At 47.4% G+C, this 72,089-nt stretch overlaps 1 long non-coding RNA gene across 1 annotated transcript; it reads right to left on the bottom strand.

Moving 5' to 3' along the window:
- Positions 1–17,211: 17,211 nt before the first annotated feature.
- LOC144676008 (uncharacterized) lies at positions 17,212–36,967 on the bottom strand. The gene is made up of 3 exons (XR_013575219.1): positions 36,825–36,967; positions 19,923–20,321; positions 17,212–17,360 (listed from the first exon to the last, which is right to left on the bottom strand). It is a non-coding gene; the product is annotated as an uncharacterized LOC144676008 (long non-coding RNA).
- Between the last annotated feature and the right edge of the window lie 35,122 nt (positions 36,968–72,089).

Raw genomic sequence — 72,089 nt, 5'->3', positions numbered from 1 at the left:
GGACAGAGTTGGCTTTCGTTCTGTGGGAATTATTTGCCGTGTGTTAAATACAGAGGGAACGCTGCCAACTCGGTGATTACAGGAAGGCACTTTAAACGTTGTCATGTGACTCGAGGAGCAGCAGGACCAGGAAGTCCTGTGGCCCCCGTCTGATCACATAAACTAAACCCAGCTTAAATTTGATTGACCAGAAGAAAACACCACAAAGCCTGTTTGCTAAAACCCTTCACGACACAATGAACCAGTCCAACTGGAGAGGCTGCGAGCAGGACAAACAGAACAAAGTCGTGCCAGCTTCCTTTGTGATTTCTGCCTTTGTTTTGAGCCTGTAATTATTTTCAGCTTAATCCCCCCTCCTGGCACCAGCACGGTCAGATGTTTTGGCTCCCAGAACTCACATGACAAGGAGTAGTGCTGCTGTGCAACGGGATTATATAAATGGTCAGTTCCATACTCGAGATGCTCTTATTTAAAAGTACAGCGCACTCTCGTCAGGCAATCCCAAAGTGAAATATTACTTCGCCTCCTTCGCCCAGAGTCTCGGCCAGGGTTCAGTCAGCTCACCTTCACCTCTGAGTCAGGCGGTTGTGGGTTCAAGACCGGGACTTGAGCACAAAACCCAGGCTGGAGCTCCCAGTGCAGTGCTGAAGGAGGGCCACGCTATCGAAGGCGCTGTCTTTCATGACCTCAGGTCTTCCCAAAGAGCTTTACAACCGATGAAGTACTTTTTTTTGTTGAACTGTACCTAGTCACTGCTGTGATGAAGGAGACGCAGCAGCCAATCTGCACACAGCAAGATCCCAAAAACAGCAACAAGGTAAAAACAAAACACTGCAGATGCTGGAAATCTGACATAAAAACAGAGAGTGCTGGGAAAAACTTAGCAGGTCTGGTAGCTTCTGTGGAGAGAGAAGCAGAGTTAGCGTTTCCAGTCCATATGACACTTCAGAATAGCAATAAGGGAATGTCCAGATAATCTATTGATTGGGGGATAAATATTAGCCAGGACACTGGGGAGAACCCCCCTGCTTTTCTTCAAAGTAGTGCCTTGGGATCTTTTACATCCTCCGCCTAGAGCAGATGGCTCTCAGTTTAATGTCTCATGCAAAAGACAGCACCTCAGGCGGTGCCGCACTCCTTCGGTACAGTACTGGGAGTGTCAGCCTGGTGTGTGGGATCTGGGGTGGGACTCAAATCCACGACATTCTGATGCAGAGGCGTGCGAGGGAGAGCTATCCACTGAGCCACAGCGGACACATGAAGCCTCAGTCACCTGGGCTAGGTAAAAGTGGAATACCCAGGGTAGCTGCACATGATTACCCTCTACTAGGGAGCACAGGAGGTTTGCAGCTGGCCCTGATGCTTTTGTCACTGTTGAATATCCCAAGCATGAAGAGTGGGGAGGGATGCCCAGGAATATGGGAGCAAAGCCCATTTGGAATCAGCACCTTCAGGAAAGGAGTCAACGCCATAGAGCTGTGGTCATAACTGGTTGGGTGTAGGATTGGAAGTGATCGAAACAGATTCAGATACACTCTCAAACACAGGGGGACCTGCCTTCTGCAGGCAAAAGGAACATGCCCAGGCTTTGCACCTTTTCTGAATGAAACAAAAGTGGGACCATAGTTCCCTGGTGCATTCTCCATGGCAACCCCTCGACCAATCCGAGTCAACTTGCCAACCAATCAGCACCCTTTCCTCATGCGGTTTGAAATTTGGCATTCTTGCATTTGTCCTGATGAGTTACAAGAAAAAGCTTTGACCAGTCTCTCTCTTTTTCAAGATATAGGGTGGGATTTTCTGCACCGCCCCGCCCCGCCCCCCTCCGCCTCCGGGATCTTCCGGTCCAGCCGCAAGTCGATGGATTTCTGGCTGGGGCACCGCCTCACCCCGCGGTGGGTCCCACCCGTGACAGGGCCAGAAAATCCCGGCCATAGACTCCAAAGGGGCATCACAGGACACAACAGTCTTTGTATAGGATAGGGGATTGTGGGGGGTGCCCGTTAACTGGGCAGCAGGCCTGGATTAAATGAGAGATTGGCAAAAGACAAAGTACAAAGACCCAGACTGAGTGAAACAGAGCCTTGTTATTGGTTTGCAATGACATCATTGTATAGACTATTAAATTAGCTGCAAAATTAAACTACCCAACAGAATGGACAACCACAAGGAGTCATAACTGGAGTAAAATTCCCCACTAATTTATTCTCAGCTCCCCTCCTGGAGCCATCGCTTCCCCTAGCCAAAGGGAGGTGTCACAAGGCCATGTCCTTTTATTTTTTAAAATATGATTTTTCAAAAGTCAATTGACTGGAAGTTTTGCAAGGCGAACTGAAACAGAGCAAACCGCTTAAAATTACACGGCCACATTCCAAGGTGAAGGTAAGAAACCAACAAATCACCCTCAGGGGAGTGTGAAGGGAGAGAAATTTCCTTAAATCCAGACACCCATTGACGCTCGTAACTGCCTAAGGAAGAGCCATTAAAAATGCAAAATACTGGATACTGAAACAATGGCTGCCACAGACAGACACACCCAAAACCTCTTGGAAATACACAATGGGTGAAGTATTTCAAGGCAAGGCTGCCCAGCCACTAGAGAGAGATTGCAAGTGACACAGGCGGTGTCAAGAAAATCTTCAGTAGAGGAAACCGACTGAGGGCTGCACTCTCTCCCTCTCTCTCTTTTAGAATAAGAGTGTTGCCCAGTTTGAGACGTCAACTCTACCAGAAACCTACCAGTGAACTGAGATCTCAATAAATGTAATACCTTCTACATCTGACCATATCCAAGAAACTGGCTAATCCAAATCGGCTACAGCGTTTAGAATCTACGTCTCAAGGATAATCAAAGAGCTCTTAACCATATGTTCTTTTATTGTGAGCAATTTTGGGCCCCATATCTCAGGAAGGATATTCTGGCCCTGGAGAGGGTCCAGAGGAGGTTCACGAGAACGATCCCAGGAATGAAAAGCTTAACATATGAGGAACGTTTGAGGACTCTGGGTCTATACTCGATGGAGTTTAGAAGGATGAGTGGGGGATCTGATTGAAACTTACAGAATACTGAAAGGCCTGGATAGAGTGGACGTGGAGAAGATGTTTCCATTAGTAGGAGAGACTAGGACCCGAAGGCACAGCCTCAGAGTAAAGGGAAGACCTTTTAGAACAGAGATGAGGAGAAACTTCTTTAGCCAGAGAGTGGTGAATCTATGGAATTCATTGCCACAGAAGGCTGTGGAGGCCAGGTCATTGAGTGTATTTAAGAGCGAGATAGATAGGTTCTTGATTGGTAAGGGGATCAAAGGTTACGGGGGGAAGGAGTATGGGGTTGAGAAACTTATCAGCCATGATTGAATGGCGGAGCAGACTCGATGGGCCGAAGGGCCTAATTTCTGCTCCTATGTCTTATGGTCTTATGGTCTTTTACCTTTTTTTCTTGGACCCTAACTCCCCTTATTTCTGATGTGTGTGTGTGTGCATGCATCCTAATGACTGCATGAGGGCCGAATGCTTGACACCGTGTTGTTATTATTTTTCTTGGGTTTAGTGGTTAATAAATTTGCTCTTTCTTTGACGCAAGGAAACCTTGTTTGATTGGCTCCTTAATTCTCCTAGCTTAAGTAGTTAAATACATTCTGATTTGAAAAAGGCATATCCTCGTAAAACATTCACTCCTTTCACCACCGACGCACAGTGACAGCAGAGTGTATCGTCCGCAAGATGGACTCTTGCAGCAACTCAGGAGTGTGATGGAATACTCTCCACTTGCCTGGATGAGGATCGCTCCAAAAGCACACAAGAAGCTCAACACCAGCCAGGACAAAACAGCCTGCTTGATTGGCACCACATCCAGCATTCACTCCCTCCACCAGCAATGCCCAGTGGCAGCAGTGTCGACAAGATGCACTGCAGCAACTCAGCAAGGCTGCTTCGACAGCACCTTCCAGACCCACCTAGAAGAACAAGGGTAGCAGATGCATGGGAACACCGCCACCTGCAAGTCCCCCTCCAAGTGGCAGATGGAATATAATGTGAGAAAATGTGAGGTTATGCAACTTTGGCAGAAAGAATCGCGGAGCTGAATATTATTTAAATGGAGAAAGACTGAGGAAAGCTGCAGCACAGAGGGATTTGAGAGTCCTTGTGCATGAATCACAAAAAGCTAACATACAAGTTCAGCAGGTAATAGGGAAGGCAAATGAGATATTGGCCTTTATTTCAAAGGGAATGGAATATAAAAATAGGGAAGTCTTGCTAAAACCATACAAGGCACTAGTTAGACCACACCCAGAATACTGTGAATAGTTTTGGTCCCCTTATCTAAGGTAAGATATACTGGCATTGGAGGCAGTCCAGAGAAAGTTCACTAGGTTGATCTCGGAGGGATTTTGGAGGGATTTTCTTATGAGGAGAGATTGAGTAGGTGGGCTGTGCTCATTGGAGTTTAGAAGAATGAGAGGCGACCTTATTGAAACATCTAAGATTCTTAGGGGGCTTGACATGGTGGATGCTGAGAGGCTGTTTCCCCTTGTGGGAGAGTCTAGGACCAGAGGGCATAATCTCAGAGTAAAGGGTCATCCATTTGAAACAGAGATAAGGAGGAATTCCTTCTCTCAGAGGGTAGTCAATCTGTGGAATTCTTTACCACAGAGGGCTGTAGAGGCTGGATCATTAAATATATTCAAGGCTGAGATAGATAGATTTTTAATCAGTAAGGGAATCAAGGGTTATGGGGAAAAGGCAGGAAAGTGGAGTCGAGGATTATCAGATCAGCCATGATCTCACTGAATGGCGGAGCATTCGATGGGCCGAATGGCCTACTTCTGCTGCTACGTATTGTGGTCTTATGGTCTAAGTCATTCACCATCCTGATTTGGAAATATAACACTATTCCCTCACTGTCGCTGGGTCAAAATCCTGGAACTCCCTTCCTAATAGCACTGCGGGTTACCTACGCCATATAGATTGTAGTGGTTCAAGACGGCAGCTCACCACCACCTTCTCAAGGGCAATTAAGGATGGGCAATAAATACTTGCCAGCAATGCCCTGTAAGGGGTTCCATTCCCTTCCTCATTCCAAGAATAGAAAAAATATAAACAGAACATGGGAGTCTGCCTCAGGCTTTTTAGTAGCTGAGCACATTCTTGGAAATCCTTTGACATTAGAAATTGGGACAAGAGTAAGTAAAATATACAGCCAGTCAAGCCTGCTCCACATTCAATTGGATGACCTTTGACCTCAAACCTTGTTTCTTCCCTGATCCCCATATCCCTCAATTTCATTAGCATCCAAAAATTTATCTCTTCTTGAATAACACTACAACTAAATATCCACAGCTCTCTGGGGTACAGAATTCCAGATTCACAAGGACTGAAGGAATTTCTCATTTCAGCCCTCAATGGTTGACCCCCTATCCTGAGATGATTGTCCTAGTTATAGACTCTCCATCCAGGGAAAACATTCCCCCAACATCTATCCTGTTTTGTCCCTTAAGAATTTTATGTTTCAATTAAATCACCTCTCATGCTTCTAAACTCCAAGGAATATAGGTCTATTCTCCTCAAACTCTTCTCATAGGACAATCCTCTCATCGCCACATCCCAAGAAGCAGTCTAGTGGATCCTTTGTTGCACTCCTTCTAGTTAAGGAGACCTAAGCTGTGCTCACTCAGTCAGAAGCCCCCACCTCAGAGAGCTACCGACCAATCAGATTCACCGGCAGCTCTGCAGTCCCAGCAATGCCAGGGACAGCAGTGGCCAAGACTGGGACTACAAGGTCGTTCCCAGATACTATGTTCCAGAGTTCAGGTCCAGGTGAGTGCAGGGTAGGGAGGGGAGGCCAGGGTGTGGGGGTCTTGATGGAGAGGCTGGGCAGGGGGGTTGTGGGGGAGCAAGAGCCTGTGGGGGGGGCAGAGCTTGTGGGGGGTGGGGTAGGGTGGAAAGTAAGCGCTTAAGGGAAGCCCACCCACCCTGCTACTTCCCACGCGAGGCTTGAGATCCAGACTTCCCCCTGCCTCTGAACCTCTCCTGCCAGCCTCAAAATTGCCACTGGACTAGAAGCCACTTAAGGGCCTCAGTTGGAGCGAGGGAGTGGGTGGGCTTCCTTAGGCCATTCCCGCCCCACGTAAAAGTACAGAGGTCAGGGTGGGTGGAAGGGCAGTTGGAAGGCCACTCGGGGGTTTTTATGGGCCCTCCCCATCTGCAATTCAGCCAGCGTGGGACCGTAAAATTCTGCCCCACGGGTTTACCATCCAGGAACTTGAGCAGATAATCCAGGCGGACACTCCAGCGCTGAGGGAATGCTGCCTTGTCGGAGGTGCCATCTTTCAGCTGAGGTGTTGGCCCCAAGACTGCGTCTGACCCCTCAGATGGACGTAAAAGATCTTGCGGCATTATTTTGATGAAGAGCTGGGAGATATCCCCATTGTCCTGGACAATATTTATCCCTCAATCAACATCACAAAATTAAACCAGCCTATCATTCATCAATTAAGAGCAGATCATTGCCTCATTGCTTTTTTGTGGGATCCTGCTGTGCACAAATTGGCTTCTGTGTTTCCTATGTTACAGCGGTGACTGCACTTTGGAAGTATTTAATTGGCTTGCTGCAAAGTGCTTGGGGATGTCCTAAGGCTGTGAAAGGCACTATAGAAATACAGGAAAGCACAGAAATCCAATTTCTACCCAGGCAGACTGTGAAATCTCATTCAATAAATCAGACAATTTGGAGGCTGCCACAAAATATAAACATCAAATCAACCAGATTGTTGCGGTAACCTAAATGGTTCTCACTAATGAGCTTCAAGTGAGCATAGCTGCCAACTAATCAAACAAAAGCAAGTTACGATGTTACTGAACCTTTCCAGGAAAGTTGAACACGTACTCTGCAAGGGGACAGTGGAAAGTTGAGGATCTGTTAAACAATACTTTGTGACTCTCCTTCCACTCTGTTTCCCCGGTGATAGTGTTTAAGCATCATTTCCCCCTGCCTTGGTTTCCCTGTGTGTGTGTGTGGAGTCGCTCAGAACCCTGTCTTGTTGAGCCAGGGCAACTGGTGACATTGCTGATCTTCCAGAGATCAGGGCGTTGTGTAACCCTTACAGTCCTGAGGCCAAGCCTCCCCTTGACCAACTGTGAAATTTAATTCAATAGAACTAGTGAATTAGGAAACATAGGAACAGGAGGAGGCCATTCAGCTGCTCCAGGCTCCATCATTGATTCAAATCATGGCCAATCTGCATCTGAACTCCATTTACATGCCTTGATTCCTTAACCACTAATCCCCTTACCTAACAAAAATCAGTGTTTCAGTTTTGAATTTTATCTTTGACCCTCGGCATCGGCGGCTTTTTGGGGGAGAGGGTTCCAGAATTCCACTCCCCTTTGTGTGAGGGAGCACTTCCTGACATCACCCCCTGAACAGCCTGGCCCTCATTTTAAGGTTCTGCCCCCTTGTTCTGGACTCCTTCCCCGCGCCCCCACCACCCCCGCCCCCCCAACCACCAACCACCAGAGGACATAGTTTCTCTCTATCAAATCTGTCAACTCCCTTTAATCATCTTAAACACCTCAATTAGCACAATTCTTAATCTTCTATACTCAAGAGATTACAAGCCTCGTCTATGACCCTGTCATCATAATTTAACCCTTTCAGTCCCAGTATCATTCTGGTGAATCTGTGCTTCCCCCCCCAGCCCCCTCCCCCACCCGCCTCCAAGACCAACATATCCTTCTTGAGGTGGCAGTGCCAAGATCCGAACCCAGTTATTCCAGGTGAGGGTGCTGACCAGAGGTTTACATAACAGTGACATCACTCCCACCTCTTTGTATTCCCACAACTTCTGGAGATAATGGCCAACATCCTGTTAGCCCTTTGCATTATTATTTTCTACCAGTCCACTTTAGCGATTTTTGTACTTGGATCTCTTAAATCTCCCTCAAATCTCCCTGCACCCTCACAGTTCCAAACTCCTCTTTCTCAGACCCACAGTGGAAGATCTCATATTTTGCCACAATTGAATTCCGTGTGCCACAGTTTGGTCCACTCACTGAATCGATCAAAGTCCTATTGCAGCTTCTTGCTCCCATCTACTCTATTACTGTGCTATCGTTAGCAACTTAGTTATTCTAAAACTGACCGCAAGGCAGCCAGGTTACTGTGCACACCCAACTTGTTTATTAATATCCTTTAGAGAAGGAAATCTCTTTACCCAGTCTGGGCGTACAGCGTATGTATGGTTCCAGTCCCCACACCAACATGGTTAATTCTTAACTGCTGTCTGAAGTGGCCCAGCGAGACACTCAGTTATATCACCACCTTCACAGGGCAACTCAGGATGGGCAATAAATGTCGGCCTTACCAGAGACACTGGGGTCCTCACCCTCCAAGATTGTCCTGGACTCCCCAGGAATTGAAGATCAATCTCCAGAACACTGCTGTGTGCAACCCTAGAGAAAAACCATTGGGACATTTTAAAAGATCGGGTTTTTCTTGGCATTTTCTTTCAACGTTTCTCTTTGCCAGTTACAAACATATTGAAAAGAGGGGAATAAAAAGGCTGTTTGGCCGACAGTCAAGCATCATCCAATTGGGGAATGAGTCTGTTTGCTTTGCAGTTGGCAGGAGGAGGCAGTGTGTCACGAGGATGGATGTGTTGGCCGACTAAAGGCTGGAGCGTGGGGGAAAGTCATGTGATGAAGCCTCCAGGGACACAGTTGCCAACCCTAGCAGGACACCCACGTCCTGAGAAGTGAATAAAGAAGAACATGATTAAAATTGGTCCATTTAATAAAATAGCTTTGGCAACCTTTGGCAGTACTAGTGCCGACCAATGCATGTTCATGACATCACCCCTGTGCTCACTGACCTACATTGGCTCCTGGTTCAGCAACACGTCCGTTACAAAATTCTCATTCTTGTTTTCAAACCCCTTCGTGGTTTCGTCGCTCCCTATCTCTGTAACCTCCCCCAACCCCACAACCCTCTGACACATCTACACTCATCCAATTCTGGCCTCCTGCGCAGGCCCAATTGGCGGCCGTACCTTCAGCTGCATTAGGCCCCCAAGATCTGGAATTCGGTCTCTAAACCTCCCCACCTCTCTCTCTCTCTCTTCTTTTAAAACCCCCCTTAAAACCTGCCCCATTGGCCAAGCCTTTGATGTTAATGTCTCCTTAGGGGACAGGATGTCAAATTATTAATGATAACATGGCTCTGAGGTGCCACAGGACTTTTTTTTAATACTTTGAAGATGCTATTCCCTGAAGATCGGTCTGTCAAGCTGATAATCATCCTTTGATTCCTTCAAAAGCACACACTGTTATCTCAGGGAAGATAGCAAAACAACAAAAAGTCATTGACCAGCCACCTCCATATGGTATTTAAACTGATTTTTGTAAAAGGGAAAATCTGGTCCCTGATTAAAAATACCGCCAATGTACACGAATTATTAATGTGGCTGGATTGGATCATCCTGAGACTGAAACATTAAGAGCACAATTTGATTCACTGGCAGTTCACTTTCAGGTCTCTTAACACACTGTCTCTCAGCTTCAGCAAATCTCACTGCCATCTGAGGGGTTTCTGCCCCTGTCGCAGGGGTTGTGTCAAATCTGACTGAACGAGAATCTGAAACAATTGGCTTTTAACCCCTGACCCCCGCCCCCCTCTGATGGGAGGGCTGGAGTGCTGACATCTTGCAAAGAGGGCTTGGGTCTTAGAAAAGCGGACACATCGAATTGCTGGGTTGGGTCTCCATAGAAGGAAAGAACCTGCATTTTTATAGCACCTTTCACAGCCTCAGGATGTCACATATGCGCTATACAGCCAACGAGGTACTTGGGTATTGGGTTGAGGAACAATATTGGACACAACGATAAAAGCATAAGCTTGAATGGCTGAACAACCTTCGAATCTTCTGCTGTACTTCATTGGTTGCAGAGCTGTATTATACAGCACATTTAGGCCATTTTCAGCCCATCAGGTCCATGTTGGTGTCTATGCTCCACCTGAGCCTCCTCTCACTCCCACATCTCACCCCCTATCCCCATCTCTCTCTATTCCTCTCTCCCACATGTGTTCATCCAGCTTCCCCTTAAATGTATCTATACTGTTCCCCTCAACCACCGCTGGCAAGTTCCACATTCTCACCACTCTCTGGGTAAAAAAGGTCTCTCCTGAATTTTTTATTTCGTTGCTCTTGGGGGTGTTAGCATCGCTGGCTGGGCCAGCATTTATTGACCATCCCTAATTGCCCCTGAGAAAATGGTGGTGAGCTGCCTTCTTGAACCGCTGTAGCCCGTGTGAAACAAAGACCCAACTGGGTTTATTAGTGACTATCTTATACTGATGGCCCTTAGTTTTGGTCGATCTCGGAAGTGAAAACATCTTCTCCACACCTACCCTATCGAAATCCTTTCATAAGGTTAAAGATCCCTATCAGGTTACAAGAGCAATAACAACTTGCATTTATATAGCACCTTTCATGTAGTAATACATCCCAAGGTGCTTCACAGGAGCGATTATGTATGTGAGCGCAGCTCATGTCTTTCTTTATAGCCTCCCCCAAATGCCCCCCTGTCTCCCCCTCATTTTCCGTCTCTCCTCTCCCCTCCTGTCTCTGTCTGTGTCCCTCTACCCTCCTCTCTCTCCATCCTCCCCTCTCCCCTTTCCCTCTCCTCTCTCCTCTCCCCACTCTCTCTCCCTGCCCTAGTGTAGCACAGAGCTGGGATGTCCCTGGTCGGGAAAGGTTCAGTGTCTCAATTCGTTAAGTTAACCGGCGGGGTGGGGGTGGCGGGGTGGTGGGGTATGTGGGGGCGGGTGGGGGCTGCTGGTGGTGGGATGGGTGGGGGTGGCGGGGTGGTGGGGTATGTGGGGGCGGGCGGGGGCTGCTGGTGGTGGGATGGGTGGGGGTGGCGGGGTGGTGGGGTATGTGGGGGCGGGCGGGGGCTGCTGGTGGTGGGATGGGTGGGGGTGGCGGGGTGGTGGGGTATGTGGGGGCGGGCGGGGGCTGCTGGTGGTGGGATGGGTGGGGGTGGAAATAGAAAGGGCAACTTCCAGTTCCTCGTTAACTGTCTAAATCTCGGCAGCATCTGCTGTGGATCTGTTCCACATGACCTGGTCTGTGACAGGGAATTAAGGTTTCTTCCAATCCCTTGAGGTTTGTTAATGATTAATCTAGGTTCTCGAGGCCTGCACGAGCAGGCCCAGTGAAAAAGTCTTATTTCTGACTGTTAAGGATCTGGATCAAGTTTCCCCACACTCAGCCCTCCCCCAATCCCTTGCTCCTCACTTCAGCTGGGTCAGCCCTGGTTCAGTGGGTCACACTCTCACCTCAGCCCTGCACTGCTGCAGGAGCAGCAGTCCATTGCTGTAGCCACTGGTGGCATCCATCAGTGACTGTGTGATAGGGGGGGGGGCAGGACACCTAGATCTCACTCCAGCTGCCCCTCCTCCTCAAAGAGTCAGCCAGGGGCCCTCGGGCACCCATAGGGAGGAGGATCAGCAGCTCGACACCCCAGGGACATCCACCCGGGTGCTCGATATTAACAACCACTCGTCACCTCGAGGCCCTCATGATGTTTGAGCATTTTGGAGTTCGCAAGGGCCAGGGGGTGGCCACGAGGGCAGAATGTGTGTCTTAAAGAGGGGGCATTTTAATGTCTGGCGCACAAGTGGTTGAACGTTGTCATCACCAGCTGGTCCACATGCTTAGTGAGGTGAGGATAAAAGCAGGCCAGCATCCCTAACTGAGAGTGCCACATGTTAATGTAATGGAGAAGAAGGTGACACAGAGGATTGAGCTATCTCTGAATAGATTCATGCCTGGGGAACCTCCTCGGCTGCCTTGGCCCAAGTGTCACCGGTCAGTTTCACCATCGCGGTTACACAGAATGCGTTGTCCTGTTGCTGGAGATGGATCTCCTTGAGGAGCTTTGTCAGATTGAAGGCAGACAGCTACAAGCCCCCTGAGGATAGTGGAACAGCTCCTGGTTCTTGTAGGCTGCCACTGCGGGGGTGGGGGTTTGCTGGAGAGATGCTTGAAGAGGTAACACCTTCTGATGTCTGATGCCATTACTCCATCCATGAGTTAGCACCTCATCTCAGCAAGGACTCATGCTCCTGTAGTTTTTTTTTTATTCATTCACGGGATATGGGTTTCGCGGCTGCAACAGCATTTATTGCCCATCCCTAATTACCCTTGAGAAGGTGGTGGGTGAGTTGCCTTCTTGAACCGCTGCAGTCCAAGTGGTGTAGGTACACTCACAGTGCTGTTAGGGAGGAAGTTCCAGGATTTTGACCCAGCGACAGTGAAGGAACGGCGATATATTTCCAAGTCAGGATGGCAAGTGGCTTGGAGGGGAACTTCCAGGTGGTGGTGTTCCCATGTGTCTGCTGCCCTTGACCTTCTAAGTGGTAGTGGTTGTGGGTTTGGAGGGTGCTGTTGAAGGAGCCTTGGTGAATTCCTGCAGTGCATCTTGTAGATGGTACACACTGCTGCTACTGTACGTCGGTGGTGGAGGGAGTGAATGTTTGTGGATGGGATGCCAATCAAGCGGGCTGCTTTGTCCTGGATGGTGTCAAGCTTCTTGAGTGTTGGGGGAGCTGCATTCATCCAGGCAAGTGGGGAGTATTCCATCACACTTTTGACTTGCGCCTTGTAGATGGTGGACAGGCTTTGGGGAGTCAGGAGGTGAGTTATTCACTGCAGGATTCCTAGCCTCTGATCTGCCCTTGCAGCCACAGTATTTGTATGGCTAGTCCAGTTCAGTTTCTGGTCAATGGTAACCACCGGGATGTTGATAGTGGGGGATTCAGTGATGGTAATGCCATTGAATGTCAAGGGGCGATGGTTGGATTCTCTCTTGTTGGAGATGGTCATTGCCTGGCACTTGTGTGGCGTGAATGTTACTCGCCACCTGTCAGCCCAAACCTGGATATTGTCCAGGTCTTGCTGCATTTGGACATGGACTGCTTCAGTATGTGAGGAGTTGCGAATGGTGCTGAACATTGTGCAATTATCAGTGAACATCCCCACTTCTGACCTTATGATGGAAGGAACATCATTGATGAAGCAGCTGAAGATGGTTGGGCTGAGGACACTACCCTGAGGAACTCCTGCAGTGATGTCCTGGGACTGTGATGATTGACCTCCAACAACCACAACCATCTTCCTTTGTGCTAGGTATGACTACAACCAGAGGAGAGTTTTCCCCCAATTCCCATTGACTCCAGTTTTGCTTGGGCTCCTTGATGCCACACTCGGTCAAATGCTGCCTTGATGTCAAGGGCAGTCACTCTCACCTCACCTCGGGAGTTCAGCTCTTTTTTCCATGTTTGAACCAAAGCTGTAATGAGGTCAAGAGCTGAGTGGCCCTGGCGGAACCCAAACTGGGCGTCAGTGAGCAGGTTATTGCTAAGAAAGTGCCGCTTGATAGCACTGTTGATGACCCCTTCCATTACTTTACTGATGATGGAGAGTGGACTGATGGGACCAGTCTAGTAATTGTCCGGGCTAGATTTGTCCTGCTTTTTGTGTACAGGACATGCCTGTGCAATTTCCCACATAGCCAGATAGATGCCAGTGTTGTAGCTGTACTGGAACAGCTTGGCTAGAGACGCAGCAAGTTCTGGAGCACAAGCCTTCAGTACTATTGCCGGAATATTGTCAGGGCCCATAGCCTTTGCAGTATCCAGTGCCTTCAGCTGTTTCTTAATATCACGTGGAGTGAATCGAATTGGCTGAAGACTGGCATCTGTGATGCTGGGGACCTCTGGAGGAGGCTGAGATGTATCATCCACTCAACACTTCTGGCTGAAGGTTATTGCGAATGCTTCAACCTTATCTTTTGCACTGATGTGCTGGGCTCCCCCATCATTGAAGATGGGGATATTTGTGGAGCCTCCTCCTCCAGTGAGTTGTTTAAATGTCCACCACCATTCACGACTGGGTGTGGCAGGACTGCAGAGCTTAGATCTGATCCGTTGGTTGTGGGATCGCTTAACCCTGTCTATCACTTGCCACTTTCTCTGTTTAGCACACAAGTAGTCCTGAGCTGTAGCTTCACCAGGTTGACACCTCGTTTTTGGGTATGCCCAGTGCTGTTCCTGGCATGCCCTCCTGCACTCTTCATTGAACCAGGGTTGATCCCCTGGCTTGATGGTAATGGTAGAGTGGGGGATATGCCGGGCCATGAGGTTACAGATTGTGTTCGAGTACAATTCTGCTGCTGCTGATGGCCCACAGCGCCTCATGGGTGCCCTGTCTTGAGTTGCTACATCGGTTCAAAATCTATCCCATTTAGCACGGTGGTAGTGCCACACAACACATTGGAGGGTAAACTCAATGTAAAGATGGGACTTTGTCTCCACAATGACTGTGCGGTGGTCACTCCTACCGATACTGTCATGGATGCATCTGTGGCAGGCAGGTTGGTGAGGATGAGGTCAAGTATGTTTTTTCCTCTTGTAGGTTCCCTCACCACCTGCCGCAGACCCAGTCTAGCAACTATGTCATTTAGGACTTGGCCAACTCAGTCGGTAGTGGTGCTACCGAGCCAGTCTTGGTAATGGACATTGAAGTCCCCCACCCAGAGTACATTCAGTGCCCTTGCCACCCTCAGTGCTTCCTCCAAGTGATGTTCAACATGGAGGAGCACTGATTCATCAACTGAGGGAGGGTGGTACGTGGTAATCAGCAGGAGGCTTCCTTGCTTCTGTTTGACCTGATGCCATGAGACTTCATGGGGTCCGGAGTTGATGTTGAGGACTCCCAGGGCAACTCCACCCCCTGACTGTATGCCACTGTGCCCACACCTCTGCTGGGTCTGTCCTGCCGGTGGGACAGGACATACCCAGGGATGGTGGTGGTGGTGTCTGGGACATTATCTGTAAGGTATGATTCTGTGAAGATGACAATGTCAGGCTGTTGCTTGACTAGTCTGTGAGACAGCTCTCCCAATTTTGGCACTAGCCCCCAGATGTTAGTAAGGAGGAGTTTGCAGGGTCGACAGGGCTGAGATTGCCCTTGTCGTTTCCAGGGCCTAAGTCGATGGTGGGTGGTCTGTCCGGTTTCATTTTTATTTGTGACTTTGTAGCGGTTTGTTTGTTACAACTGAGTGGCTGGCTCGGACCATTTCAGAGTCAACCACATTGCTGTGGTCGGACGACAGATTTCCTTCCTTACAGTAGTGAACCTGATGGGTTTTTACGACAATCGACAATAGTTTCATTGTCATCATTAGACTTTTAATTCCAGATTTTTATTGAATTCAAATTCCACCATCTACCATGGTGGGATTTGAACTCAGGTCTCCAGAGCGTTACCCTGTGTCTCTTAATTACTAGTTCAACAACAATACCACTATGCCATTGCCTTCGCTAGTATTAGGAAATGTAGGACTATAGCTTTAAGAATAATCCTGTGTTGTGAGATCACACGATCTGTGTAAACAATGTGTTAACAGGGTGGGGAACCTCTGGAGGAGAGTTCTTCTTTAGTTATGGAGTTTGATGCACACGTGTAGTTTCTGCTACAGTCTTGTAAATAAAGTTATATGTTTCCACTAAGAAAAGTTGTCTGAAGATCAACTCTATAACAGCTCCCGAGGCTTCATCATCTTTCATAGGATCAAGACAATGTGAGCCCTGTTGTGTAACTATTCACTCTCAGATTGGGGCGCATGGTTGAAATGAGAGGAGTAGCAACGCTGGTGTTGGTATTGGCCCATGATGGAGGGCACTTGTCCAAAAGGGTACTCACTGCAACTCGTCATCCTCCTCATGCAGCCTGGTGGCAACGCCTGCTTTGTCTGGCCTGTGCTACGGCCTCTTCCTCTGCAGCCTCGGCTTCCTCCAACTCAACGCCCTCAGCTCCTTTGATGTCCACCTCATCGGAGGAGACGTGCGGCTCCTCCATGTCAGCATCTGGCAAGCCCAACCCCCTTTGCGGTACGAGGTTGTGCAGCGTGCAGCAGACCACGATGATCCATGAGACCCTCTGGAGAGGGTACTGGAGTGCCCCGCCAGACCTGTCCAGGCATCAGAATTGCATCTTTAGGATACCTAGGGTGTGCTCCACCAATGCTCGGCTAGAGGCATGAGCCTTGTTGTACAGTCTCTCTACAGGAGTCTGACGCCATCGTACAGGTGTCATCAGCCATGTCCTTTGCAGCTACCCTTTGTCACCGAGGATCCAGGCCTCGATCCTATTTGGTCCCTCAAAGATGTCCGGGATCTGTGATCTACTCAAGATATATGAGTCGTGGACGCTTCCTGGTATCTGGCACAAACCTCCATGATCAGTTTCTTATGGTCGCAGACCCGCTGTACATTGGGCGAGTGGAAGCCTCTCCTGTTTATTGCAGTGCCTGTTACCAGGGAGCTTTTACAGCCCCATGAGTGCAGTCGATGGTACCCTGCACCTGGGAGAACCCAGAAACCTTAGCAAAGCCCAGTGCTCTGGTGTCGTGGCCTGCTTGATCTCTGTCAAAATTAACGTAATTGTGGGTCTTGGTAAAAAGCGTGTCTGTGACCTCATGGATGAATTTGTGAGTGGACTCGTGGGGGGTCCCGCAGAGGTCCCCAGTGGAGCCCCGGAAGGAGCCACTGGAGTAGAATTTGAGTGCGGCTGTCACTTTCAGAGACACTGGCAATGGATGCCATCCCAGCCCCCATGGCGCCAATTACTAGAGAATGTGGCAAATGTGAGTCACCAGACCCCTTGACATGTGCGGGCATCAATGACACTGGTTCTCCCTCATCTGCAGATAAGGCCTATGAGTTCTCCCTCAGCCTCGGCCTTGCAAGCCAACTACGCACAACGTTTCTGTGACCCTCATTCTCGGCATCCGGAGCGGGTCTGCTGCCCCTTGCTCTTGAGGATTTTGGTGAGCCAGGCACCTCCATCGCAATCTCCTTCTCTCCTGCCTGTAAACGATCAGGCAAGTGTCAGGGAAATACAGTAATTTTCATCATGTTATAGGAATTGATGCACATGTGTATATAGTGGGGTCTGTGTGTGTGTGTGTGAGTGTGTCAGAGTGTGTGTGTGTGTGTGTGTGTGGGACTTAACTGAATTGAAGGCAGCTGGTCTGAAGGCTGTATCAAGCTAGGTTTGAAATGTTAAGTAGGTAAACATGGGGGAAGTTTTAGAGTGTGAGGTGTAAAGAGAACATTTACATTTTTAAATAAAGCAGACTAGCTTGAATTCAAAAGAGGAGGCGAAATGTTTACTTAGCCAGGAGAAGTTAAGAAACAGGATGTTTATTTTTCCCAAAGATTACTGGTAAAGTTGGTACTATGACATCCAGTCGTCCAATTGGTCTGGAGTTCATTTTGGCTGTGGTGAATGTCCACACTGTGAACAAAGGGTTAAAACAAGGAGCTGGATTAGTGTCACTTTGCAGGATTAGCCGCATGAGAATGCACGTCATTGTTTCACTTCCCTGATTTCCTGCACTGTCATTGAAAGGCTCCTAACAGGTCTCAGCTGTGCCTCTCTCCTCATTTGGGAATGCAGCACAGTTCAGTGGGGTGCCCCTTTAATCGCCCACCTCCCTCCCCACCCCCAGTGTGTGCAGCTGCCCTCCAGTCCACCCGCAGTGCCCTCACCTGCAGAGCGCCCGCTCATTTTAATTTTGTAACTGCGCCATCGCTGCAGGTTGGAAGATGGCGGTGCTGAGCTCTCACTGCCAGACCAGCTTGGACCCTCCCTGTGCGAGTATGGAAACCACTCCCATCGTCCCAGGGGGGAGCTTAATGTTCAGGCTTCTCTACCTCCAAAATCTCTCATTCCTCCTCCTGTATTCTTTGATCCCATCGTGATTGTGGTGGATTTTAGTTTGTGAGCCTCTGAACACTTTGAGGTGGATGTGCCTGTGCCCCATGTGGACCTCACCCCTCCCTTAAGGCCACTTGCGCTGTTAAACTTATAACAACCACCCCCCCTCCCTCCACACACACCCTCCGATGCCTCCACAACGCCTTTCCCCCATCTTTGGGCTGTGGATGCCTCCTCCGACTGTGTGCCCAGTATGATGCCAGAGACCCCATTGACCAAGGTGAGTGATGTTACAACAACACCCTGTGTACAACATGCTGGGTATAACTGAGACTGGACTGACAGGTCCTTTCCACTCCCTGGACTGGGACAAGGACCAGCCTTTGCAAAGCTCAACAGTGTAAACTGAATCCCTAATTCACTCAGCGCTCCTCCCATTCTGGCCCCAAGTGGCTTTTGTCTCTCTCCCCACCCTGCCACTGAGGCCGATAACTACACCACCACCACCACCCTCCCCCACCCCCACACCCTCCCCCCAGTCATGTGTCCGAGTACAACCTTCCCCACTCGTACCCCCCCACTACAGCCTTAGCCTTGCAGCCCCTTCCCACACCTGAGGCCAGTTTCCCCCTGCTTCCCCAGTACAGTCCTCACCCTGCAGCCCATTAAAAGCCACTCCTGGGCCTTACGGCCTGGTCTGGTAGGTAGAGACTTGCCCGTGGCATCCCCCTGGCGCTGATGACTGTGAGCGCGGTGCGGCGCAAGGTGGGTGAACGAGTCTCGAAGTCACAAGCAAAGCGCAGGTCGTGAAACACGTTGTTCTTATTCCACGCCAAGGTGATCCAGCGTAAAGCGCTGATTCCGGCCAGGATGCCTTACAATGAGATGCAGATATATTGAAATGCATTCCCAAAGCGCAGCGGCAGGAAACCGGCCACCATTGATGACTGCAGCACACAATCACAAACTAGTTTTACCACATTGTAAAACCCAATCTGGCAATATGTTCCACTCCCGCCCGACATGACGCCCAACGGGAACAGGAGTGGAAAATCCAAGCCTCTGGGTTGAAGCCTCACTCCAGAGACTTAAGCCCATGATCTAGACTGACAGTCCCGGCAGGGTACCGAGGGAGTGCTACTTTGTCAGGAGTGCCATCTTTCGGAAGGAGCTGTTAAACCAAGGCCTCCCAGATTGGATAGAAAAGATCCCGTGGCCCCCTTTCTGGAAAAGAGGAGGGGAATTCTCCCCGGTGTCCTGGCCAATACAACCAACATCAATAAAAAAAACCTCTCTGAACATTTGCTACATGTGGAATCTTGCTGTGCGCAAATTGGCTGCCGTGTTTCATGCCTTGCAACAGTGGCTACACTCCATTGGTTGAAAAGTGCTTTGGGACATCCTGAGATTGTGAAAGCTGCTGTAGAAATGTGAGAATTTTCTTTCCATAAAAAGTTACAGTGGGTGCTGCGGTGCTCCCTGGGTGCAAGGCTGAGCAATCTTCATGTAGTCCAGGATTTTCTGAGCACAACCAGCCTAATGTGAGTAAGGGGAAGCCTTATGTGTAACAGGTTTTATTCACACTGCTTTAAAATGTCTACTCCATGCTTGTAGCTCTGGCTTCCCGCTCTTCCTACAGCTTTGTTTACTTTTCTCTGAGTCTACACCCAGGCTTAATCAATCAAGCACAGTGAACATCAGTTGTTAGCAGCCTCACACAAGTCTTCCATTCTTAATTAGCACTTTTCTTAGACAAATATCACCACCTTCAACACCTCTTTGACCCTTTTGTCTGTGACATCTTTTGCTTATCTGCTCATCTCCACAATCACCACACCCTCAATGTCTCTCTCCCTCCACCCCCCCACCACCCCCACCCACCTTAAACCAGTTATATTTCTCCCTTCTTCTAACTATGCTTCAGTTCTGCCGAAGGGCCATGAAGGCTCGAAACGTTAACTGATTTCTTCTCCGCCGATGCTGCCAGACCTGCTGAGTTTTTCCAGGTAATTCTGTTTTTGTTTTGGATTTCCAGCATCCGCAGTAGCTTTTAGCTTTTTGTTTTTAGCATCAATTGTTAGCAGCCTCACACAAACAAACCCTAGAACAATTAAGCACTACACTCCACACTCCCCTCACCTCACTTCGTGACTTTTGCAAATGCAGAGGTGCCCAGGATGTCCCTTTGTCAGTTGTCACCCAATATGACGTGCCACACACACTTCCAACTCCACGTGTATGCATGCAGTACTCCTGCCATGTTCAATGGCCCATTTTAGCACCCAAATTTCCAGACTGTTGGATGGTAGGAGAGAAACGAGACTTCCCTTCGTAGTGGTAATGAACTGTTTGTCTGACTGTGGCCAAGAGTAGGCTGATGTTAAACCTTGAGCATGTGTGACTTGCCATGGGGACTTTGCCCAGCCTTCAATGATGGAATTAAACAGGTGCTGACCTTGGTTATGTCCGGTGAGTGTCACCATGCCAAATTTGGTCCACGCTCTGACTCAACGCATTCTTTGAAAACTTGCCAAGTAACTGGAAAATATAAGAGAGACCACTTCAATTTTTGAAGCTTGGCTTTAGTCTGGGCCTGCTGTTTGCTTTTAACCCACAATATTTTCACAGAGAAAGGTGTCTATTCAGAAGTAGCATTTTGCACTAACTCTGTCTGTTTCACTGTTTTGGACAAGCAGCCACCTGAACTGCAATTCATCTCCAAACAAAGGACTATTCTTCATTCCACGTTCATGCCATAACATGTTCGCTAAGACCTTTGGAGCATTTAGACAATGGCAGTAGTATTTGAGCTGCTAGTCTCTAAATTTCAGGCCCATCAGAGTTTCCACTCGCATTCCACAGGCTTGGACTCTGACAGCCTGCCTCTCTGAGCCTATTCCCTGCGGACCTGCCCTCCTCTTCTTGGCTTTTTCTATGAAATGGGTTGGCGTTTCTTATTGTGAGGATTGTTTGCCAAGTGTGCCGCTGGGATCAGCTGGCATTATTTCCCACCTCTAAATCACAGGTCTCACTCCGCAAGTCTCACTCCATTCCCTGTCCCCGGGTGTACACAAACTGGAAATGACGGCGTGGTGATTATGTTACCAGACTGGTGAACCCAGAAGCCAGAACGTGAGCTCAAATTCCACCCATGGCTGGGAACTGAAATTCAGTTAATAAATTAATCTGGACTAAAAAGCTAATGGAGACGACAAGATTGTCATAAAAACCCACCTGGTTCACTGACATCCCTTTTGAAAAGAAAATCTGTCATCTTTACATGGTCTGGCCCGCATGTGACTCCAGACACGGCAATGTATATGTGGACGACTCTGAACTACCCTCTGAAATGGCCACGACACCTTCATACGGCAACAAATGCTGACTTTTCCAGCAATGTCCAGGTCACTTCAGCAAATAAAAAAACCCTCTCAAGCCTGGCATTTCAGTGCAGCTTTGCCAGAGATGCTGGCCGGGATTTTCCTTGCCCGCTGGAGTGACCGGTGGTGTGAGCGGACAACATGGCGAAAAGGCCAAAAATTGGTTTCACGACATCGTGAAGCCAGTTTGCAATCGTCCACTTCTCCAGTCGATGGCGGGCTGCATTTCTCGCCATCGGACGTTGGGAACCTCATTGTAATACCTCAGTGTATTGTTATTAGGCCAGTGCGCCGGACTCATCCCCTTCGCTGGATCATCCACCCATGTCGGTGGGAAACACGCCAATGTGTTTCACCACAGCTTATGTAAGGTATACACCTGGTGAGCTGCATTTCACTCAGGACTTCAAGGTTTGTTTGTCTATCCTGCTTCGGGCAGCACTCGGGGTCTCAGCGCCAGGATTCACAGACAGCACCACATCACTATTAGGGGAGCTCACAGGCATATTGCTACCTACCTGATCAGCCGTAAGGCTTTTCAACAACTGCAGGGCTGGGGCTTGCTTGAGGAAGGGGGAGAAGTGGCCTCAGGCAAGGGAAGAGGCTGCAGGGCGAGGGCTATACTGGGGAAGGGGGGTATCCCAGGGTGTGTGGGGCACATGTTGACCTGTGCAAATGGCCTCAAGATGGTGAGGGCTGAGGAGGCAGCCTCCAGAGGAGATGAGGCCAGATGGAGATGTGAGGGTGAGTGTGAGAGAGTGAGTGGTGATGTCCCTTGAGCTGGCAGTGAGTGAGATGCCAGTGAGTGTGTGGTGGGTGTGTGAGTGAGTGAGTTTAGAGTGATGAGATGGTTGCCTTACCCTGGCTGCACGGATGAGATCATTCATCCTCTATCTGCACTGGATGGCCAACCTCTTCTGTGCAGCGTTGGCACTGACCCCCACTGCCATTGCCTACCAAGTCGGAGTGGTAATGTTATTGCCCCTCCTGCGGCCTGAACGAGGGTAGAGGACATCACAGTGGCCTCCACAGTGTCCAAAAGCGCTCGAGGGCTGCAGTCTTCTTGCCTTTCGAGGCCATGTCTTCTTTGCTGCAGCTCTGGGCTGGAAGCACTGAGTGGGTTTGTACTTTAACTGTGGTGCCTGGTGTGATGATGCGGTGAGGTGACGGGGTGGTGGGTGAATCGGAGCCCGCCCACCATGGAAACGGTGTCTATCCCGGGTTTGCATCATTAAAATGGTGGGTTTGGGACGACACGGCGTGAAAAGCTGCCATTGTGGCCAGCGGGTAAGACGTCGTTTTGCCCGGCCACCTGCCGCACTTGGTGCGAATCTGGGGTGATTCCACCCGCTGTGTTTCGGGTGAGTGGCCCAGGTATGGCCTGCTGTTTCTCAGGTGTTAAAAAGCAGAAAGTGTGCGCTTTTGACAGATTCAAAGTGCACCCCCTGCCAGACTGGTCAAGGCCAAGATGTCACTGTGCCGTACCCCTGCCTCCAACACCAAGGGCCTCAAGTCTATTTGTGTGATTGGTTTTGCTGGGAAAGTGCTCAGGAACATCAGGCCTAACAGCAGCTGGTACAGGGCTGCCCCAGAACCCAACCAACCAGGTGCTTCATGTGATGACACCCACCATCACCTCTCAATTATCAGACTGCTTGTCCAACTACTGGATCAGCAGAAGATTCTTCCAATTAAAATTTGGGGCAGCCAAAGCCATTGTCATTGGTTTCCCACCCCCCCTACAAACTCCAATCCCTAGCCACTGGCTCCAGCTCTCTCCCTGGCAACAGCCTGAGATTAAGCCAGTCCGTTCGCAATCTTGGTGTCGTAATTAGACTCTGAGATGAGCTTCCGACCTCGTGTCTGCACCCCCAGCAAGATCTCCTATTTACACCTCAATAACATTGGCCAACTCCACTCCTGCTTCAGCTCATCTGCTGTTGAAACCCTCACCCATACATTTGTGACCTGTAAACATTCCAATGCCTCCTGGCTGCTCTCCCACATTCTACCCTCTGTCGACTTCAGCTCATTCAAAGCTCTGTTGCCCCTGTCCTAACTCGCAGCAAGTCAGCTCCCCTATCACCCCTGTGTTCACTGACCTATATTGGCTCCTGGTTCAGCAATGCCTCAATTTTAAAATTCTCATCTTTCTTTTCAAATCCCTCCATGACTTCGCCCCCCCCTTCCCTATTTCTGTAACCTCCTCACAGCCCCACAAACCTCCGAAATCTTTGTGTTCATCTAACTCTGGCCTCCTGTATGTCCTCCAATATTAATCACTCCAACATTAATGGCCGTGCATTCAGCTGCCTGGACCCCAGCTCTGGAATTCCCTCGTGCTCGGTATAACTCCAACCTGCGGAGAGCTTTCCCCCTGATTCCCATTGACTCCAGTTTTGCTAGGGCTCCTTGATGCCACATTGGGTCAAATGTGGCCTTGTTGTCAAGGGCAGTCACTCTCACTCTCACCTCGGGAGTTCAGCTCTTTCGTTCATGTTTGAACCAAGGCTGTAATGAGGTCAGGAGCTGAGTGGCCCTGGCGGAATCCAAACTGGGCATCAGTTGACTGAATGTGGCAGGACTGCAGAGCTTAGATCTGATCCGTTGGTTGGGGGATCGCTTAGCTCTGTCTATCACTTGCTGCTTATGCTGTTTAGCACACAAGTAGTCCTGTGTTATAGCTTCACCAGGTTGACACCTCATTTTTAGGTATGTCTGGTGCTGCTCCTGGCATCCCCTCCTGCACTCTTCATTAAATCAAGATTGATCTCTTGGCTTGAGATTGATTAAGAGGGGAAAAATAGAGTACGAAAGTAAACTTGCAAGGAACAGAAAAGCGGATTGTATAAGTTTCTATAAGTGTATAAAAAGAACAAGATTAGTGAAGACAAATGTAGATCTCTTACAGTCTGAAACAGGAGAGAACGAGGAAATGGCAGAGCAGTTAAACAACTACTTTAGTTCTGTCTTCACGGAGGAAGACACAAATAACTTCCCAGAAATGCGAGGGAACCAAGGGTCTAGTGAGAAGGAGGAATTGAAGGGAATTAGTATTATTAAAAAAAACAGTGTTGGAGAAATTAATTGGACTGAAAACTGATAATTTCAGGGCCTGATAATCTACACCCCAGGGTACGAAAGGAGGTGGCCACGGAAATAGTGTGTGTGTTGGTTGTCATCTTCCAAAATTCTGTAGATTCTGGAACAGTCCCGGCAGATTGGAGGGTGGCAAATGTAACCCCACTATTTAAAAAAGGAGGGAGGGAGAAAACAGTGAATTACAGACTGGTTAGCCTAACCTCAGTAGTAGGGAAAATGCTAGAGTCTATTATAAAGGGTGTGATAACAGGACACTTAGAAACTATCAAGAGGATTGGACAAAGTCAGCATGGATTTATGAAAGGGAAATCATGTTTGACAAACCTACTGGAGTATTTTGAGGATGTAACTAGCAGAATAGATAAGGGAGAACCAGTGGATGTGGTGTATTTGGATTTTCAGAAAGCTTTTGATAAAGTCCCACATAAGAGGTTAGTGTATAAAATTAAACCACATGGGATTGGGGGTAATAAATTGACATGGATTGAGAATTGGTTAGCAGACAGGAAACAGAGAGTAGGAATAAATGGGTCTTTTTCAGAATGGCAGGCGGTGACTAGTGGGGTACCACAGGGATCAGTGCTTGGGCCCCAGCTATTCACAATATATATCAATGATTTGGATGAGGGAACCAAATGTAATATTTCCAAGTTTGCTGATGACACGAAACTTGTTAGGAATGTGAGTGGTGAGGAGGGGGTTAAGAGGCTTCAAGGTGATTTAGACAGATTGAGTGAGAGGGCAAATACATGGCAGATACAGTATAACATGGATAAGCGTGAAGTTATCCACTTTGGTAGGAAAAACAGAATGGCAGAGTATTATTTAAATGGTGAAAGACTGGGAAATGTTGATGTACAAAGGGACCTGGGTGTCCTTGTACACCAATCACTGAAAGCAAGCATGCAGGTGCAGCAAGCAGTTAAGAAGGCAAATGGTATGTTGGCCTTCATTGCGAGAGGACTTGAGTACAGGAGCAAGGATGTCTTACTGCAGCTGTACAGGACCTTGGTGAGACCACACCTGGAGTATCGCCTGCTGTTTTGGTCTCCTTGCCTAGGAAAGGATATACTTGCCATAGAGGGAGTGCAGCGAAGGTTCACCAGACTGATTCCTGGGATGGCAGGATCATTGTATGAGGAGAGATTGGGTCGACTAGACCTGAATTCACTGGAGTTTAGAAGAATGAGAGAGGATCTCATTGAAATCTGTTAGGGCTGGACAAACTGGATGCAAGGATGATATTTCCTCTGGCTGGGGGTCTAGAACAAGGGGTCACAGTCTCAGGATACAGGGTACACCTGAGATAGAGGATCAGCCATGATCATGTTGAATGGTGGAGCAGACTCGAAGGGCTGAATGACCTACTCCTGCTCCTATTTTCCGTGTTTCTATGTTTCTATGTTCATTGTTGGTGTATGCAGTGCCCTGCACAGCCTGGCTTTCTCTTGGGGAGATCAGATGGAGGAGGTAGACTGGGATGTACAGCCGACAATTCCAACACAGGCTCTGAGGATGAACCTTCACAGCCACAGGGCTGCATTAAGGAGCCAGCAGGGCAGCAGCTTCTGGGAGCCAGGGAGACCAGGGAATCTCTCATTCAATGGAGCTTCCAGTCGGCTTCCACAGTCCTCACCCCTTAATCTTGAAAAGTTACATAATCACTCCGACTTCATGAACCCTTCCTGACTGTCCCTTTGGCCTGTGCCTCCCCTGAGGAAGAACAATCATGTTCAATTACTTCTTGGGGCTGAGTTCCAGGCCTCCAATTTTAATGGCTCTCATAGCACAAGAAGAACATGTGATCTGAAGTGGCAATTTAATGAAATGATGTTGAACAACCGTCTACGAGTCGGACAACTAAAGATTTCACCTGTGATTGACCTTCTGTATTTACTGTGATTTCCTAAACCATTTAGGAGTGCTTCAGCTTGGTGCTGCCCCATCGCTGGAAGCTGCATGGAGGCAGGCTGCTGACCCGAATCCCCCATTGGCCTGGATGACCTTGGCGGACGTCCTCTGGTTGCCAGAGGCTGTGAGGACCCCGACTGGGCGGGAGAGGCCTGCCCAGTGGTGGAACATTCCTCAGTCATTGTGGATTCTTCAGACAACAGAGGGGGCAGAGGAGCTGCTGTCATCATCAGGTGTGCCCCTGGGAGAAGCCCCCTCATGGTTACTCAGCCACCAGCGGGAGGTTTGCTTGGACCTCCCTGCTCACTATAGATGGACAAGCAGTGAGCAGAGACCCCAGGCGCCTCATCCATCTCTCACTCTGGCAATGCCCTGCTGAGGTCACTGCCAGTGTGTGGGTTTGCAGGTCTGAACACAACCCCTGACTGAGCAGCTGGAGCTGGCTGTCCATGAGAGTCACCCATCGCTTACTGGAGGGTGCTGCGTGTTTAGAGGAGAGGGTGACTGCAGTGCTTGTGCCCTGCATGGACTCCTCCATTGTACAACCCGGGCACGCATACCCTCTGGAAGCTCTGCAGATCTCTACGTACCTCCCGCTGGACACCCAACATTTGCCACCTGATGGACGACTCCGGATGCTCGTCACCTGCCTGGGGATCAGCATCTTCCTGGTCTCTAACACTCCTCCGCCCGTCAGAGGCTTGGGAACCCGCAGTCTCTGACAGCTGCTCAGGCGAATGTGAGATGCTCCCCCAGTATGTGCTACAGTCTGTCCCAACACACCCAACACCACCAAGGCGCCAGTGTCGGAGGTGGTGTGAGGTGTGGAATGAGGATGTGATGCTGCAGCATCTGAGGGTCTCTCCTCCTCTGATGTTAATGGTGGTCTGTCTGGATCCTCGATTGCTCTCAACAATGATCCATTTGATGGATGAAAAACATCAGTGAGTATCCGTGAATATTAAAGTCGCAGAGTTAGTAGCTGCTGCTGCATTCTGCAAGTGGGCATGGCGCGATTCCAACACATACTGATGCAAAAACAGAGAGGAACAGTGAACATAATCTTGCGTTCCTTGCCCCTGACCCCTTCATTCCTGAAGACCCCCCCCATCATTGAAAGTGTGTCCCCTTCACTCTCATCCTCCTCAAAAACCCCTGCCACTCATCAACCAGCAGATCGCACCCCCTGCTCGCATGCCAACTCTAAAATGCCCTCCTCCGTCAGTGTCAGCAGTGCCAGATTTGGAATTCCACCACCTGTACAGCGTTCTAGCGCCTTGTGCTTCCTTCTCTCCCGTGAAGACAAGAGCACGTTTGTGAGTCGCAATTGTAGATGGCGGAGATTTACATGCTCCTCCCTGACATCGCTGGTCCATGTGCCCAACACATTGCAGGACTTCTCCTAAACAGCCTTGCTGGGCACAGGGTGTCCTTTGCATCAGGAGCTGATCGTGTAACCGCTCCCAGCCCCACCAAACACACACCCGCCCGTATACATTCATTCAAGATGCAAATGGGCTCCTTTACTCACCCTTGCCAAGGGGAGAAGGTCGTGCACCCTCTTCCGACACCGTGCCCAGGTCCTGCCAATGAGCCCATGGCTGCCCCCTCTGTCCGGGCTTCCCCTCACTGTCACCTGGCAGCAGTACCTCCCGTTGCTCACTGACTGGCTGCAGGAGGCCCACACGCAGTCATTGGAGAAACCAGGGGCTCTTTGGGCCCAGACATTTCCATTGCCAAGTTGGTCCTGCCCGTGCGGCAGAACAGCAGCGATTGACCCTCCCTGAAGAGGTTCCGGCCACCGCACAAAGTCCCAAATTTATTCCCTCAGCCTTTCCCAGCCTGTTTCCTGCTGTCCCTTTAAACCTCCCACCCCAGCTGGCTTCACAGAGCAGTCCGCCCCATTCCCATTCCCCCTGTTCCCATTCCCCCCGCTCCCCCTGCTCCTCCCACCTTCACAGAGCAGTCCGCCCCGTTCCCATTCCCCCCATTCCCCCCACTCTCCCCGCTCCCCCCACCCTCCCGACAGCCAGCAACTTTCACTCTGGACGGCTGTTAATTGTCCAGCCAGCACATGAGGGGGATGTGGTATTTTCACTGGACTGATATCCCAGAGACCCAGGGTAACGTTCTGGGGACCCGGGTCCGAATCCCACCCCGGCAGACAGTGAAATTGGAATTCAATAAAAATCTGAAACTAAAAGTCTGACGATGACCACGAAGCCATTGCCGAAACCCACCGGGTTCGGGAAGGAAATCTGCTGCCCTTACCCGGTCTGGCCTACATGTGACTCCAGACCCACAGCAATGTGGATGACTCTTAACTGTCCCTCTGAACAAGGGCAATGAAGGATGGGCAATAAACGCTGACCCAGCCACATCCCATGAATGAATTTTTTTAAAAGATTGCCGTCGGCCGCCGGCTTTGACCAGGAGTAGGCTTCACATCTGCTCCCAGGCTGCCGATCTGGCACACACTCCCAGTGAAAAATTCAGGCCCCCGTGTAACTCCTGGTCAAATTTTGTTTGATGATGCACCTTGGGGCATTTTATGTTGAAGGCGCGATAGAAATGCAAGCTGTTGTTGTTGTTGTTGTTGTTGTGGTGGTGGGGGAAGTCCAGAACAAAGACACATCATCTTAAAATTAGAGTTCGGCCTTTCAGGAGTGAAACCTGGAACTTCTTCCAACAAAGGGTCATGGGAATCTGGAACCCTGTCCCCCCAAAAAAAAGCTGTGAATGTTGGCGGGGGGATGGTGAAACTGCAGCTTTTCAGACTGAGACCCTGTGCAGACATCGGAGAATCTTAGGCTCGCTGGGCTGGATTTAATGCGTCGCCGTGGGAACCTTGCCGGCCTTAATCCTGGGAGAGATCCCTCATCAGCCTCTCAGCGACAGGAAAACCTTCCCAATTAAGCCGGGGGAGGTGAGGGGGGGGTGGGGAGTGGGGCGGAAGAGGGGCAGATGGGGGGGTGACGCGAGATTCCTGGCCGCAGGCAGGATGTTAGTTAGCCTCGTAAATGAGTCAATTGACTTTCATTATCCCAGAGTTTATCCCAGTTTAGTTGGGGGCTCAAACAAATGCCGCATGTCTCCCACACCCTCAGAAGGCGAGGAAAACCTTTTGGGTTTCCCACCCCCTCCCGGGAAGGTGGTGGGGGGCGTGGGGTTCCCTCGCTGTCAGGTAATCCGTACTCGTTTGAGAGACCTGACATTGGGAAGGAGGGTGGGAAAGGGAGGTGGGAATGGGGGTGGGAGTGGCGAAAGCCAGCCTTCCCCTCCTACCCTGTGAACCTCCCCACCACACCCTCACTCACCGCGTGGCCTGTGGGGTCCCTCCGCGCCCCTAGGCCTCAGGTGGGCGCAGTTCCGCCAGCAGCCACCGCTTGCTCTGGCACTTCCACCGCTAGGGGCCTCAATCATGGGGAAGGCCTGAAGGGCACTCGACCCTGTCGGGCCTCCCCATAGGACCGACGGGGGCTGGCCGCCGGTTCTCTGATTGGCGTGCGAGGCCCCCGTCAGCCCGACAGAACCCCAGCTGTACAGTACTACAGCATAGAAGGAGGCCATTCAGCCCATCACACTCCTTCCGGCTCATTGCTAGAGCTGTGTAACTAATCACCCACTCCCACTTGCCCTGCTCATAATCCTGTTTTCAGTTATCCACTTGCCTTTGAAGCTTACTGCCCTTCCCCCCCACCCCTCCAACCCCCACCAACCCTTTCCGAAAATGATTTCCAAATGATAAGAACACCCTGTGTAAAAATCCATCTCTCCTGTTGCCTTGGCTTCTGGCAGGTTTCATCTTAAATCCGATCGCCTGGTCACTGATCTTCATTTGCGTTCCTCCCCATTTGCTTATTTGCGGGTTTTAAAAGTACTTTTGTTTTTGTCTCTTTAGTTACATTCAACAAGATTTTACTCTTTCTGAGTTTTCCATTTCACCAGATGGTATTACAGCAGTGTGCAGTCAGAAGGAGCTGTAATGAGTAGGTCACATAAACGTGACCCCGAAACAGAATTACTTAGAAGGCTGTGAGGGGTTGACAGCTCACAGTGAGCAAGGCTCCTCCGTCTGCCCATTTCGACACAGTAATAATAGCACCAGGGCTTATGTTACAGGACCAGCCAGAGGCCTGGACTAATCACCCAGAGACTTCAGTTCAAATATCACCGTGACATCCAGTACTGAATTCCAATCCAAATCACAAAATAAATCAGGAATAAAAACAGCTAGTCTCAGTCATGGGGAGCGTGCAACCAACAGGTTGTCATAAAAGCCCCAGTGAAGGGAATCTGCCGTTTTTACCCAGCCTTGGCCTACACGTGACTCCCAGGTCCACGGCAACATGATTGACTCTGAAATGGCCTAGCAAACCTCTGGGTTGTATTCAAGAAGGCAGCTCAACGCCTCATCTCCTCAAGGGTAATTACGGATGGATGATAAATGCTGGCTTAGCCAGTGACGCCCACATCCCATGAATGAATTAAAGGAAACAGTGGCTGGAGAATGTTTCATAACTCCCTCTGGATCTTTTTTGTCCTCGCTAAAGGTGTTCATTCTTTTGGAATGCCCATTCTTACTGTGTGAGCCAAGTCAGTGGGTTATCTGTATACTATCTGACTTGTGAAAGCATTTCTGTCGAGTTCGGTTCCCAGCCTGGCTCCAGAATCATTGCACACAAAACAATTATCTGTTCATTTATCTCCTTGTTGAAATGGTGGGATCTTGCTGTTCACAAAATGGCCGTCGCGTTTTCCTACATTACAACAGCAACTGTACTTCAAATGTAATTCATTGGCTGTGAATCTCTTTGGGACATCCTGAGGACATGAAAAGTGCTATGAAAATGCCAAGCATTTTTTTTTTTTCCTTTTACTGAATAACATTAGTAGAGAGGGGACCGCACCTGATTTTTCCCATCAGAAGCCCAGGGCAATAAATGTTCCCAAACATCTTCACCGAGCGGGTTCAGCGCAAGCAAAAAAGAATCTAAACTTAGGAACACAGGAATTTCTGGACTAGAAAAGATCAAGGTTCATCAAATTCACCTTCTACCATTCTGGTGGTCACATGATGCAATAATAATGGAGTTATTGACCAATCACAGTGATCAGTCTCTATCAATTAGCCTACAACAGACCCAGACACGGGGCGAGGAAACCCCCAGTGAGAAAAAGCTTTTGGAACCATAAGTCCAAATTCACCTGTTCCTCCAGTTAGGAACAATGTATAATTTTGTGGCCTCCACCTATCACTGGCCCCCTACTGAGCTCTCCTGTCCCACCCCCCTTCTACCAGCTTATATTTCATCTAATTTCTATATGTCTTAGTTTTGATGAAGGGTCATATGGACTTGAAACGTCACCTGTACCCCTCTCCGCAGATGCTGTCAGACCCGCTGAGTTTTTCCAGGTATTTTTTGTTTTTGTTCTAGATTTCCAGCATCCGCAGTATTTTGCTTTCATCTTCGTGTCTAATTTTTAAGTTGAACATATATATTTGTACGATAAGTAGGGTAAAAAGGATTCCAGTTTCATTTAGGTTTTGTTTGTGAACCTTGGTGCCAGGAAGTCTGGATGGATTCCTGACTGAAATGGTCAGGTCTTTTAGGTTTGTTTGTATATATACATTTTTAATGAGGTTTTACAAATGCTGAAGGTAAAGAGACGGGTTAAAAGTTTAGTGATTGTGGGGAAGAAAACACAAAGTAGAAAAAAGTCACCGTTGCCTAGTGACTGTGGAACTGGAAAAGACACAGAGAAAAGACAGAAGAGAGGGTTTAGTGTGTGTCAGAGAGTGAAGGCAGGGATTTTCAGCTCTCTGAGAATAAAACATTACAAGGCTATTGGGGCAGTAGTTGACTGGGTAATCAGTTATATAAGTCAGTAAAATGATCAGTTTAGCAGAGGTGCAATTGTAAGACTGAGTTTAGAGTGCAGTTTATTTGGATGTCTCAGGGAGAGATGCGAGTTGGGTGAAAAGCATCAAGTAAACGCTCAGCAATTCACCAGAGGAAAACTGTTTGCAACTGTGTCAGTCCCAAATGAGAGGCCTTGGTGTCGAGCTAGTGGTAACTCTTTGCTGGTTTATGTGCCTGTAAAGATATTGCTGGGGTAAAAGAATAATGGGAATTTGAATCTTCTTCTTGTGTTTGTATTGAGATCTTTCCAACCTTTTTGTCTGGTGTGATATAGTTCACTTTTCTTGCTTAATAAATATTTCATTCTTTGTATTAAAAGTTCATCAGCAGATTCCTGTGAATTTGGTCATTAACTTTCCTCCACAGCTTCTAAATAAAAAGTTGGGTTTCAAGTCAGGTTTCACTCTGGGATCCGAGTTATCCAGTATTAACATCAGCTGGGACCGTAACACTCCCCAGCAGGCTCCACTCACCACACATCATGTCTCAAAATACTCAGATACTGGGTCACAAAATACTATTTTCTGAGATAAATCTCTCAAATTTACACTAGCATGGATCAAGACAATGCTCCCATCATCTCCTGAGGGAGTCCATTCCATTGATTACCCACTGCCTGGGTCTTGTTCTGTGTAGCCATTTACTGCTTTTACCAACTGATCTTTCAAGGAAATTTCTGACCAAGAAGTAAAAAAGGGTTTTTCACCTCAGTGCCTTTATTGTCATTGTATTGGGTCTGGCTGTACTGTCTTATGTAAGTCTGTGTAATGATTTTCACATTATGCTCCTGATTCTAACTGGTCAACTGGACTCCTGACCCAGATATAGGCACGAGTTGTAGTAGATGGACAGTAGCCAACAAACCAAGAAGGACCAGACTGACGAGCAATAATCCCTGTCCTATACGTCAACAATACTGTGCTACTCCCTGGGTACTCATAGAACCTGAACCCCTTCCATTGAATCTTCTAGCACAGAGGAGGCCCTTCAGTCAATTGTTTCTGTGCCGACTCTTTGAAAGAACTGTCCAATTAGTTTCACTCCCCTGCTCTTTCTCCATTGTCCTGCATATTTCTCCCCTTCAAGTATTCATCCAATTCCCCTTTTGAAAGTTCCTATTGTTATGAGGATTGTTATGCTTCTTAAAAGATACAATTTCTAATTTTTCTTTTTTTTTGTCTGCATTTTTAAATAAACACTGGGACTCTCTCTGGAGACAATGGAAAACTATCCAGAGTGCAACAATCCACACGATCTCACATTCCACCAAGTGGGATGGAAAAAACACAGACACTCAACCCCCCGAGGAATGTGAAAGACCCCCATCCCCCCGTTGGTTTCACACCATCCTGAAACTTTCCATATCTTTCTAAGATAAGACATTAAAATGCAATGACCTGTTCTGAAACAATAACTGCAGCAGACATGAACTAATAGAAATTCTCTGGCATATACAGCCAGCAAGGGACTTCTAAGGGCTGCGTACCAAGCAGTAGAGAGAGAACAAAAGGACAATGCTGTACCAATCACAGACAGTTGAAGTTGTGTGCCCTCTCTGCCTCCATCTCTCGGAAGTGCTGCCCAGTTTTGCAAAGTAATCATCCTGAGAAGATAAACCTGCGGTGAACCGAGACCTTTTAGAATAAATGATGGAAGTCCACTCCATACAACTACACCCAGGACAGCACAGCCACAACATGGAATCATCACATCATGAGCAGCCAAGGAACAACTAACCATACACTCCTCTCTTATTTTTCATGAACTTTAAAAATCCTATCCTCTCACTCTGCCACCTGCACTGGTGTATTTGTGGAGCCCAGACGAATGTGTGGGATGTATGAATGCTGGTTGCAATTTACCCAGCTCTTTTTTTTTAGTTCAGGAAATACTTTTGATAAACTTAACTTGTTCTTTATTTAATCCAAGAAAACCTGTCTAATACTTTACAGTCTCAAACCGTAAATAGTGGGACTCTTACAAAGGACATCCTCTGAAAATTCACAGAAAAACCTGTTACAGTCAAACCTGGAGTGGGAGAATAAGGGAGCCATTTTCACCCCCTCCTTAAGTGATTGTAGAACGATTGAATCTGTTTCCTTTCAAGCAGCACATTCCAGATCACAACAACTCACTGCATAAAGGATTCATTCTCTTGTCCCCTGTAGTTATTTTGCCAATTACCTTAAATCTGTCTTCCCTGGTCATCTTGCCACAGGAAACAGTTTCTTCTTATTTACTCTATCAAAATCCCCTCCTCACCCCTTTCCCCTGATTTTGAACATCTCTATTAAATCTCCTCTTAACCTTCCCTGCCCGGAGGAGATTCACAGTGCTTGGACAGCTGGAGAGGCGTCTTCACACTGTCCTCACACCCTGTCCTATCCAAATCAGCACTCCTCTTCTCTCTGGGTTACAATGGGAGCATCGCAGGCAACTTCAGTCTTTATATTTGTATAATAATAATGTCAAGTAAATTCACATTTCAACCTGAAACAAACCACTGTGTCTTTGTACCAACAAGACCAACCAACAACTTGCATTTATATAACACCTCTAACATAGTAAAACATCTAAAGGCGCTTCTCAAGAGTAAATATGAAACCAAATTTGACACTGAGCGACACAAAGAGACATTAGGTCAGATAGCCAAATCATGGTCAAAGAGGTGGCTTTTAAGGAGGGTCTTAAAGGAGGATTGAGAGAGGTAGAGAGTGGAGAGGTTTAGGAAGGGAATTCCAGATCTTGGGGCCCAGGCAGTTGAAAGAACGGCCGCCAATGGCGGAATGATTAAAATCAGGGATACACAAGAGGCCAGAATTGGAGGAGCGCAGAGATTTGAGAGGATTGTGGGGCTGTAGGAGGTTACAGAGATTGTGAGGGGTGAGGCCATGGAGGGATTTGAAAAAAAGGATGAGAATTTTAAAATGGAGGCATTACAGGAGCAGGAGTCAATGTAGGGCCAGTGAGATGTTTGTGAATGATGACGTATGAATGGGCAATGCATAGGACGGGAGTTCGATACACAGTCAAACCAGTATTCCTTCAATGTACTGACAATTTTTGTCTTATTTTCACCCAGTGGATTCTTATCTTCCGGGTTCATTGCAGAGAGAAAGGAGCAGGAAACGATTAGTCTTTTTCAAATTCATTCTCAGGATGTGGGCACTGCTGGCAAGGTTGGTATTTATTGCTCATTATTCGTTGCTTTGAGAAAGTGGTGATGGGCCTTCTGTTTGAGTGACTGAGTGGCTTGCTAGGCCATTTCAGGAGGCTATTGTGTGTCAGCCACATCACAGTGGGTCTAGAGTCACACATGGGCCCAGAGTGAGTAAGGATGCTTCCCTCTTCCCCAAAGGGACATCAGTGACCAGGTAGATTTTTAAGAAAATGCATTAACCCTGTGGTCACTTTTACTGAGACCAGATTTTTAGTTTCCAGATTTTCTAAAGTAAAATCAGTTTCTCAAACTACAAAGGTGGGATTTTGAACACATGTTGCCTGGATTATGAGTCCCGGAATATCACCACCTCATTCCCCTACCAGCTACATTGTGCAGAGATTTCCTGGGGCTTCCTTGAATGTTGGGAAGAGGACCCAGGAGGGCGGGTGCATGGCTACACTGTGAGAAGGCAAAGTCTTGCAGATGTGGATGGAGAGACTGTAAGCAGGCCTCTTGCCTCAGTACCATCCCTCAACAGCAGATCGACCCCCAGTTTCAGGGACCCCCTAAAGGAGATTCCCGAGGGCACGTGTTCAAACTCCTTCGTCATCTGAGGGGGAAAATAACAAGAGGATTGATCTTGGAAAACAGTCACCACTCCCCTCCACACCCCTCTCAAGATCTTGGCCATTGAACAACAGCCAAGGCATCTTTAGGCCTGAAATGGCAAAGAAACTGTTGGATTTACAGACACTGGGGGTGGCCCTGCATGGGGGCAGGAGGGGGAGGGAGGAGATGAGGGCCGATGGGATTTGGAGGGAGTTGGTTGTCTGGCCTCAGCGTCGACTGGATTCTACAGACTCAAACAGGTTCATTCTTTACCGAGTAGATTACATTCTGGGTGAACTCAGCCTCTCTGGGACCCGAGCCAAGTCTCCCAAGCTGTTGGTGCACACAGTGGTTCTTTAAGTGACAGATTGGCTCAGTTGGCAGCACCTCTCACCTCTGAGTCACAAGATTGTGGCTCAAGTTCTTGTCAAGCGCCTGAGCACATAAACTAGCACAACAATCCCAGAGCAGTGTTGAGCAAGTGCTGCACTGTTGGTGGTGCTGTCTTTCAAGCATTCTGTCCATTTACCCAGGCAAGTGTAAAAGATCCTACCACATGGGAAGACAAGGTGTGGAGGGTTAAATTATGAGGTGATGTTGCATAGACTAGGGTTATACTCCCATGACTATAGAAGATTGAGGAGTAATCTAATTGAGGTGTTTAAAGTGGTAAAGGATTTCGCTAGGATAGATACAGAGAAAATATTTCCTCTGGTAGGGGAGTCCAGAACAAGGGGCAGGGGGAATGTGGGCGGGTGGCGGAACCTTAAAATTGGAGCCAGGCCGTTCAGGGGTGATGTCAGGAAGCACCTCCTCACACAAACCTGGAGCTCTCTCCCAAAAAGCTGTGGATGTTGGAGGTCAATAGAAGCTTTCAGGACTGAGATGGATAGATTTTTGTTGGATAAGGGGATCGAGGGACATGGAAGGGAAGGAAATCTGCGGTCCTTACCTGGTCGGTCCAGATTCAGATCGGCAGCAATGTGGTTGACTCTTAAATGCCCTCTGAAATGGCCGAGTGAACCACTCAGTTGTATCAAACCTCTACAAAGTCAAAAAAAAAAGGAATGAAACCGGACAGACCACCAGCATCGACCTAGGTACCGGAAATAACAATGGCAAACTCAACCCTGTTGATCCTGCAAAGTCCCCCTTACTAACATCTGGGGGCTAGTTTCAAAATTGGGAGAGCTGTCTCACAGACTAGTCAAGCAACAGCCTGACATAGTCATCTTCACGGAATCATACCTTACAGATAATGTCCCAGACGCCACCACCACCATGATGAAAGCAAAATCTAGGATACTCCAGCTCTGAAGGAGAGTCATACAGACTCATAACATTATCTCTGTTTCTCTCTCCACAGATGCTGTCAGACCTGCTGAGTTTTTCCAGCATTTCTGTTTTTATACCACCATCGCCATCCCTGAGTGTGCCCTGTCCCACCGGCAGGACAGACCCAGCAGAGGTGGAGGCACAGTTGTATACAGTCGGGAGGGAGTTGCCCTGGGAACCCTCAACATCGACTCCGCACCCATGAAGTCTCATGGCATCGGGTCAAACATGGGCAAGGAAACGTACCGCCCTCCCTCAGCTGATGAATCAGTGCTCCTGGAAGCACTTAGAGTGGCATGGGCACAGAATGTGCTCTGGGGAGAGGACTTCAATGTCCACTATCAAGAGTGGCTCGGTAGCACCATTACAGACTGAGCTGACTGAGCACTAAAGGACATAGCTGCTAGACTGGCTCTGCAGTAAGTGGTGAGGGAACCAACAAGAGGGAAAACATACTTGATCTCCTCACCAACCTGCCTGCCGTAGATGCATCTGTCCATGACAGTATCGGTAGGAGTGACCACCGCACAATCATTGTGGAGGCAAAGCCCTGTCTTCACATTGAGGATACCCTCCATCGTGTTGTGTGGCACTAACACCATGATAAATGGGATAGATTTTGAACAGATCTAACAACTCAAGACTGGGCATCCATGAGGCTCTGTGGGCCATCAGCAGCAGCAGAATTGTACTCAAACACAATCTGTAGCCCAGCATATCCCCCACTTGACCATTACCATCAAGCCAGGATGAATGAAAAGTGCAGGAGGGCATGCCAGGAGCAACACCAGGCATACCTAAAAATGAGATGTCAACCTGGTAAAGCTACAACACAGGACTACTTGTGTACCAAAGAGCATAAGCAGCAAGCGATAGACAGGACTAAGCAAACCTACAAGCAATGGATCAGATCTAAGTCCTACAGTCCTGCCACATTCAGTTGTGAATGGTGGTGGACATTTAAACAACTCACTAGGGGAGGAGGCTCCACAAATATCCCCATCCTCAGTGATGGGGGAGCCCAGAACATCAGTGCAAAAGATAAGGCAGAAGCATTTGCAACAATCTTCAAAAAACAATAGCAAGTACATTTTGAGGGGTGTTGTGTTGGAGTACATTGGGATGGCTGAGGATGTGAAATGGGTGGTGTATAAGCACTCTGCTCCCTTTCACTTCTTAGCATAAATTACATGAGGAATTCTAATCATGTCGATGCTTTCAATGTTATTTTGCCAGCCTTCTGGATAAGCAAATTATAGGATAAAGTAATTTGACACAAGGAATTTGCAGTTAAACATAACCTTAGGACACCTCAAAGCCCTTTAAGTACTAATGTCAGGAGATGCAGCAGGCTGCATATACACAGCAAGATCCCACAAAAAGCAATGAGATTGTTGACCTAGATAATCTGTCTTTAGCAATATTGATTTAGGGATAAATACTGAGCAGGACACCAGGGGTAACTCCCCTGCCCTTCTTCAAATAGAAGCCATGGATTTTTTTACATCCCCTGAGAGGGCAGACAGGGCCTTGTTTTAGCATCACATCTGAAAGACGGTGTCTCCAACAGTGCCGCACTCCCTCAGGACTGGCACAGGGACTGACGGCCTAGATTATGGGCTGAAGCCTCTGGAGTGGGGTTTGATCTCACAACCTTCTAGGGCCAAAGGGCAAGAGAGCTAGCCACTGAAGCATGACTGATATAGGGAACAGAGCAAATGAACATACAAACATCTGAATTAGGATCGGGAGTAGGCCATTCAGCCCCTCGCGCCTGCTTTGCCATTCAATAAGATCATGGCTGATCTGATTGTGGCCTCAACACCACATTCCTGCCTACCCTTGATAACCTTTGACTCCCTTGTTAGTCAACAATCTATTTACCTCTTCCCTAAATATATTCAATGACCCTGTCTCCACCGAACTCTGGGGGAGAGAGTTCCACAGACTCACAACTCTCTGAGAGAAAGAATTTCTCCTCATTTCAGTCTTAAATTGGAGACCCCTTATTTTTAAACTATGTCTCCTGGTTCTAGTCTCTCCCACAAGGGGAAACATCCTCTCAGCATCCACCCTGTCAAGTCCTCTCAGGATCTTACGTGTCTCAATAAGATCACCTCTCATTCTTCTAAACTCCAATGGATACAGGCCCGACCTGTCCAAACTTTCCTCATAAGATAACCGCACCCATCCCAGGAATCAGTCAAGTGAACCTTCTCTGAACTGCTTCTAATGCAGTTATGTCCTTTATTAAATAAGGAGACCAAAACTGTACACAGTACTCTAAATGTGATCTCACCAATGCCCTGTACAACCCTGGAATATTCCGTTCCCTTTTCTATGGAGATCCATAATATGTAACATGAAAGCCTCACATTTGACTTGTGCACAGTAGGAGCTCTCCCACTTGCTCTGTTTTACCTTGGCAATAGTGTCCAATACAAAAGAAACATTATTAAATATTAATTGGTTTAGGTTGTATCATTTCACAACACAAACCAGTTTTCTCTTACACTCATCAATTTCCATGTATGCATTGCCCTGGTAGGTGTTTTATTGTAAACTTCTATCTGCCTTGATTTTCTTTGAGTTATATTTCAATCTTGATTAGGACACAAGGCTAAAGTTGTCTGATAGAATAACAGAATTTCTAGCACAGAAACAGGCCATTCGGTCCAACTGGTCCATGCTGGTGTTTATGCTCCATATGAGCCCCCTCCCATCCACTCTTCATCTCATCCAATCTATAATATTCTTGATACTGCTCAACTAATACAGAATATATAACGAGTCTGCAGAGGTCTATAAACAGGAGCTTTATTGGAACACATCTTACTGCTCTGCTACATATTGCACAAGAGAAAGCAAACCATGTGATGTTGCATCACTTCCTGTGATGATGTACACTGTATCTGATTAGCATATTAAACAGTTAAAATAAACCCATTATACGACATCTCCCCCAAGTTCTCTGATTCCCATTTCACTATTGCATAGATCAAACAAACCACAACTCTAACTCTGGTGTGGTGCAGTCCTTAATCTTGTTTTCTTCTCTTAGATCTTCCTCTTTCCTCCATTCTCTCTGTACGGACAATCACTGTGGCGGTTTCCCGAGTCTGCCAGAACGGGTCCTCTCCACCTTGGAGTGATGAAGGTCGTGAGCAACCGAGACTCTTCATCGGGGGATAGTTGCCAAAAACCACTATTTGTATCTAGATGCGTGAAAATTGACCTCTTTCCCAATTTAACTAAGCTCCCGTCCACAGACAACACAGGACAAACTTCGTGTTCAAAACTGTTTTGTTCAGCTGGGTAAGATCTACACAAACTCTGATAATTCCCTTAGGTTTTGGCACTGGGACAATTTCCAAGCATCAGCTTGTTGGTTGTGTCATGTGTGAAATAACCCCTTCCTTCAACATAGAATCAATGTCCTCCTTTACTTTTGGCAAGAGTGGACGAGGAACTTTTCTGGGTGTAAGTGCCGTAAAAAAGGGGACATGGCTTCTTTCCCTTCGCCTCAGCCACACTTTGGCACTAGGCCCTGAGGACATGCTGCACTGTCTGGATATCGCCTGGCCTGAGTTGGAAGGTCGGGGAAAGTATTCAGGTAAGAAACTGGGCACAGAGTGGCAATCCAATACTGATTGTCACTCCAAGGAAGTTCAGGCCCAAGGAGTTTGCAGAGGTCTATAAAACATGAGTTTAATGGGAGACATTCTACTGCTCTGCCTCACATTCCACAGGGCTGCACAAGAGATAGCAATGCATTTGTTTTTGCATCACTTCCTGTATTGGTGTATACAGTATCTGATTAGCATATTAAACAGTTAGAATTAACGCATTGCACCAAAGAGTCAACATATCCTTCTACTCCTTTCTGCCTCATGTTTTTATCTATCTTCCCCTCAAATGTATCGACACTATTCACCTCAACCACTCCCTGTGGTGGTAAGTTCCACCATTCTCTGTGCAAAGACGTTTCTCCTGAATTCCTGATTGGATTTATTAATGATTGCCATATATCTATGGTCTCCAGTTCTTGTGTTCCCCATAAGCAGAATCATCTTCTCTATGTCCACCCTGTTAAACCCTTCCATTATTTTAAAGCTCTCTACGGGATTGCCCCTCAACCTCCTCCCAACCTTCTCAACCTGTCCAGTCTTCCCTGATACTTGTACCTCCTCAGGTCTGGCAGCAGGCCTGTAAATTCTTTTTGCACCTTCTCCAGTGCCTCTACAGATAGTATGAGCTACAAAATGAGAATATGGAAAGAAGTGTGTAAGGGGGATCAAAATCAACACAAAGATTGCAATTATTTTAGGAAAATAGAGGGTAGTCAGGAGCAATGCAATGCCTTTAATAACTGGTGATGTTTTTAATCAATGGAAATCAGGAAATGACAGACACACTGAATAACTACTTTGGCCCAGTGTTTACAGCAGAGGGAGAGGTCAGCATGTCAGACATCCCAAGGAAACTAATATTGAATCAGGAACAATGATTCACCAAGATTAATGAAAGCAAAGTAACAGTAATGAGGAAATGAACTGCACTAATGAGCAACAAACTACCAGGGCAAGATGGTTTCCATCCCAGGCAGCTGGTGAAAACATCACAAATGCGCAAGCTTAATCCTCCAAAATTCCCTTGATTCAGGAACTGTTCTGTTAGATTGAGAAATTGTGCATTTTTGGTAATCTGAGGTGTAGTACACCTTTAAGAGAATATGAGCAGATTGACTACGTGAATGCAACACCCAATAGCTGTGTAGCGCAGGCTACCATGTTAATGTTAGTCTAGAGTAGGGTCTGGTTGCAGAAGCGCACATCATGTTAGTGTTCAGTGTCTGTGTAAATAAATAGCATATGCTTCATTTCACATTAGTCTCTGCGTCTGCAGTATATTGTAATCAACTCACCTGCCGATAGATAAGAATGCAACTGGTCCACAAGCAAAGCAGCCCCACAGTAAAACATAACAGCATGTCACTCCGATATTTGAGAAAAGTGGGAGAGGGAAGACAGGGATTTGTAGACCAGATAGCCAGGAAGTGACTAGAGTCTATAATTAAGGGTAAATTGAATGAGAAACTTGAAAATGTTCAATTGATCGGAAAGGTTCAGCATGGAATTGTAAAGGCTGATTGAATTGTTTGATGAGGTGACTAATATTTATGGATTTCCAGAAGATATTTGATAAAGTCCCTCATTAGGGATTGTTCATTAACGTTGAACTTAAGGCAAATGATCGACCTGGTTAGGAAAGTGGTTGGGCAGCAGGAGACAGAGAGTAGGGTTAATGGGCAGGACTCTAATTGGCAGAATGAGACTAATGTGTCCCACAAGGACCTGAGTTGGGGCCTCGACTATTCACTGGATTTAAAGTTAATGGGCAAATCTGTGACAAATAGATTTCAGTGCAGGCAATTGTGAGGTCACCTATTTTGAACCTAAAAAAAGATAGAACAAGGGGCTTTCTAAATGGTGAAAATCTCGAAACAGTGGAGCCCAGAGACTTGGGGAGTCCAGATACATTGATCATTAAAATGACATGATCAGGGACAGACAATAATCAAAAATGCTAATGGGATGCTGGCCTTTATATCTAGAGGACTAGAATACAAGGGAGTAGAATTCCTGCTTCAGGCACACACACCCTGGTTAGACCACACCTGGGGCACTGGGAGCCATCCTGGGGACCCCTCCTTTGGAAGGATATATTAGCCATGGAGGGAAATGCAGTGTAAATTTAACATATTGATACCTCAACTCAGAATTATTACAGTGCAGAAAGAGACCATTCAGCCCATCATGTCTGCACTGACTGTCCAAATGAGCAATTCCCTTAGTGCCATTTCCCCTGCCTTCTCCCCGTAACCCTGGACATTCTTCCTTTTCAGATAAAAGTCTAATTCCCTTTTAAATACCTCAGTTGAACCTGCCTCCACCACACTCTCAGACACGGTCTAGCCACTCGCTGCATGAAAACGTTTTTTATCATTCCGCTTTTGTTCCTTTTAGTAATGACTTTAAATCTGTGCCCTCTCGTTCTCGATCCTCTCACGAGCGAGAACAGACTCTCAGATAGAAGCTCATGGAACAGACAGGGCGGGTGGAGAGATACTATTTCTGTTGGGTAGCCTTAGACTTGGGGGACATCATCTAAAAATTAGCAGCAGACACTGAGGAGTGAAATTGGGAAAGGCGTCTACCACACAAAGTGGGGTAGGAGTTTGGAACTCTCATCTGCAAAAAGGGCAACTATGACTGGATCAGTTGTTAATTTTAAATCTGAGTCTGAGAGATTTTGCTGTTCAGTGTTATTAAGGGATATGGTCACAGCCATGATCTCACTGGATAGTCTAACAGGCCAACTCCTGTTCTTATGTTCCTATGGAGACCAGAACTGCAAAAAATGTTCCAAATGTTTGACAGCAGCTACAGCGGCTCGGCAACAGGTGCCAAGGCCAAAAACAACAACCCACAACGACACCGCGTAACCCCTTCACCTGCGGCACTGGTGACAGACCCTGCCTCTCACAGGCTGGACCCTTCAGGAATCAGCAAAAATGCACCAGGAGAAGCTCCCCCATCCCCAGTGGTTTTGGTTGCTGCAGGTCCATCATCTCACACAGGCGGAAGGATGCTAGTGACGCCGATGGTGGCTCCGAGTGTGGTCTAAACAAGGCTCTGTGCAGGTTTACCATCATTTCTCTGCTTTACAATTCTATTCCTCAAGAAATAAATCCCAGTGCTTACCATCCTTTCTTGTTATGGACTGGCTAACCTGTGTCACTATTTATAGTGATTTACGTATCTGTACCCCTAGATCCATCTACACCATTTACACATTTAGTGAAGAGTATGTGGTCATCCTCCAGATATTTAATTCCATAATTGACGGTGACACTCTTAGTACTGAGGGAGCGCTGCACTGTCAGAGGGTCAGTACTGAGGGAGTGCTGCACTGTCAGAGGGTCAGTACTGAGGGAGTGCTGCACTGTCAGAGGGTCAGTACTGAGGGAGTGCTGCACTGTCAGAGGGTCAGTACTGAGGACGTGCTGCACTCCTAGAAAGGCAGTATTGAGGGAGGGCTGCACTGTTGAGGGGGCAGTACTGAGGGAGTGCTGCACTGTTGAAGGGGCAATACTGAGAGAGTGGCTTTCTTTCAAATGAGGCATTAAAGACTGAGGTCCCTGTCTGCACACTGAGGAGGACATAATACATCCAATGGCCAATGTTTGAAGTAGCTCACGGGAGTTGTCCCTGGTGTCCTGGAGCCAATAGTTTTCCCTCAGCCAACATCACTAAAACAGATTATCTGGTCATTATCACATTTCTGTTGGTGGGATCTTGCTGTGCACAAATTAGCTGCTGTGTTTCCTACATTGTAACAATGCCTACACTTAAAAAGATGTTTCATTAGTGCTTTGGAGCATCCTGGGATCCTGAAAGGAGGTCCAGAGATGCAAGTCATTTCCATTCGCTGTAGTTGCAGCTATTCCAGCATTAGTGAGATTGAGCACTTGATTTAATGGAACTATGAGGCCTGCAGGAAAGGCCTGGCTTCTGTTCAGCAAACAACCAGTTCTTGAACTGGTTTGGGCCTATGCGTGACTCCCGTCCGAAACGAACATGGTTGACTCTTAACTGCTCTCTGAAGTGCCCCAACAAGACTTCAGTTTGTTTCAAATCCTTTACTGCCGACCCCAGAGAAAGGTTCACCTGCACCTGGCCTAAGGTGAACAATCCCAAACTTCTCCACACAACCGAAGCCCCTTATCCCTGACGCCAGTAAAACTCGACTGACAGTGTTGCTCTTACTTTTGAAAATAACTTTTGTCTTGGTCAAGATAAGGGAATGGAAACTCAACAGTGCAGTTCCTTTCCCTGGGTCAGGTGCAGCAAGTGTGTAATAGCTGTTGTTACTTCCATATCTTCCCTGTGTGGGGTAGTGGAAGGAATCACAGGCCGATTAACGGTCTGACAGATCACCACATGAACACACCTTGCATGGCACTGACCATCTGTATATCAGTCAATAGAGGGGGGGCTTAGCCCTATGCAAAACGAGGGTTTTATTGGGCTTACTCAACCACCACCAGCAGGACATGAGTATCCCCAGTGGATGTCAACAGGAATTCCAATCAGAGTTCCTGTCTCTGCTTCAGGTCTATCCAGAGTGGGGTTCAAACCCAGAACCCCTATTGCTCTGAGGCAGAAATGCTACCGGTGAGTCAAGAACCCACTCCCCTGAACACTTAGGCCCAGATTGTGGGAGGCCAGGAGTGTGAAACCCAACGTGCGTAGATTAGACCAGGGAAGAGCTGGTCTGAACTTGGTGGATTCATTTGGATACACGAGGAACCCATTTGGAGATGTAAGGTACCCCTTTGGGTATAGGTTCAGGACACCTTTTGAAGACGTAAGGCACCCTTTGAGGTTGTTAAAATTAGACATGATTGTGCGTAAAAAGTGCAGCTGCAGTAAAGCTACCCTACATTTATATTCCATATCCCTTGCAATAAAGGCCAACATTCCATTCGCCTTCCTAAGCATTTGGTTTGGGCCAAGCCGGTCCATAGCTGCTGAATAAGGCAAACAAGCGGAATACCGAGCAGGAAATTAGATAAGTACTTGAAACAAACTTGCAGGCCTATGGATAAAGAGCAGAGGGAGTGGGGTTAATTGGATCGCTCTTTCAAAGACAAGCATAGCCACAATGGGCTGAATGGCCTCCTGCTCTGTTATAAATTGCTATGAAATAAGTTTGGGTCTTGTTGAGAAAGTTGGGGAAAGGGCCAAGGAAAAGCGGAGAGAATGAAGCAAATCAAATGGGATGCTGGAAAGACTGGGGTTTTCTAGGTGGAGGAGTGAACTCGTGGTGTGAGGTCCTAGGAAGGGGTGTCTTTGCCTTTTTATTATGTTTTTCACCACCTCAATGCACTCTTCGGCCAATGACGTACTTTTGAAGTGTTGTCACTGTTGTAATGTAGGAAATGCAGCAGCCAAGTTGTGCACAGGAAGCTCCCACAAACAGCAATGTGATAATGACCAGATGGTCTGTTTTTTGTGATGTTGGGGGATAAATGTTGGCCTGGTCACTTGGGAGAACTCCCCTGTTCTTCTCATCTGTGAAACCCTTTACCTTTGCTTGAGTGAGGCAGATGGGGCCTAGATTTAGCATTTACTCTGAAAGGCAGCACTTCCAACAGTGCAGCACTCCTTCAGAGCTAGCACCAGAGGAGCCAGGCTACAATTTGCACTGATGTCCCTGGTGTGGGACTTGAACCCACCAAATTCTGACTCAGAAGTGTCAATGGTGTGTTCTAGGCCACAGAATCTATCAGGTGGATAATATAATAGGACACGATCGCTGAATAACAGCAGATCGAGCCCTAGGTCATTGGGCATGGGCCTGTGTTAAAATGACCATTGGTGAGATGTTATTCAGACACGTTTAGAGTTTGTCGCTGTCTGGTTGCTTTCTGGCATCACCTCACTTTAAACAAAAGCCATTTGTAAATAAAGCATTTTTCAGTATAAAAGCAAAATACTGCAGATGCTGGAAATCTGAAATAAAAACAGCAATTGCCTCCAGTCAGTCTGTAACCATTGACCCTGGGCTTCCCATCGCCTGTCATTTTAATTCCCCCCCTCCTTGTTCTCACACTGACCTTCCTGGTCTCAGCCCTGCTGCAATGTTCTAATGAAGTGTGAACTGGAGGAACAATATCTCATCGTTTGATTGTGCACTTTACAGCTTTCCGGATTCAACACTGAGTTTAATCATTTCAGGCTGTAATCTCTGGCCCCAGTTTACTTCCTTTTCCTGTCCAGGTTTCGGTTTTACTCTTGTTTTTCAGATTGTTTTTGCTTTCAGACGACATCGTTCTGCCATTCACACCCCCTCTAGACACATCTTGTGTGTCTCTCGCAATCTCATCACCGCTCCCTTTACCCCCGCACAGTTTAAAACTAAGGGGTCTCCCATTTCAGATGAGGAGGAATTCCTTCACTCAGAGAGTGGATCGTCTGTGGAATTCCCTTCTCGGAGAGCAGCTGAGGCTGGCTCATTGGATATATTGAAGGCTGAGTTAGGCAGATTTTTGACTGACAAGGAGACAGACAGGAAAGTGGAGTTGAGGCCACAATCAGATCAGCCATGATCTTACTGAATGGGGCAACAGATTCGATGGGCCAAATGGCTCACTCCTGCTCCAGTTTCTTATGATCTTATGTTCTTATCTGCTGCTCCCCTCCCTCTCACACTATCCCCATACCCCAGTTCTCTCCCAACCCTCCCAGTGGCTCTGCCACCCTGAGATATTTTTAAGGCCCCTGTCTAACAACAAGCCCTCTGCAGTGTTCCTGCTCCTGTGCATTGTTGCTCTGGCCAGGCAGGTTGAGGGCACTATAGGCCTCCTTCTAACCAATCAACAACCTGAAGACTTCCGTGAGGCAATTGCACATTTTTTTAACACTGTCTCTGTCATTTTAGTTCTGGATCTATTTAGGCTGCTGGCTGTCCACATCAATTTGTTCATCTCTGATTCCCCAACAACCCCTAACACTTCAGTTGTGGCAACATGAATTTCATTGCCCTGTTTATGCCAAAGATCTGCATATTTGACTCCTTCTACACTGACCCCATCAAATACTCCCAGGACAGCTACAACACGGGGTTAGATACAGAGTAAAGCTCCCTCTACACTGTCCCCATCAAACACTCCCAGGACAGGTACAGCACGGGCTTAGATACAGAGTAAAGCTCCCTCTACACTGTCCCCATCAAACACTCCCAGGACAGGTACAGCACGGGCTTAGATACAGAGTAAAGCTCCCTCTACACTGTCCCCATCAAACACTCCCAGGACAGGTACAGCATGGGCTTAGATACAGAGTAAAGCTCCCTCTACACCATCCCCATCAAACACTCCCAGGACAGGTACAGCATGGGCTGAGATACAGAGTAAAGCTCCCTCTACACTGTCCCCATCAAACACTCCCAGGACAGGTACAGCACGGGCTTAGATACAGAGTAAAGCTCCCTCTACACTGTCCCCATCAAACACTCCAAGGACAGGTACAGCACGGGGTTAGATACAGAGTAAAGCTCCCTCTACACTGTCCCCATCAAACACTCCCAGGACAGGTACAGCATGGGCTGAGATACAGAGTAAAGCTCCCTCTACACTGTCCCCATCAAACACTCCCAGGACAGGTACAGCACGGGGTTAGATACAGAGTAAAGCTCCATCTACACTGTCCCCATCAAACACTCCCAGGACAGGTACAGCACGGGCTTAGATACAGAGTAAAGCTCCCTCTACACTGTCCCCATCAAACACTCCCAGGACAGGTACAGCACGGGCTTAGATACAGAGTAAAGCTCCCTCTACACCGTCCCCATCAAACACTCCCAGGACAGGTACAGCATGGGCTTAGATACAGAGTAAAGCTCCCTCTACACCGTCCCCATCAAACACTCCCAGGACAGGTACAGCATGGGCTTAGATACAGAGTAAAGCTCCCTCTACACTGACCCCATCAAACACTCCCAGGACAGGTACAGCATGGGGTTAGATACAGAGTAAAGCTCCCTCTACACTGTCCCCATCAAACACTCCCAGGACAGGTACAGCACGGGGTTAGATACAGAGTAAAGCTCCCTCTACACTGTCTCCATCAAACACTCCCAGGACAGGTACAGCATGGGGTTAGATACAGAGTAAAGCTCCATCTACACTGTCCCCATCAAACACTCCCAGGACAGGTACAGTACGGGGTTAGATACAGAGTAAAGCTCCCTCTACACTGTCCCCATCAAACACTCCCAGGGCAGGTACAGCACGGGGTTAGATACAGAGTAAAGCTCTCGCTACACTGTCCCCATCAAACACTCCCAGGGCAGGTACAGCACGGGGTTAGATACAGAGTAAAGCTCCCTCTACACTGTCCGCATCAATCACTCCCAGGACAGGTACAGCACGGGCTTAGATACAGAGTAAAGCTCCCTCTACACCGTCCCCATCAAACACTCCCAGGACAGGTACAGCATGGGCTTAGATACAGAGTAAAGCTCTCTCTACACTGTCCCCATCAAACACTCCCAGGACAGGTACAGCACGGGGTTAGATACAGAGTAAAGCTCCCTCTACACTGTCCCCATCAAACACTCCCAGGACAGGTACAGCACGGGGTTAGATACAGAGTAAAGCTCTCTCTACACTGTCCCCATCAAACACTCCTAGGACAGGTACAGCACGGGGTTAGATACAGAGTAAAGCTCCATCTACACTGTCCCCATCAAACACTCCCAGGACAGGTACAGCACGGGGTTAGATACAGAGTAAAGCTCTCTCTACACTGTCCCCATCAAACACTCCCAGGGCAGGTACAGCACGGGGTTAGATACAGAGTAAAGCTCCCTCTACACTGTCTGCATCAATCACTCCCAGGACAGGTACAGCACGGGGTTAGATACAGAGTTAAGCTCCCTCTACACTGTCCCCATCAAACACTCCCAGGACAGGTACAGCACGGGGTTAGATGCAGAGTAAAGCTTCCTCTACACTGTCCCCATCAAACACTCCCAGGACAGGTACAGCACGGGGTTAGATACAGAGTAAAGCTCCCTCTACACTGTCCCCATCAAACACTCCCAGGACAGGTACAGCACGGGGTTAGATACAGAATAAAGCTCCATCTACACTGTCCCCATCAAACACTCCCAGGACAGGTACAGCACGGGGTTAGATACAGAGTATAGCTCCCTCTACACTGTCCCCATCAAACACTCCCAGGACAGGTACAGCACGGGGTTAGATACAGAGTAAAGCTCCCTCTACACTGTCCCCATCAAACACTCCCAGGACAGGTACAGCACGGGGTTAGATACAGAATAAAGCTCCCTCTATACTGTCTGAATGATGTGAAAGGGCACTTGACCCTGAAGGTGGAATTCAGAATTTATTTGAACTTGATGTTCTGCAGATTGTGCAGGTGCCAGTTTGTACTTTCCTCGCTCAGGGGCCTTTCGCTGACACTATGGTCGTGTCGGGTTTTCCCCCATGAATGATTCAGAGAGAGGAAGGCCTGGTGCCATCAGCCAGGCATCCAGACCTTTATCAGGGTGCCCAAATGGGACCAGGGAGCAAGAAGGAGAGAGAAGCCTTCAGACAAACTGCGGCTGCAGTATTGTGGATAGTATAAGCCTGATTGCTCACAGAGCCTGATTCTAACTGTGCCTGTACATAGCAACAGTGGAACAGCTGGAGACCAATCAACCCTCTGAGCTCTTCAATCAGATCAGGACTGATCTGTACCTTAACTCCATCTACCCACTCTGGCTCCATATCCCGGCCCTTGTCTGTAAAATTCTAGTTCAGAATTAAAATCATTAATTGAGCTGCAGCATCTATTGCCTTTCAAGGGAGAGGGTTTCCACGTTTCTACCAGCCTTTCTGTCCTGAATGGTCTGATTCTGATTTTAAGGTCATTTCCTAGACCCTCCACCAATAGAAAAACTGTCTCTCCATTTACCCTACCAATTCCTTCCAAAAGCCTAAAAACCTCCATCAAATCATTCTACAATTCCTTCTTTATTCCAGTGACATTAGTCTAGTTTTTGGAATTTCTCTGCATAATCTAAATCCTTGGAGCTCTGGTAACTTTCCTGTGAATCTGGACTATACTCGTTCCAAGCATCTCTTTCCTGAATTTCCATGCCCAGGAATGGACACAGTTACTCCACATGTGGCCTAAGTAGGGCTGTGTACAGCTCCTCAGAAATGTTCCTGCCTCATCATCTGTAGGGGCATCCGTCCACCGTGATAGGGTGTAAATTCGAGGCAAACCACACCTTAGCCAAATTCTCAACACGCTCCACATTGGTGCTTTCTGTACCACCCCATCTCCCCTGATGTCACCTCACCTTACTTGGGCAAATCAGGGACAAACGTGTATTTTTCTTTATAGAGTATTCCTCATTCACCTCCTGTCGTTATGGTGGTGCCTCATGTTGGAGGGTCCTCATCGGCCACAACAAACAAACCCTGGTGAAGGAGGGGAGAAGGTTGACGCGATTGGTCAACCCAATGTCCGTTTTTTTTGCTTTTGTTTCACCAGCACTTTCAATATTTGATCTTCTACCAGTAACTCATCTTTCGCCTGGCCTACTAACCTTTACAAAGAACTGAATCTGTGAATGGTTTCCTGTAAATTCTTTTTCCAATCCTTTGTTTCCCTGTAATTGGGATTTGACCTTCAGATTTGAACGCGTTTTATTTCTTTTACTCATTTGAAGTGTTTCAGCCGAGGTTGTCAACTCCTGGTCCAAACTGCTCTCCACTCAGCTCGTCCGCGATTGTCGACGCTGGTGTTCCCCGAGTTCACATCTCCTGCACCGCCCCACAGCTCCCTAGACAGCTCCAGCCGACTGTCGCCATCGCTGTTCAGCGGCACCGGGCCTTGCGGCGCGCTGAGACCCCTGGATCCACGGGGCCTTGTACAGGGACTGATGAGCCACCCTGCAGGCAAAAGGGGAGAGGCAGCGAGGGTCGTCGAGTGAGCTCTTACAAACCGGTTTCCCCTCCAAAGCTCAGTGGGGAGAGCCACAGGCCTCCTGCTCAGAGGGTCAAACCGCTCAGGGGGGGAAGGGTCAGAGTAGCCCAGCTTTGCTTCACGTCTGGTCCCAAAACTCCACAGAGGGCTTGCTCGAAACAGAGCAGGGCAGGGCTGCCTGGGTTGACTATTCCATGTAGTTCAGGGTGTTGGCAAATTTATTCCTGACTCAGCTGACATTCCGCCCAACACTTCAGCGTTCCAGTGAAAACCCTTGTAGCCAGCTGATAGAGCCGGGGCATTAACTTTTAAGAGAGAATCCTGTTTTTATTTTATCTTTATTTTTAAAATGTCATTGTGTATTCATTAACAAAATCCTTTGAGTGTTCTCAACCATGCTCCCCCAGCGTTACTGAGAAATGTATCTCATGACATTGTATCAAGACCAAAGGGCTGGTCCCTGTATTTCATCCAATACACTGCAGGGAAAAATACACGTAATACTTCCCCTTCTCTCTTTAAGGCGCTGACCCATGTACACTGGATGCCATGCACTATCTCACTCAAACAACTTGACCATTCAACCATGCCACGTTGATCTGATCCTGTTTCCGTATGGAAATCACAAGAGTGCAATTTCCAACCTAAATCGTTACCGAGCAAGGGAGGCATTATTGACTGAGGCAGCCGTGACTTTCTCACCCCTGAGGCCAAGGTCGTGGGTTCAAGCCCTGCAGCAGTGGTCTGAGCACAAACTCTTCGGCCCCCATGTCAGCGCTGGGGGAGTGCTGCACTGTGAGTAGTGTCAACGTTCAGGTGAGGCGTTAAACTGCAGGACCCCGTCTACCCCCTTCGGATGGGAGTAAAATAACTCAAGGCGTTATTTTGCAGAAGGCTAGAGAATTCTCTCCAGTGGCCCGGCTAATGTTTCTCCCTCAAGCAACGTTATTCTGAACAAGTTATCTGGTTACTTACCTCGTTGCTGTTTGTGAGAGCTTGCTGCGTATTTAAAATCCATCCAAGGAGGTTTTCACCCCAGCCACAGTGCTGAAATATAGGAACATAGGATTTCGGAGCAGGTCTAAGCCATTGAACCCTTCCAGCCTGCCCTGCCATTCAATCTGATGGCTGATCTGATTGGGATCTGAGCTCCACTTTCCTGTCTGCCCCCCATAACCCTTGACTCCTTTGTCTATCAATAACCTGTCTAACTCAGCCTTGAACATATTCAATGACCCAGCCTCCATTGCTTTTTGAGGAAGAGAATTCCACAGATTAATGACCCTCTGAGAGAAAGAAATTCTCCTCATCTCTGTTGCAAATGGGAGATTTCTTATTTTTAAACTGTGTCCCCTAGTTCTAGTCTCTCCCACAAGAGGAAGTACCCTCTCAGCATCAACCTTGTCAAGTCCCCTCAGGATCTTATCTGTTTCAATGAGATCACCTCTCATTCTTCTAAACTCCAATGGATACAGGCCCAACCTGTTCCAAGTGGATACTTGGATAAACATGACCTGATTGGGCATAGTCAGCATGGATCAGCGAATGGGAAACCACGTTTGACAAACTTGTTGGAGTTTTTTGAGGATGTTACTAACAAAATTGATAAAGGAGAGTCGATGGACGTAGTGTACTTGGATTTTCAGAAGGCTTTTGATAAAGTCCCCCACAGGAGGTTGGTTAGCAAAATAAAAGCACATGAGAAAGGAGGCAATATACAGGCATGGAATAAGGATTGATTAACAGGCAGAAAACAGAGAGTAGGAATAAAAGGGTCATTCTCTCATTGGCAGACTGTGACTAGTTGGGTACGGAAAGGATCAGTACTTGGGCCCCAGCTGTTCACAATATATTAATGATTTGAATGTGGGGACCAAGTGTAATATTTCCAAGTTCACAGATGACACAAAGCTAGACAGGAATGTGTGTTATGAGGAAGATGTAAAGCGGCTTCAAGAGGATTTGGACAGACTTAGTGAGTGGGCAAGAATATGGCAGATGGAATATAATGTGGAAAAATGTGAGTATATCCACTTTGGTAGAAGGAACAGAAATGCAGAGTATTTCTTAAATGGAAAGAGATTAGAAAGTATAGAAATATACAAAGGTGTGTCCTTGTCCTTAAGTCACTGGAAGCTAACATGCAGGTGCAACAGGCGATTAGGAAGCTAATGGAATGTTAGCCTTTATCACAAGAGGATTTGAGTACAGGAGTAGTGAAGTCTTGCTTCAATTGTATAGAAGCTCGGTTAGACTACACCTGGAGTAATGTGTGCAGTTTTGGTCCCCTTACCTCAGAAAGGATATTATTGCCATAGAGGGAGTGCAACGAAGGTTCACCAGACTTGTTCCTGGGATGGCGGGACTGTCTTATGAAGAGAGATTGGGGAAACTGGGCCTGTATTCTCTAGAGTTTCGAAGAATGAGAGGAGACCTCATTGAAACCTACAAAATATTTAAAGGGATAGACAGGGTAGATGCAGGTAAGATTTTTCCCCTGGTTGGGGAGTCTAGAACCAGGGGCCACAATTTCAAAATAAGAGGAAAGCCACTTAGGACTGAGATGAGGAGAAACTTCTTTACTCAGAGAGCTGTGAATCTTTGTAATTCTCTACCCCAGAGGGTTGTGAATCTTTGGAATTCTCTACCCCAGAGGGTTGTGGAAGCTCAGTCATTGAGTGTGTTTAAGGTAGAGATTGATAGATTTCTGATTAACAATAACGTAAAGGGTTATGGGGATAGTGTGGGTAAAAGGCATTGAAGTGTTTGATCAGCCATGATCATACTGAATGGAGGAGCAAGCTGGATGGGCTGAATGGCCTTCTCCTGTTCCTCACCTTTCTTCATAAGATAAACCCCTCATCCCTGGAATGAACCTTCTCTGAACTGCTTCTAATGCAATTGTATATTTTTTTCAAATAAGGAGATCAATACTGCGCACAGTATTCCAGATGTAGCCTCACCAAGGTCCTGTACAACTGCAGTAAATTTCCCTACTTTTATATTCCATTTCTCTTGTAATAAACATCAACATTCCATTCGCATTCCTAATCACTTGCATACTAACTTTTGTGATTCATGCATCAGGTCCCTCTGTACCACTGGGTTCTGCAATCTCTCTCCATTTAAATCATTTGCTGCTTCTCTGTTCTTCCTGCCAAAGTTGACAAGTTCACATTTTCCCACATTATACTCCATCGCCCAAATTTTTGCCCACTCACCTAACCTGTGTATGTCCCTTTGTAAACAGCTCTTATCAACATCACAAATTACATCCTGCGTGACTGTGACAAAGGGAACCTTACCCTCCTCGTCCTTCTCAACCTGTCTTTTTTTTTATTCATTCATGGGATGCAGGCTTCGCTGGCTGGCTAGGCCAGCATTTATTGCCCATCCCTAATTGCCCTTGTTCAGAGGGGCATTTAAGAGTCAACCACGTTGCTGTGGGTCTGGAGTCACATGTAGGCCAGACCAGGTAAGGACGGCAGATTTCCTTCCCTAAAGGGCATTAGTGAACCAGATGGGTTTCTATAACAATCAACAGTGGTTTCATGGTCATCATTAGACTTTTAATTCCAGAGTTTTATTGGATTCAAATTTCATCATCATTGGAACCCAGGTCCCCAGATCATTACCCTGGCCCTCTGGGATACTGGTCTAGTGACAATACCACTCTGCCACACCTTCCACCTTTGACATGGTCGACCACACCATCTTCCTCCAACACGTCTCCACTGCTGTCTGGCTCAGTGGGGCTGCTCCATCTTGGTTGTGTTCTTATCCATTTAGTCATAGCCACAATGTCACTTGCAACGACTTCTCATCCTGCTCCTGCATCATTACCTCTGGCATCCCCCAAGGATCTATCCTTGGTCCCCTCCTGTTTCTCATCTACAGGCTGCCCCTTGGCAACATCATCCAAAAACACGACATTAGTTTACACATGTACGCTGAAAAACACCAAATTGTATTTCACTGCCACGTCCCTCAACTCCTCTAAGGTCTCTAAACGACATCTAGCACGGGGTGAGCAGAAATGTCCTCTGTTTAAATATTGGGAAGACAAAAAAACAGTCTTTAATTCCTGCCACAAACTCAGCTCCCGAGTCTCGGACTCCATCCTTCTCCTTGGCAACAGTCCCAGCTGAAGCAGACTGCAACCTTGGGCCGGGATTCTCCGGTCCCGTCCGTGCCAGGAATCACTGCGTGCGGGGCGGAGAATATGACAAGACCAGCTAAAGGCCCATTGACACCGGGCAGGAAGATCCCAGCCTTGGTGTCATATTTGACCCCAGGATGAGCTTCCGACCACATATCTGCACCATCACTAAGACTGTTGACGCTCACCTCCTCAACATCACCCAATCCCATCCCTGTCTCAGCTCATCTGCTGCTGAAACCTTCATCCATGTCTTTGTTAACTCTGGACCTGACTATTCCGATGCTCTCCTGACCAGCCTCCCACATTCCACCCTCCGTAAACTTTATGTCATTTAAAACTCTGCTACCCTTTTCCTAACTTGCATCAAAGTTCCATTCACACATCACGCCTGCTCTTTCTCAGCTACATAGCCCCTCAGTTGAGCAAATCCTTTGTTTTTAAAATTCTCATCCTTGTTTTCAAACCCCTTCATGACCTCGCCCCTCCCTACTACCTCTGTAATCTCCTCCAGCCCCACAACCCCCTGAGATCTCTGCGCTCCTCTAATTCCGCCTCTTGAGCATCCCAGATATTACAGAGTCACAGAGTTGTTACAGTGCAAAAGGAGGCCATTCAGCCCATTGTGTCTGCCGGCTTTTCTAATGAGCATTATGACCCAGTGCTATTCTCTTGCCTTTTCCCATTAACCCTGCACATTGTTTCTATTTGAATAACCATCCAATGCCCTCTTGAATGCCTCGACTGAACCTGACTCCACCACACTTCCAGGCAGTGCATTCCAAACCCTGACCACTCGTTGTGTGAAAAAGCTTTTTATCATATCACATTTTTTTTTTTTGCAAATCACTTTAAATCTGTGCCCTCTCGTTCTCAATCCTTTTACAAGCAGAAACAGTTTCTCCCTAGCATCTCTGTCCAGGCCCCTCGTGATTTTGAACATCTCTATCAAATCTCCTCTTAGCCTTCTCCTCCCCAAGGAGAACAGTCCCAACCTCCCCAATCTATATTCATAACTGAATTGTCTCATCCCTATGACCATTCTTGTAAACCCCTTCTGCACTCTCTCCAATGCTTTCACATCCTTCCTATAGTGTGGCGCCCAGAACTGTACACAATACTCCAGCTGGGATGTAACTAGTGCCCTATACAAGCACAGCAGAGCCTCCCTGCTCTTGTACTCTGTGCCCCTATTAATAAAGCCCAGGATACTATATGCTTTATTATCTGCTCTCTCCACCTGTCCTGCCACCTTTAATGACTTATGCACTTATACACCCAGGTCCCTCTGCTCCTGCACACCCTTTATAGTTGTACCCCTTATTTTATATTGTCTCTCCATTTTCTTCCTACCAAAACGAATCACCTCACATTTCTCTGCATTGAACTTCAGCTGCCACTTGTCTGCCCACTCCACCAACTTGTCTATGTCCTTTTGAAGTTCCACACTCTCCTCCTCACAGTTTACAATGCTTCCAAGTTTTATATCATCCACAAACTTTGAAATTGTCCCCTGCACACCAAGATCCAGATCATTAATATATATCAGGAAAAGCAAGGGTCCCAATACTAACTCCTGGAGAACCCCACTACAAACCTTCCTCCAGCCTGAAAAATATCCATTAACTATTACTTGCTATTTCCTATTTTTCAGCTAATTTTCTATCCACGTTGCTACTGTCCCTTTTATTCCATGAGCTATAATTTTTCTCACAAGTCTGTTGTGTGGCACTGTGTCGAATGTCTTTTGGAAGACCATGTACACTAATCAACAGCACCTCCCTCATCAACCCTCTCTGTTACCTCTTCAAAAAAACTCCAGCGAGTTAGTTAAACATGATTTTCCCTTCAGAAATCCATGTTGGCTCTTCCTAATCAACCCTAATCAATATTTTTCCATGTGACTATTAATTCTGTCCCGAATAATCGTTTCTAGAATCTTGCCCACCACTGAAGTTAAACTGACTGGGTCTGTAATTGCTGGGCTTATCCTTACAACCTTTCTTGAACAAGGGTATAATGTTTGCAATTCTCCAGTGCTCTGGCACCTCCCCTGAGTCTAGGGAAGACTGAAAGATTATGGCCATTAAATTGTTCTAACGCCAGCAGCCATGCCTTCAACTTCCTGGACTTTAAATCTCTAAATGTCAATGAAATCTACAAATATAGCCCAACCATTTAAGAAAGGAGGGAGATTGAAAACAGGGAATTACAGACCTGTTAGCCTGACATCAGTAGTAGGGAAAATGCTAGAATCTATTAGAAAGGATGTGATAACTGGACACTTAGAAAATAATGGTAGGACTGAGCAGAGTCAACATAGATTTATGAAAGGGAAATCGGGTTTGACATATCTGTTGGAGTTTTCTGAGGGTGTAACTAGCAGAATAACTAAGGGGGAGGGTGTCCAGTGGATGTGGTGTATTTGGATTTTCAGAAGGCTTTCACCACATAGGAGGTTAGTAAACAAAATTAGAGCACGTGTAATATACATGGATTAAGAACTGGTAAACAGACAGAAAACAGAGAGTAGGAATAAACGGGTTATTCTCAGCACGGCAGACTGTGTGACGAGTGGGGTACTGCAAGGGTCAGTACTGGAGCACCAGTTATTCACATTACTTAAAAATTCATTCATTGGATGTGGGTGTCGCTGGCTAGGCCAGCATTTATTGCCCATCCCTAATTGTCCTTGATCAGAGGGTGTTTAAGAGTCAACCACATTGCTGTGGGTCTGGAGTCACATGTAGGCCAGACCAGCTAAGGACGGCAGATTTCCTCCATTAGTGAACCAGATGGACAATCGACAATGGTTGTATGGTCATCATTAGACTTTTTATTCCAGATTTTTAATTGAATTCAAATTCTGGGTCCCCAAAGCATTACCCTGGGTCTGTGGGACACCAATCTAGTGACAATACCACTATGCTACCCCCTTCCCCAATCCATATCAATGATTTGGATGTGGAGATTAAATGTAATATTTCCAAGTTTGCCGATGACACAAAGCTAGGTGGGAGTGGGAGTTGTGAGGAGGTTGCAAAGAGGTTTCAAGGGGATTCAGACAGACTGAGTGAGTGGGCAAGAACATGGCAAATGGAATATGATGTGGAAAAATGTGAAGTTATCCGCTTTGGTAGGAAAAACAGAAGGGCAGAGTATTTCTTAAATGGTGGGAGGCTGGGAAGTGTTGATGTGGAAAGGGATCTGGGTGTCCTTGATCATAAATCAGTGAAAGCTAAAATGCAGGTACAGCAAGAAACTGGGAAGGCAGATGGTAAGTTGGCCTTTATCGCAAGAGGATTTGAGTACAGGAGTAAAGATGTTTTGCTGCAGTTATATAGAGTCTTGTTGAGATAGCACCTGGAGTGTTGTGTACAGTTTTGGTCTCCTTATCTAAGGAAGGATACACTTGCCATAGAGGGGATGCAATGAAGGTTCACCAGACTGATCCCTGGGATGATGAGATTGTCCTATGGGGAGAGATTGAGGAGACTGGGCCTGTATTCTCTAGAGTTTAGAAGAATGAGAGGTGATCTCATTGGAGCATACAAAATTCTTACAGGGCTCGACAGGGTAGTTACAGGAAGGATGTTTTCCCTAGTTGAGGGAGTCTAGAACCAGGGGGCACAGGGCGCGATCTTCCGGCCCCACCACAAGTCAATGAGCTTCTGGCTGGGGCACCACCTCACCCACAGCGGGACCCACCCACAACAGGGCCGGAAAATCCCGGCAACACTCTCAGGATAAGGGGCAGGGCATTTAGGACTGAGATGAGGAGGAATTTCTTCACTCAGAGGGTGGTGAATCTTTGGGATTCTCTACGCCAGAGGGCCGTCGAGATTCAGTGATCGAATATGTTCAAACCAGGAATCAAGAGATTAAAGATATTAAGGGATATGGGGATAGTTTGGGAAGATGGTGGTTGAGGTATAAGATCAGCCACGACCTAGCTGAACGGCAGACCAGGTTCGAAGGGCCAAATGGCCAACTCCTCCTCCTTCTTCCTATGTTCCTATGTTTTCCAGCGTGGCCTGAAATGAGGGGCAGAATCTTGTTGAGGCATTGGGGGGTCACGAGAGACCAACACTGCCTCTTTTCGGGAAGGCCACCCAACCACTCAGGCAATGGCCTTCTCCTGGAACCAAGACCCTAGGGGGTGGATGTCTCACCGAGCGAGAGCTGCTGACCAATGGGAGGCTGGCAGCTCTTCTGCTCAGCAGCGCCACTGTGGGAGCAGTGGCTGCTGCTGTAAGGACAGGGGGGGGTTGGCAGCAAGGTAGGCACCAGCAGCAGTAGGATGAGCGTTCATTATTTGGGCACTTAAGCGCCTCAATTGGCAGCAGGTCAGGAAAGTTGCCCTTACCATCTATAACTTAATATTGGTGGAGGCAGGAAGGCAGAAGTGTTCCAGTACACCACCATCCCACCTAATTCAATGCCCTTCCCACCTTCAAGCTCGCCACCAGCGAGTGCAGAAGATTCTGCCCATTAACTCTGTTTCTCCCTCCACAGATACTGCCAAGACCCAAATGTTTCCAGCATTTTTTTTTCAAGAAATTGCTCGTTGTGACTCTGAAGTGAGAAGGATCGAAGAACCTGGGGAGAAAGCGTAGTCGAGAACAATCAACACAACTGCCTTGAACTAAAGGGTCATTTCTTTTTCCTTAAAACCCTCCCTGTTCCTCGGTCGGGAGTTATCTTTTGGTCTCCTTGCTGGGGCAAGAGGTCCCCTAATTGCATATAGATCATTTATTGGAAGTGATAATCTGATCACCATGAGCTGACTGTGATGTGCTGTACTGATGATGTATCCATTCAATATTGGTCTGTGATACAGGTCCTAGTAAAGATGCTTAGATAACTTGAGAAATCCACCAAGTCATTAAATACCATCGATGTTTTTCTAACAAGGTTACCGTTATGTTACTTAATAACAGGGAAAACTGAAACTCTCAGATCGTGGCAACTTTCCAGAGGGACAGGGCTCTTTTAACGAGAGGATCATGTCCATTTGAACTCACCTTCAGAACTTTTGACACTTCTTTTTTGATTTGTTTGTGCTTTTTCTGCAATAAATTGGTTAATGTTGAAAGAGAGCAGCTTCTGACCTGCTTATCCATTCATAAATTAATATCATGTGAAGAAATAAAGCGTGAAGAAGAGAATGTAATAGTCACCATTCTTTCGAAATTAAAACATTATCCTCTCCCACACCTTTGCCGCCGTCCCCCCCAGTGAGTGAAGTCACTGAGGAGCGTGGGACTGACTCAGACAAACCGCGAGGGTTTCTGTTTGCCCCCTGTTTTGCACGGTATCCGTTGATCTGAACCCAGTGTTGGCTCGTGGGTGGGGACTGTGTGCCCCTGAAGCAAAGGAAAGGATAACTTACAGGCAAAGAGAAAACTATTTGTATTTCAAAGCACATTCCAGAATTCCAGGCTGACAACCACTGAAGTGCAGCCCCTGTGATATCACAGGGCAGCCAATTTAGGCACATCACAACCCCACAAGCAGCAATGTCCACATTACCTGTTATTTAAAGTGACATTACATCGATGTGTTAGGAAAGTTATGAAGGCTGGGTTGGGGAGGCCATGACTTTGCGACCAGAGAGAAAGCTGGTGAATTTTTTCTGCCCAATGTTTTATTTGTTTCCCCATCTGAACATTTATTCTTGGCATGTGGGATTTTTAAAAATATTCTTTCATGGGATGTGTACAACATTGACTTGGTCAGCACTTTCTACCCATCCCTAATTGCCCCTTGAGAAGGTGGGGGTGAGCTGCCTTCTTGAACCGCTGCAGTCCATGTGGTGTAGGTACACCCACCGTGCTGTTAGGGAGGGAGTTCCAGGATTTTGACCCAGCGACAGTGAAGGAATGATGAAATATTTCTAAGTCAGGGTGGTAAATGACTTAGAGGGGAACTTCCAGGTGGTGGTGTTCCCATCTATCTGCTGCCCTTGTCCTTCTAGATGGTAGTGGTCATGGGTTCGGAAGGTGCTGTCAAAGGAACCTTGGTGAATTCCTGAAGTGCATCTTGTAGATGGTACACACACTGCTGCTACTGTGCGTCGGTGGTGGGGGGAGTAAATGTTTGTGGATGTGGACTTGCCAATCAAGCGGGGCTGCTTTGTCCTGGACGGTGTCCAGCTTCTTGAGTGTTGCTGGTAACCACCATAACATCTAGGGGGTTGACAATAGATGACAGCCTTACCAGTGATGCCCATTTCCCAAATGGCAGTCTGAGGACTGAGGTTAAGAGATACTAGGAATGAGCCTGCCTGAGGTCAAAGGTGAAAAGGCAGGAAGAGGCCACACACGGCACCTCAACGCTATGGTGTGTAGCACTGCTGCAGATTAATGGATAGAGGGAATGACTGTACAGTGTGGTCAAGGAGCTCAGCTGATGCAGTGAACAGAGAAGGTCCCCTAAGATTCGATTGCAGATCCTGAACCACCTCCTGTCAACTGACAAACTCAGGCCATTCTGTTTAAATTCCTGCATGGGTTTAATCCCATGCTTATCTCCTGACACTTGCTGTGGACAATTGTACAAGGGCCCTCTGAGCCCAGACTATGGGCAGAATTTTCTGCCTGTCGGGCGGGCGGGCCCGATCCAATCACCGTTGGGTGTGGAGCTGATTCCCGCCAGCAAAGCGGGCCGCACCGCCATTTTATTTGGGCGGGCCAATTAAGGCCCACCCAGCATAACATATGATGGGAAGCGCTATGCGCTCCCTGTGCAGGCGGGGGGGAATCTCTAAAAGCGAGAATGCGCTCTTTCACGCATGCGCACGAAAGAGCGCACATCTCCCTGAGGCTAAGTGCAGCCTCAGGGAGATCGCTTCGACTTTTAAAACTATTAAAAATGGAGAAAAGAAAAATCCCTTACATTTCGCCTCATGTGAGTTGGGACATGTTCATAATTTACTGAACAACTTTATTACAATTTTTAAAACCCTGCATGAAGCCTCATCCCGCCGCTGGATGAGGTTTCATGTTTTCTCTATTGGCCGCCAGGGCTCCTGGCCGACCCGCCAACCTTAAGGTTGGATGGGCAGGTCCTTTAATTATTTAAATGATCCTGTCAATGGCCTCATCGGGCCCACAGTTGATTTTGCTGCACCCCCGCCTTCCTGAAAATTTAAATGGGGCGCGGCGATGTTGGGAGTTCTGCCCAACATCATCCAGCGTCATTTTACACGTCGGTGAGTAGGCCCCGCCCCCTGCTCACCGAAGGCAAAATTCTGCCCTATGAGTTCAGATGGCTATTTAATCTTGAAAGAATCACAACCATGCCCATTAACCAGTCTGGCCTATCTATGACTCTAGTCCCACATGCCATAGTTCAACTAACCATTGTTAACCAATGGTAACCATTTGTTACCATTGACCAGAAACTGAACAGGACTAGCCATATAAATATTGTGGCTACAAGAGCAGCTCAGAGGCTAGAAATCCTGCGGTGAGTAACTCACCTCCTGACTCCCCAAAGCCTGTCCACCATCTACAAGGCACAAGTCAGGAGTTTGATGGAATATTCTCCACTTGCCTGGATGAGTGTTGCTCACCAAGGCTCCTTAGACAGCGCCTTCCAAACACATGACCACTACCACCTAGAAGGACAAGGGCAGCAGACACATGGGAACACCACCATCTGGAAGTTGCCCTCCAAGTCACTCACCATCCTGACTTGGAAATATATCGGCGTTCCCTCACTGTCACCGGGTCAAAATCCTGGAACTCCCTTCGTAACAGCGCTGTGGGTGTACCTACACCACATGGACTGCAGCAGTTCAAGAAGGCAGCACACCACCACCTTCTCAAGGGCAATTAGGAATGGGCAATAAATGCTGGTCTAGCCAGTGACGGTCACAACCCATGAAAGAGTTTTCAAAAAGCTTCCTTCAACATCCCCCTATCATCCAAGGTCGTGACCTCCTCAAAAGTTTCAACTGGATAAGTCAGACATTATCTACTCTTCGCCAATCCTCCCTGACTCTCTTTGATCAGTTGATACCAGTCCAGGTGCTCAATGCCTCAGTCCCTGGGAGTAGATTCCAATAACTAGAATAAATAACTGTGAAGAATGGATGGATTTATTGTGTTTCCTGACCTCATTGTTCTTAGGACTTTTCAGGTTCCAAATGTGGTGTTTGTTCAGACTTTCGCCTCGGCCTGAGCAGAACGATGAAGTATCTGGGGGCTCCTTCCACTCAATGTCCCACATGTTTTCCTTTCTAGGGGAAGCCTCTCTCCCGACCTGCTTCATTTTCTGGCTCTCTGTATTATCTACACAGAGTTTGCAATGCGAGGTCGCTTCAGGCTGCAGGAAATATCTGGCTCTTTTTTTTTTTAGCCTAGTTTGATTCCTTCCAGAGCTTTCCGTGACCCCAGTAGCCACCAGGGTCAAGTCCATGAGGCAACTGCCTTTGTTAAAGTTTCCCCAGGCCTCTCCCTGTTATTACACCACCAAATATAGGAAAGATATTATTATTGGCCACGAGTTGCGTGACCAAGATGATTTAGAGAATCAGGAATTTAAGTTCGGGGGAAAGGTTGCCTTTGTTTTTTTGAAGAAGAAGAGGAGTCTCAGTGTGAGCTCATTGGGAATTTGCAGATTGATGAAGTCAGTCTAAGTAAATTGTTCTTCAGACAACTGACACAAAGGAGTGCATAGCAAGAAAGGAAAACCACATAAACTTCTTTTACCCACTGACATATCGGTGTAGAATTAGTTAGTAGGGCAGGTTATTGAACTAGATAAGTTATAATTGTGTTTCTAGGTGGTGGGTGGGATTGAGGGATATGATGTCCATTGTGCAAACTGTATACAACTAATCCCCACTAATCCAACTCTGTACAGATAATCTGTGATTCCACGACACAGCGATGGGCTATGGTTTTATGGGCAGGATTTAATGCCCCCTCCCCCAAGGCAGAATTCGAGGTGGGTGTCATTTAATCAGGTGGGGAGGGCGCCAGGTGGGGGTCTCCTGCCCCTATTAAGTCCGGGGTGGTCAGCCTTCCCAATCCAATGCCAGTTCAGGCCCTTAAATGGGCAATTAAACAACCAGCAACGGGCAGGGCAATCACCACACAGGGAGCTCGATAGGCAAACTTATGGGACCCCGGCGGGGAGGGGGTTATCCCTCCTGATCGAGGGACCCGGCACTGGGAAGAAAGGGGCCTAATGAAAGCCACACCCCTGCCCTTTCTTCCAAACACCTCCCCCCCCCATCCACAACCCACAGCTAGTGAACCCCTCCCTGCAAACGCCATCCCGCCCTCACATGGTTCACCATCACCTTCTTGCCAGCAATGCCCACATCCCGATGCCACACCACCTGTGGCCTGGGTCCCTCACCGATCCTGGGCCTCTCATGCTAGCAGCTCCTAGCTCCTCTCCCCTGGTGGTGTTCACAGCAATGAGGAACTGCTGGCTTCCAGCTGGCCAGCAGCTCTTGGGGTGCAGGATTCCCGTCCCAAGTGTCCTTGATCCCAGGCAAGACCTGCCACTGGCTACTTAAGTGCCTGACTGGCACTTAATACCAGTGTCCTTCCTTAAAGAGGCTCTTACTGAACCTCCAGCCAACAGGAGAGGCCCCCGTCATCTGGATTAAATTCCTCCCTGTGTCTGTGACTCCCCTGCATGGTGATGAGACGTGGGACTGTGCATGTGACTCCCCCCACACGGTGACAGGGCGTGGGTCTGTGTCTGTGACTCCCCCACACGGTGACAGGGCATGGGTCTGTGTCTGTGACTCCCCCACACGGTGACAGGGCGTGGGTCTGTGTCTGTGACTCCCCCACACGGTGACAGGGCGTGGGTCTGTGTCTGTGACTCCCCTGCATGTTGACAGGGCGTGGGTGTGTGTCTGTGATTGCCCCGCACGGTGATGGGACGTGGGACTGTGATTCCCCCACACGGTGAAGGGACAGCGTCAACTGAAATAATATTGGGCAGAGATGCAAAATTTTTTGTCAACCTCTATCACCCATCTCACACTAACTCACAATTTCAGAATTACCCCCATCAGTCCCAAAATAAATGACCTGAGAACAGAAGAACATGCTCAGAAATTATGTTTCAAAGTCGCACATTGTCCTAATTTGGTTTAACGGGTCAAAGGATGCAGAATAAAGCAATATTCTTCTCCTGTAATCCCTCAGTCCCTGTAGTTCCACTAATTAGGCCTATTTTAAGAAGGCCTTTAATTCAATATTTGGATTACACCGAGTTATCCAATCTATTGGTCTTTTTACTGGACAGAAAGAAGAAAGAATTTCAACAAAATTAAAATGCTGTTTAAAAAAAATTGGAAACAAAAAGCTGGTCTCAGTAAAAATGACCATGAAACTGTCAGATTGTCCTAAAGACCCAGCCCGTTCACCAATGATATTTAAAGAAGGAAAACTCCTTACCTGGTCTCGGTCTATACGTTACTCCAGGGAATCACTAATGTGCTTGACTCTTTTTTTATTCATTCATGGGATGTGGGCTTCGCTGGCTGGGCCAGCATTTATTGCCCATCCCTAACTGCCCCTTGAGAAGGTGGTGGTGAGCTGCCTTCTTGAACCGCTGCAGTCTATGTGGTGTAGGTACACCCACAGTGCTGTTAGGAAGGGAGTTCCAGGATTTTGACCCAGCGACAGTGAAAGAACAGCCGATATATTTCCAAGTCAGGGTGGTGAGTGACTTGGAGGGGAACTTCCAGGTGGTGGTGTCTTAACTGAATTGGGATTAGTGAGTGTTTAGTGTTGTGGGAGCTGCACTCATCCAGGCAGGTGGGGAGTATTCCATCACACTCCTGACTTGTGCCTTGTAGATGGTGGACAGGATCTGGGGAGTCAGGAGGTGAGTTACTCGCTGCAGGATTCCCAGCCTCTGACCTGCTCTTGTAGCCACAGTATTTATATGGCTAGTCCAGTTCAGTTTCTGGTCAATGGTAACCCCCAGGATGTTGATAGTGAGGGGTTCAGCAATGGTAATGCCATTGAATGTCAAGGGGTGATGGTTAGATTCTCTCTTGTTGGAGATGGTCATTGCCTGACACTTGTGTGGCGTGAATGTTACTTGCCATTTGTCAGCCCTAATCTGGCCAATTTAGATTTTGAAAATTGTAGGTGTTGGAGAAGATTCCATACAAGAGATCATTCATAAATTATATCAAGTGAATAAAAGGAGCATTCCCCACATGGAAAAACAAATTATAGTAGGAAGTTTACAGCCTTTACTGATAAGAGGATGGAGTAAACTTTAAAATTTAATGGTTATTTTTATCTATCCAACAAAAAGTACCCAAAGGATTAATTCAAACACTTATTACTACATTCAGCAACCACTTCCCTTCAGATTTCTGCTTGTGGAAATAGAGGTAATCCTATGTTACAACGAGACAGGGAGATGGGTTAGAGGGATTGTTCTCTGGTTGGTGGGATGTGATGTGTAATGTTCTCAGGGATCGATCTTAGGACATTAACCTTCATCATAATGATCAATGGCTCAGATGAATGAATCGAGAGTTGTATATCCAGCTTTGTGGATGGATTTTCATTTAGGAAGCACAGGGAGTGGTGTGGATGGGAGCAGCAAGTTACAAATTGACACGGATAGATTCAGAGAGTGAATCAAACTGTAGCAGAGGGAGCTCAATGTGGCCAAGTGTGAGGACATTCACTGTGGGTGTGGGAAAGACAAGTGGGAATATTTCCTAATGGTGAGAGACTGCGGGGGAGCAGAGAGATTTGAGTGTCCACATACCCAAATCACTGAAAACTAGCAGAGAGATACAGAAAATAATCAAAAAAGAGGCCAATGGAATGTTGGCCTTTATCTCAATGGGTTTGGAATTCAGTGGGGAATGAAGCGATGATTCAGTTGTACAGAGACTTGGACAGACCCCCACCTGGAGTAACTGGGTTCAGTTCTGGGCACCGCACCTCAGGAATTGGTGAGCCAAACCCAGTAACTGAGCCGCTAATACTAAATCGCTGTGACCAAATAATCTGTTAATACTCACTGTCTGGGCCCACTACATGAAGAAAGGATACTCTTGAGTAAGGTATTAAACACTCGCGTCCTTCTTGAAGCCAACTCCACAAGCGTTCATGTCCCCATTAGCACATTTCTTAGCTAATATCACCACCGGCAACACCTCTTTGTCCTTTTGTCTATGACATCTTTTGGTTATCTCCACCTATCACTGGCCCTCTATCCAGCTCTACCTGTCCCACTCCCCCCCACCTCCCCCCTCACCTTAAACCAGCTTATATTTCACCTCTTTTCAATTTTTCCTCAGTTCTGATGAAGAGTCATACGGACTCGAAATGTTAACTGTGTTCCTCTCCGCAGATGCTGTCGGGCCCACTGAGTTTTTCCAGGTATTTTTGTCTTTGTTCTAGATTTCCAGCATCCGCAGTATTTTGCTTTTAGCTTTGATGGACTGGACACCGCCTGGACAGCCAAAAAGGCGTCTCCCCTCCCAGGTCCTGTTTTCTCGACTCTCAAACGGCCAACATTCCGGGGGAGGTTAAAGAGAAAGCTTCAATGACACTCCAAGGTCAGCTTGGGCCTGGGCCAATGCAGGGCACCTTTACCTGTGATTCCGTTTATATCACGAGAATGAATATTTGAAACAAAAACGACATGAAAAAAAAAAAATCAAAACTTGGGTCGAAATTTATGGAAACACAGGCTAGCACACGATGCAGGAAACAGGAAAAGAATGATTGACCTACAATGCAGGTCATCAAATGATTAAATCAGACAAGCTGGGGGTCACCAGGGGTGTATAATATTATAAATGTTGCCAAAGCCTTTTACAAGTAGCTTAATGAGCTTTGACGTGTCAGAAATCGACTAATTGCTTTCAACAAGAAGGAAGTATAAAAACAGGCATGAATGACTCCCTCAAGGTAAAATCAAAACACATTAGCATTGCCCCACAGCCTAGCTAGCCTCTCAGAAAACAAAGAACAGCAATTTGGATTAAATATTGGGTCATGTGTGTTACACTGGCAAACTCCTGTGATCATATTGTAAAAACATCATTCTTGGCATCGCTGGCAAGACTGGCATTTAATTGTCCAAACTCTAATTGTCCCTTGAGAAAGTGATGGCGGGCAGTCTTCTTGAACCATGTCCATTGTGGTGTAGGTGCTCCCGCAATGTTTTTACTTTTGCATTTTTTTTTTTGGGAAGAATTTGCACATCTACAGGACACCCCAAAGCCCTTTACAGCCAAAGAGATGCTTATTTTGAAATGTAGTCACTGTTGTAATGTTGGCAATGTGACAGCCAAATTGTACCCAGCAAGATTGCGCAAAATAAAAGCCATCTGATAATGACCAAATAATCTATTTTTTGATGTTGGTTGAGGGATAAATATTGGTCAAGTCAACAGGGGAAAAACTCCCATATTCTTCTTTGAATAGTGTTATGGGATTGGCAGGAGTTCAGTGGTGTAGTATTTTGCAGGTGTTGCTCGAAAGAAGATTACCGAATCTGAATATTTCCTTCCAAATAGCATCGTTGGATCTTTGATAAGAATATTCTTTATTTTTCTTTATTCTTAGGACGTGGGCGTTGCTGGCTGGGCCAGCATTTATTGTCCACCCCTAATCGCCCTTGAGAAGGTGGTGGTGAGCTGCCTTCTTGAACCGCTGCAGTCCATGTGGTGTAGGTGCACCCACAGTGCTGTTAGGGAGGGAGTTCAAGTGAAGGAACAGCGATATTTTCCAAGTCAGGATGGTGAGTTGCTTGGAGAGGAACTCCCAGCTGGTGGTGTTCCCATGTGTTCTGCTGCCCTTGTCCTTCCAGATGGTATCGGCCATGAGTTTGGAAGGTGCTGTCGAAGGAGCCTAGGTGAGTTGAAATGAATTCTATGGGTAGTGCTGCCACAGGGCACTGATGCTGGAGGGAGAGGGTATTTAAGGAGGTGGATGAGATGTCAATGGGAGTGAGCAAACAGGCTTTAACATCACACTCTAGTCTGGAATAATGGTTCAAGTGCTGAGTGACTGGTGAGAAACCACAAGCTACTCAGTCGGGGATGAGGGAATAACAGACTGAGCTGAGCTGACACATTAGGGGGTGATCCAGGGAGGAGCTGCACAGGTTGGAGAATCGGGGTACTCTGCTCTACCTCCATCTCTGTCACACTCCTGGGAAACCCCATAGATTTGAGGATTATACATCCCTTTTGTTCCTTCAGAAGAGATTTCTTTACCCAGAGAGTGGTGAGAATTTGGAACTCATTACCACAGGAAGCAAATAGTACAGGTGCATTTAAGGGGAAGTTAGACAAGCATATGAGGGAGAAGTGAATAGAGGGTTATGATGAGGGTTAGTGAGGAAAGTTGGGAGGAAGCTCAAGTGGATCATAAACACCAGTCAGGTCTGGTTGGGCTGAATGACCTGTTCCTGTGCTGTACCTAACTGAATCCTATGTAATCCTTAAGTTTTCCACTTATTTTCCTTCCTTTTTGTCTTTTCTCATATTGATGTCACTTGTAGAATAGAATCTTCACCGGGCTGACAGGCATTCCCACATCTTTGAAACATCACATCCAATTGGCCAAGAGCTGGATCCAAAGGCTGTTTCACCAGCCAATCGAGCACTTGGACACTGTTTGCCTTGGTTGTGTCATTGAAGAGACCAGATTGAGATAATGATGATCATTCTTATAAAGGGTCCAGTCAAAAACTCCACACCCCCCAACGAATGACTTCACCAGCCAGCAACACCCCGGGCCAGATGCCACTAGTATGAGTTATGCCATTATCACACCACTCAAATGCTTCTTTGAAAACAGGTATTTCTGAGTTTGTTCCAATGGGCTTTGCTAAGTTACAGGGAGAAGGCAGGGGAATGGTACTAAGTGGATTGCTCATTTGGAGAGACAGCCCAGACATGATGGGCCAAATGGCCTCCTTCTGTGCTGTAACAGTTCTGTGATTCTGTGACCTGATAGATCAAACCTGGAGACTTTTTGTTTAAATGCTTTAATTGTGATGTCACAAAAGACTGATGGTTAGCGCCTGCCTCTGTCTCTCTCTGGGTCCATCAACAAATGTCATCCTTCTCACAATTCAGGGCTTCTACCCCTCCCTATGTATTACTTTGCAACCTTCCTTTACCCCACCACAACATTTTTTTTTACAGGCGATTCTTAAGTGAAATGCCACTCAAACCTTTTATAAATCGCTGCTGGTTAGGCCTCAGCTGGAGGCCTGTGTCTGATTCTGGGCTCCACACTTCAGGGAGGATGGCAAGGCTTTGGAGAAGGTGCAGAGGAGATTTACCAGAACGGTACCAGGGATGAGGAAGTTTGGATACATGGAGAGACTGGTACTGTTTTCATTAGAAGTTCAAGGGGAGATTTCATAAAGTTATTCAAAATGATGAGGATGTTTCATAAAGTAATTAAGAAGAATCTATTTCCACTAACAGGAAGAGCAGTAACCAGGGGACACATGATAAGTAGCAAAACAATAATGCGCTAGGGGAGGGAGGGTGGGAGAGCGGAGGAGAAATGTTTTGACACAGTGAGTTGTTGTGATCTGGATTGTGCTGCCTGAAAGGGCGGTGGAAGCAGATTTAATAACTTTTAAGGAATTGGATAAATACTTGCAGAAGATAAGTCTGCAGGGATACAGGGAGAGAGTAGGGGCAGAGTGGGACTAATTGGATCGCTCTTTCAAAAAGCCAGCAAGGAGACAATGGGCTGAATGGCCTCCTTCGGTGCTGCCTGATTGATTCTGCCATTGTGATGGGAGGCTGGTGAGATATCGCTCAGCTTTCCAGATGTGTGAGGATGTTTTACCTCGTATCAACAGGCAGGAAGGTTATTAACATAGGTTCTGTTGTAGAATTTTTTTTTCTCGATATTGCCAGTCAGTGAGTCCCACGGTCGTTATGGGAACCAGGGTTTTGGTAAACTCTGACAGCACAATGCCTTGGTCACAACCCCCCATTTTAGCTCAAATGAACAGGCTTCAAGCGGAGAAGCTCTCCCCTCACCAAACACCAGACACGAAACAGGCCGAAAGCAAGAGAGAGCCGGAGAGGTGGCTGGTCGGGAATGGGGAGGAGGGGAGGTTGATGGGAGATAGGTTTTATCGGGACAAGTATCCAAAGTGGTGT

This window comes from Cetorhinus maximus, unplaced genomic scaffold (assembly GCF_964194155.1).
Source record: "Cetorhinus maximus unplaced genomic scaffold, sCetMax3.hap1.1 HAP1_SCAFFOLD_1286, whole genome shotgun sequence".
Classification (NCBI taxonomy): domain Eukaryota; kingdom Metazoa; phylum Chordata; class Chondrichthyes; order Lamniformes; family Cetorhinidae; genus Cetorhinus; species Cetorhinus maximus.
This window is presented reverse-complemented; position numbering and strand designations above follow the sequence as displayed.